The sequence below is a fragment of the Dipteris shenzhenensis genome, chromosome 4, assembly GCF_047967505.1.
Source record: "Dipteris shenzhenensis isolate YYH24624 ecotype China chromosome 4, Dip_SZ_1.0, whole genome shotgun sequence".
NCBI classification, from domain to species: Eukaryota; Viridiplantae; Streptophyta; class Polypodiopsida; order Gleicheniales; family Dipteridaceae; genus Dipteris; species Dipteris shenzhenensis.
In genome coordinates, this window is record NC_141599.1 from 12,204,915 (window position 1) to 12,277,003 (window position 72,089).

A 72,089-nucleotide genomic window follows, 5' to 3' on the forward strand; every position below is an offset into this window, starting at 1 on the left:
TGATTGTGCATATACAGGATCTAGAGACGCCTAAGGAGGCATGGGATACATTGGTAAAGCTGTATAGCACAAATACCAAAGCACGAAAGATGCAGCTAAAGCAGGAGTTGCACAATGTGCAAAGGAAAAATCTGAATATAAATGAGTATTCCTTGAAGGTGAAAGGCCTTGCAGATTCTCTTGCCTCCATTGGAGCACCTGTTGATGATGAGGACTTAGTGTCCGTGACCTTGAATGGTCTTGGGAAAGATTATGCACAGTTTCGGACATCCATTGGAGTCCGTGAAACATTTCCTGATTTTCAGGAACTTATTGCTCTCTTGCTGAGTGAAGAGCAAAGGAATGGTGGTTCAGCCACCTCAGCTTCTCAAGAGACTGCTTTCTACTCAAATACAGGTAGAGGCAGGGGTAGAGGAAGAGGCCGTTTTGGTGGCCATGCAGGAAATCAGAACCAGCAGCAACAACAGGAAAACCAGTCCTATGGAGGAGGACGTGGTAGTTCTAGAGGCAGGGGGAGCCAAAGAGGCCGTGGTTCATGGCAAAGGAACCAGCAAGTAAATAGCAGCACAGAATGCTATTATTGTGGAAAGCCTGGACACAAGGAGAATACATGCTATAAAAAACAGAATGACATCAAAAGTGGGAAATTGCAGCAAAGCAACTATGCATCATCAAGTGGGCATGGTGACGACAGAAATGAGCACCTTTTTGTGATGCAGCATATGGTTAACTCCATGTCAAGAGATGCTGCAGCTTGCAATGATGTTTGGTATGTTGATTCAGGTGCCTCTAATCACATGACCAGTCATGGTGAGTGGTTTCATGATGTTAGAAATTTGGATAAGCCAGGTTATGTTGAAACAGGTGATGATACTGCGCACCCAATTACGCAGGTTGGTAAAGTGCCATTGGCTATGCAGGATGGCAAAACAAAGTACTTGGATGATGTACTTCATGTTCCAAAAATCACTAAGAACCTGGTTTCAGTTGGCCAAATGGTTGAGCAAGGTCTGCAGGTTAGATTTAATCCTGATGGATGCTTCGTTGAAGACCTGAAAAATAAATGCCGCTTGGTTGCGAAAGGCAACAAAAATGGAAGAATGTTCACCTTGGATGTTGATATGCCTGAGGTGAAAGCTGCTATGTTTGCGCATGGGAGAGGTGTCATTGCAGATATTGAGATATGGCACAAGCGCATTGGGCATGTGAATATACAAAGGCTGAAATCTATGCAAACGAAAAACATTGTTGCAGGTTTGCCTAAATTCAGAGTTGAGGGAATGCAAAAGGTATGTGAAGCATGCCAAATGGGTAAGCAGGCCAGACATGCATTTCCCAAAAATGCTAAGGTGAGCAAAAGACCTTTGGAAGTGATCCATTCAGATGTTTGGACAACCAAAGCTGCTTCTATTGGTGGATGCCATTATTATGTGACGTTTATTGATGACTACACTAGGAAGGTGTGGATTTATTTTATGAAGCACAAAAGTGAAGTGTTCAGCCACTTCAAGGCTTTTAAGGCCATGGTTGAAAAAGAGAAAGGTGTGCATATTAAAGTGCTAAGATCTGATGGAGGGGGAGAGTACTTTTCAGAAGAATTTTGTGAATATCTGAAAGAACAGGGAATTCAAAGGAAGTACTCATGCAGGTCTACCCCTCAGCAGAATGGGGTTGCAGAAAGGAAGAACAGGCATATTGCAGAAGTAGGACGGGCGATCCTAAATGAGAAAAACATGCCTGATTATTTTTGGGCTGAAGCAGTAGCAACTGCTGTTTATATTATGAACAGAACCCCCACTGCAGCTGTCCATGGCATGACGCCTGAAGAAATGTATACAGGCCAAAAACCAGATATTTCTCACTTGAAGGTATTTGGTTGCATAGCTTATGTTCATGTTCCTGATGAGAAGAGAACAAAGCTGGATCCAAAGGCAGAAAAATGCATCTTTATTGGATATGCTCAGCATCAGAAAGGGTATCGCTGTTATAACCCTTCCACCCGCAAAATGCAAGTGAGCAGAGATGTGGTTTTTGATGAAATGAGCAGCTGGTATGCACCAACTGTTATGGTAGGAGATGCAGATGCAGGAAATGGGAATGCTGCAATAAATGCAGAGCAGCAATCTCAAGCCTTGAGTGGACCCAGAGAGTCCTCTACTAGTGGATCTAATGCATGGACAGGGAGATTGAGATCTAGTGAATCGTCACATGGCAGCCCTGATAGTGTTGTGCAGGTATCACATAAGGGAAAAGAAAAAGTGGACCATGCTCCAGTGTTTGATGTGTCTGCTGGTAGCTCTCATGTTGATGGAGAGTCAAGCGGCTCTGAAATGAGCCTTGATGAGGAACTTGGGATTCCTTCTGTTGTTACACTTGGTGCAAGGAAAAGCAGGCATGATTTAAAGACTTCTGCAACTGATCCAGTTGTACGGAGGTCCACTCGTATTAAGTATCCAGTTGACAGGCTGAGATATGATGGGTATACAGCACATCACTATGCTTATATGGTCAAGGTTCTAGAAGAGCCAGAGCCCACATGTTTTGAGGATGCAGCAGGGCATAAAAATTGGGAAGCAGCTATGGATGAAGAGATGGCTGCCTTGGATGCAAACCACACTTGGGATTTGATTCCTTTGCCTCATGATAAGAAGGCTATTGGCTGCAAGTGGGTTTACAAAGTAAAGCACAATGCTGATGGGTCTGTTAGCAGGTACAAGGCAAGATTGGTTGCCAAAGGTTTTGCACAGACATATGGAATTGACTATGAGGAAACTTTCAGCCCAGTTGCAAGGATGGCAACCGTGAGAGCAGTAATTGCTATGGCTGCTGCAAAGGGATGGTCTTTGCATCAGATGGATGTGAAAAATGCCTTCTTGCATGGTGACTTGCAGGAAGAGGTTTATATGATGCAGCGAGAAGGTTATGAGGATAATGCACACCCCGATTTTGTATGCAGGTTGCGCAAAGCCTTGTATGGCTTAAAACAGGCGCCGAGGGCATGGTCAGACAAGATAGGGCAATATCTTGTCACTATTGGATTTCAGATTTCCAATTCAGATTTTTCACTTTATGTGAAAAGGACAAACAGAGGGATTGTGCTTATAGTCATCTATGTTGATGACTTGATTATTACAGGTGATAGTGATGCAGACATTAATGAAGTGAAGCTACTGTTGAAGCAGAAATTTGAGATGAAGGATTTGGGAGAGCTGCGTTACTTCTTGGGCATTGAGGTTATTAGATCCCCGAGTGGGATATGGCTGTTGCAAAGGCAATACGGTTTGGACATGCTGTCCAAATATGGGATGACAGGCTGTAAGCCTATTTCTGTTCCATTGGAGCAGAATGTGAAGCTCAATGCAGAAACAGGTGAGCTTCTTGAAGATATTACTATGTACAGGCGCATAGTAGGTAGCTTGATTTACATGACTATAACCAGACCAGATTTGAGCTATGCTGTGGGGCTGGTGAGTCAGTTTATGCAGGCACCGAGGAAGCCACATTTGGATGCAGCTAGGCGCATACTGCGGTATGTGAAGTCCACATTGCATTATGGACTGTTTTATGAAGCTGGCTATGCATTACAGGTACATGGATACACAGATGCTGACTGGGCTGGTAGTGTCTCAGACAGGAGATCTACTAGTGGTTTTATGTTTTCCCTTGGGAGTGGTGCCATCAGTTGGAGCAGTAAGAAGCAGCCAACAGTTGCCTTGTCAAGCACAGAGGCTGAGTACAGGGGTGCAGCAATGGCTGCATGTGAGGTAGCTTGGTTACGGAAGCTACTTGCAGATATGGGACAGTCAGTTCATGCAGCAGTTGTCATTCATTGTGACAACATTAGCAGCATCATGCTTGCTAATAACCCAGTTTATCATGCTAGAACGAAGCACATTGAGGTGCATTATCACTTTGTGAGAGAGAAGGTTCTAGCTGGTGAGATTGATCTTGTCTATATCAGCACTGAGGAGCAGGTGGCTGATATCTTTACGAAGGCATTGGGTACCGAGAAGCTTCGCAGATTTAGGAACTTGCTTGGTGTACGTGAGATGGATTTGAGCTTGAGGGGGAGTGTTGAGATATCAAGCTCTATCCCCGACATATCTCCTGGATGACTATCATTTATGTCACCGCCTATGTTAGTTGTACTCGTGGTGTAGTTAGACTACCACGTATGTTTTTGGTTTGGGTTCACATATGAACCACGTATTCTAGGTTTTGACATATAGGGTATTTCCCTCTGCTATTGTGTTGTTGTTGTGTGCAAAAGTGAAGAAAGGCTTCACCCTCCAACCTTGTGTCCTCTCTCTTTTGTGTGTTGTGAAGAAAGTTGAACTTGAGTCTCCTATCTCTCTCCCTTATTCTTTACAGCCCCTTCCCATAAGGGCCACCTCCTCAATATGGCCGTCCTCTAGCATGAGAGTGGACTGGAGCCAGTCCCTGATGGCTGATCTGGAGGGGGAATGTCCAATGACTCTGCCATAAACAGAGGTAAGGGCAAAGTCATTGGCAACCTCCTGAACCCAAGATGATTGTTGCTCTATCAGGATGACGCGGTAGGCATCTAGAGAGGGAGGGTCTGACTGGGCCTCCGGTTTCGGGCAGGGAGCCGCCATATGGCCAAGACAAATTGCGAGGCTTCCGATGAGGAAGAGGCTGCCACCCAAAAAAAAGGGGGGATAGATGCGGGAGGGTGGAGCCTGGGTGTGCAGAAGACGGGTGCGGAGGCGAAAAGCGAGAAGGATGGAGGGCGGAGGGCGGAGGAAGCGGGATGGGAGGATAGGAAGCGGACGTGGTGCGAGGTGGAGGAGTGGGGGCGGAGAGCGGGTGAGGTGAGGAGGAGGCGAGAACAAGAGCAGGGGAGAGGCGGAGCAGGGCGGGAGGACAGAAGGGGGGCGGGGTGAAAGGGTGGGGCGGAAGGGGCAGGGTGGAGCGAAGGGCCAGGGGGGGCGAGGGCAGAAGGGCGATAAGGGAAGGCGGGGGTGGAGCAGAAGGGCGGAGGGGCAGGAGGGGGCGGGGGCGGTAAGGCGAGGGGCGGGGGGGCAAAACGAGAGGTGGGGGGAGCGGAGTGGCGGCGGGGGGGGTGGAGCGGAGGGGCGAGGGGGGGATGGGACGGAGCGGCGAAGGGGGTGGGCATAGCGAGGGGGGATGGAGTGAGGCGGGGGTGAGGCGAGGTGCGAGGGGTGAGGGCGGAGAGGCAGCGGAGAGGGGGTGAGGTGGAGGTGCAAGGGGGTGAGCGGAGGTGCGAGGGGGTGAGGTCGGAGGGCAGGGAGTGAGGCGGAGGTGAGGCGAGGGTTGCGAGGGAGGGCGCGGCGGTAGCGGCGGGTGAGGGGAGGTGAGGGCGGAGAGGTAGGGGTGGGAGTGGTCGAGGCGAGGAGGAGGGGCTAAGGGAGGTAGAGGTGCGGGAGGGGAGGGGGAGGCTCGCAGGAGGAGCTTCTTGAGAGGAATGATATTCGGCATGATCTTTATTCTAGAAGATGACTTACTAGGTGCCACACTATTTCAAATAGATGTTCCAGAGAGGTGTGGAGATATCATTGGGTACTTGATGGCAGGAAGACCACCCCCTTAAATGAAAGTAGTCGATGCCAAAAAATTGATTCTAAAGGCTACACCCTATCAACTCATTGCAAGACAATTATATAAGATGGGCAAGGACCACATATTAAGAAGATGTGTAATGCCTCATGAGATCATGCCAATCCTGAGTGAAGTCCATGAAGGCATTGCAGGAGGACACTTCCAAGGGGAAGCCACAGCAAGAAAAGTTCTTCTCGCAGGCTACTGGTGGCCAACAATGTGGATAGATGTCTATGAATATGTAAAAGGCTATGATGTATGCCAATAGACTACTAAACCACAACACAAAGACTTCAATCTGCTAACAACAGTTGTTGCACAAAAACCATTTGAAAAATGGGGGATTGACTATGTGGCTCCCATATATCTAGTAGCAAAAGGAACACATGCACACTACATCATTGTGGCCACTGATTACTTTACAAAATGGGTTGAAGCGAAAGCAGTCAGAAAGGTAGAGGCCATAAGCACAACAAGATTCTTATACAAGAATGTGATCATTAGATTTGGATGCCCCATTGAAATTGTGTCAGATAGAGGCACACACTTTGTCAATGAGGTAATTAAGGAACTCTTGTCTAGCTGCATGGTAATCCATAGAAAAATCACACCCTACTACCCCAAAGGGAATGGACAGGCAGAATCCACCAACAAAATAATATGTATTATCCTCACCAAGGTAGTAGAACCACAATGTTCTGATTGGGCAAAGAAACTAAATGCTCCCTTATGGGCATACAGAACCACATTCAAGGTCAGTACAGGGAACACACATTTTCAATTGGTGTACAGCCTTGAAGCTATGGTCCCACTCAAATTTGTAATACCAAGTCTACGCATCATAGTACAGGAATGCATGGGAGACCATGAATCCTTGAAAGAAAGGCTCTATCAGTTGGAGAAGCATACATAGATAAGACTAGTCGCTCACCATGCCATGACAATAGAAAAACACAGAAGAAAGGCATGGTTTGATAGAAACCTTAAAGCTAAAGACATCAAGGAAGGTGACCTAGTCCTGTTATACAATGCCAACATACACAAGGGGAAACTGAAGTATCTAGGTCAAGGACCATACCAAGTTAAAGATGAATCCCATTGGAGCTATGCTACTAGAAACATTGGATGGAGTCCAATTTAAGACAACAATAAATGGGAGCTGATTGAAGTGCTACCACATCAACATGCAAGCCATCCCCAACAAAAACAAAGATTTGGGAAATGAAGTCTTCCTTAGTTAGGATTAGATTGTATCATGAGCACTCACTTGCATATGTATGTCTTTGCACATAAAGGTAGCATCAATCGATTTTACCTACGGCTCAGAAGTGATGACTGAGTTCTAGCTGCCCTATGAAAATCCCATCAAAAAAACATATAGTTACTCCCTACCTAGCTACTAGTACATGTGCACTCACATGCTTTTGCTTAGACACATAGATGATTGCATGAATTATTGTACCACACACTTTCATTCCACACTCTCAAAGCATGTATAAAAATAAGATCTCTCTCTCTCTCACACACACACACAAAGGTCATAATGGCATGCCAATCAATCTAATGATCAATGGTACACTACATGCACATGGATGCAGGTTCAGAAAAGATGTCACCACTAAAGAGGATCTGTAGAAAAAGCCCACCGCCTCAACCACATGACCCCCTCTCGAGTTTGCAGCCATCTACATCCTCTCAACCACGACGACCACATGAATTCATGGTCTAGAGTGATAGCTCCAAAGAGGATTTAGTGCATGACCAAGTAGAACAAATGCCACCCCAGTTCCCACCGGCCTACAAAGCCATTGACGGGGCCCAGTCACTAGAACTTGTCTGGCCACCCACATCGACTTATGCTCTTTCCCAAAACCAACATCTTACTTATAGCAACGGGGTCTAGACAGTTTGGATGAGAGCTTGAAATCCTTAGGGGACAGTTCTACCATGACCACATACATCAAGGACTTTCTCCATTCTTACTACTCCATCAATGCAAAGGTTGGCAAGTACGGTACAATCACTGTACAGTAGAGCCCACTCAACATTATCCTCGACGATACAGTCATTCAACGGGCTTTCTCACTACCAAAACAAGGTGGCAAATACCCTAAACAGCCTGTTGATGCAAAGTTTATTGAAGTATAGTCTCTCCTCACCAAGGGCACACTGATCCATAGAGACGGCATATTGGTTCACACAATCCTTGACCTTCGCCTCAAGGAAGTAGCACAACTCCTATCCACAATCTTGGGGGTTAAGTACAACAAAAATCGCTCCCTTCCACTCCACACATTTGTTTGGTTGAGTAGGAAGCTAAAACAAGACTGGGTCCAGTACTTCATCATCTTCTTTACAAAGAAACTCGATGGTTCTTCAAGCTGAAAATGTAAAATTCCACACTTATTGGCTATAATCATCACAAAAGGACTACAAGAAAGAGAATTTTCTCTACCCCAGTCACCAAAACCAACTGAGGAGTTGGACATACCCTTCTCACTAGTATGGGAGCCATCACCAACTTCTCCTACTATCATATCGATAAGTGTAGATGCCTTAGCAAAAATACCTATTTTGGAGGTCAGGATTGCAGAATTGCCCCATGAGATGCTATAGCTCAGTGCACAATTGAAACCAATATGCCTCAACCAACAACAGCAACCAGAGCTCAAGACAAGATCAACACCTAAACCTGAGGAAAGATCGGCACCAGAGCTTGAGGCTACATTAGCACTCGAACCGCCCATTGATGCCATGCCAGTCAATGAGCCACAAGGGGAGCTAGTGCCCGATAAATAGTATGACTATTGTACACAAGTGTTGACTCTATGCCAACATGGACTTATGTAGGTTGGAATGATTTCACAATATAATTTGCACTCATTCATCCCCATTATTGGACATCAAAGAAGGATGCTCTGCCAATATAAACATCTCTTGTAGCGCAACTCTATTATTGTAGCACAACATCTCTCCTATTATAGTGCAACATCTCTCTTCATATGCATGGATTGTTCTTAAATATTATCAAGAATTGTGCCATCACTATTTGTTTTAGCAATGACGGTTGTGCCTTCCTTGATGTCATTTTGATTTTGCACAATCTCTTCATCACTTAGCCCAAGCAAGCATCTAAACATTGACATGGTGGGTCTCCTATGGCACTTTCCATCCTTTGAATAATTTCTTATGATGTAATATTTAGGGAAGAAGATCTAGCCATTATAAATGTCATCGCTTCTAATAATCATATGCACATTTGCTGTGGAAAAGCTGCGACACAATGTTACCTTGTCAGTGTCACAATAAAAGCCTATAAAATATTTTAAGGCATAAGACTTCAAGAATTTAGGCAATTCAATAGTGGAAAGAAATGTTTCATAATGGAATTTCATACATACATCACAGTTCTTGTGATGTGGATGTCCTTTTGCAAGCCCATGCTATGTTTTTTTAAAATACATAAAGAGCACCATTGCCCCCTCATCTACTTTAGTATGTTGATGTATGGGGATTTTCTCAATATATTTTGAGACTCTAGTTTCTCCATATTTGATATTTCAACACAAAAACGTGCCAAACAATTTGCCACAATCCTAGCTTGGTTGGTGTGGTAGCACCTCTTTCTTTGTGCAATACTATTATCATCATCGGAAGTGAATATGTTAGTAGAATATATTGATTTCTACCCAAATCGTATCCAACTGTGGTCCACACTCTTTTGGGCATTGTGTTGAGTCTACTTTGGTATTCCAAGCATTTGTCTCAAGTGTGCATGCTTCTTTGCACTCCATGTCCAAAAGCATGTCCTAACCTTGCAACTCCTCCTCCCCTCACCTCCAACCTTGCAACCCATCCTCTCCCTCTCCTCCTCCCTCCTCCTTCCTCCTCCTCCTCCTCCTCTCTCCTCCTCCTCCCTCCTTTGTCTTCTTTCCCCCATGCTCTTACACCTTCTTTCTCTCCCACTCCTATGCTCCCCCTAAACCCTTTGTTCCTCAACCCTTAAACTCCATGATCTATGAGGGAGATGAGTTCTCCACCATGTACTCTACTTTGAACCTTGGATACTCCTTCTAACTCTGGACTCCTTCTGAACCTTGGAGCCTCCCTCTCTTTAAACCATGGAACCTCCTTCTAAACCCTGGAACCTCCTTCTAACCCTTAAACTCCTCCCAAACCCTACAACCCCCCAATGAAGGTGAAAGCCTTCATTACCTCAATCATGATGATACACGTTCCTTTTACACATGCATGCACTTTGTTTGCTTACCACACTTAAGCCTACATCTCTCACTGAAACATGACTCGAGGTCCTAAGCTACACATATACTATAAGCAACAACCCCACTATATCTATAGGTGAGAAAAAGCCTCATAACACTGCATACTAAGAGAACCCAGCTCTTCCTACAAAAGAAGTAGGAAAGAGCCAACATTTGGTGCCACTACCGGGGAGACTAGCATCTCAAGTAAGAGTAAACATACGTAGGTATGTGTACAAAACAAACTACTTTGAACTTTCATGAAAATAACACTCAAGGGCAAGGAGAGTAAATTTTTTTCTATTTCTAGCCAAACATATCAACCCCAAGCATCAACCTTGGGTGTTTACCTTTAAGAAATTTTCTTTATTTCTTAAATATAAGCCACTTAATAAACAATCAGGCTAGATAGTGGACACGAATGCATAGAGCTTGCAATTTTGATCATTTCACCTTTTTATAGAAGAGCAAACCGAGCTATCCATAACAAGTTACGGCTCTGGAAGGGTTTAGGGTCTAACCCTAAACCTAAACTCATTACCTATAAAAACCCACTCCACCCCCTCATTCTTCATCTTTCACATTGTGCCTCCATCCTCCTCTTCATTCCGAGCCCTACGCAAGACATTCCTCCCTCTCCATCGACCACCACCTTACTCCCATCCTCACATTGTAAATGACTTCAAGCCCATCTCGTAGCGATAACCTAGCCATCCACCCACTGTCCATTGTTCTTCAACATTTCGGTTACATCGAGAAAGACTTGGAGAGCGCTCACGTGATCACCTCTTCCTCCCTTTGGATTTCTGTGTGTCAAGTTTTTTTCTCTTCTTTTTTCCCACCGACTTGTTAGCAGGAGATGCGGTTGGTACACCGCCCATGAATAATAGCTGGATGACAGCTATCCTTATCGACACTAGTTCGTGGCTCAGTTAGTATGCCACCTTAGTTAGTTGAGTTTGGTTTGAGACCCACATATAGGGTTCTTCTATTTCTTTGTACTTGAGTTCTTTTGGCTTTCACAACTAAGAAGAGGAAAACTATTTTCAGCCTCCACCTTTGTGTGTATTCCCCCATTGTGATTGTGAGAAAGCCTCAAGTGAGACTCCTTCCCTCTCTCCCACAATCTTCACATGGTATCAGAGCCTTGTTCGTGGTAAGGAGCTCAAGAAAGCAAGCCAAGTTCGTGGTGTCCTGGTAAGAGGACCAGTGTTGCTTTCCTATTTCGAGTTTGGGAGCAAATCTCTGCAGGTAGCACAGCCAGAAGTGCAGGAGTGCACTGTTTTAGATTGAGACGCCCTTCGCGGTGTGGCGAGAGCGCAGTATATGCTGCGGGAATGGGCGAAGCCCTCAGTGACTTTATTTTTCTGATTTGAGGCCGTTTTGAGGCCCGTTTTGAAGGCGGAAGTTCTTCACAGGCACTCAAAAAAAGGCCCTGTTTTTGCTGTGCGACCACTGTTCTGCGGGTCGGTGGAAAGTTACCACAGAAATTGCATCGTATGCCTTTGTGCAGAGATATTGGGAGTTGCAAATTCATGATTTTTGCCTATTGATGCAAAATCGTCACTAGGAAGTGACTGTGTGGTGAAATACCACTTTTGTCAGTTTTGCAGTTCTGCCCGTGTGAGGCAAAAGCTGTGTTTTTTGCAGTGACAGAATATTTTGCAGTGTTCTGTAATGGCATCTGATTCTCTTTCATAGATTGTCACTGAAAAGCTTGACAAGAACAACTTCCAGGCATGGAAGTTTAGAATGACGAATTTCTTGATGGGAAAAGGCTATTGGGAGTTCATTACAGGAAATGAAGAAGAACCTGTTCTTCCTAATGTTCCCAGTCAACAGGAAATGCAGGCATTCAAAGGATGGCATGAGAGAGCCAGGAAAGTTATGTACTGGCTGTCTATCAGTATTTCGGACTCCATGATTGTGCATATTCAGGATGCAAATACGCCAAAGGAGGCATGGGATACTTTGGCAAAAATGTATAGCACAAATACGCAAGCCAGGAAAATGCAACTCAAACAGGAGTTGCACAATGTGCAGAGAGAAAATTTGAGCATAAACGACTACCACATGAAAGTGAAGAAAATTGCAGATGCACTTGCTTCCATTGGGTCGCCAGTGGATGATGACGATTTGGTTTCTGTGACCTTGAATGGTCTAGGAAAGGATTATGCACAATTCCGGACATCCATTGCCGTCCGTGAAAAATTTCCAGATTTTGAGGAGTTGATTGCTCTTCTAATTTCTGAAGAGTAGAGAAATGGGGGTGCATCTTCTTCAGCAGGAACTTCAAAAGAAACTGTCTTCTACTCAAATGCTGGCAGAGGTAGAGGCAGAGGTAGAGAAGGCCGATCTGCAGGCCGTGGTAGAAATCAGAATATGCAACAAACGCAAGAAAACTAGTCCTATGCAGAAGGACGTGGTAACTCTAGATGCAGGAGGAGCCAAAGAGGCCGTGGTGGATGGCAGAGAGGCCAAAATGCAAACAGCAATGTTGAATGCTACTATTGTGGCAAAAAGGGTCATATGGCTAAGGACTGCTATAAAAAGCAGAATGACATTATGACTGGAAAATTGCAGCAAGGCAATTATGCATCTTCTAGTAGGCAGGGTGATGACAGAAATGAGCATCTATTTATGGTGCAGCATATGACCAATTCTGTGACAAGTGCAGAAGAACGAAATGATGTGTGGTATGTTGACTCAGGTGCGTCAAACCACATGACAGGTCATGCAGAATGGATGCAAGATGCAAGGAAAATGGAAAAACCAGGATTTGTGGAGACTGATGATGATACTGCACATCCTATTGTGCAGATTGGCAAAATTCCTTTGTCTATGCAGGATGGGAAAAAGAAATACTTGTCTGATGTATTTCATGTCCCAAACATCACCAAGAACCTAGTTTTTGTTGGTCAGATGGTTGAGCAGGGCTTGCAGGTTAGATTTAATCCTCATGGATGCTTTGTTGAGGATATGAAAAATAATGGTCGCTTGATAGCAAAAGGAAAGAAGAAGGGCAGGATGTTTACGTTGGATGCGGACATGCCTGAATTGAGTGTAGCAATGTTTGCACATGGGACCGGTGTAGTTGCAGATATTGATATCTGGCACAAACGCATTGGTCATGTTAATATACAGCGACTTAAATCAATGCAAGCCCAAAATATTGTTGCAGGATTGCCTAAATTCAAGGTTGCAGAAATGCACAAGGTTTGTGAAGCCTGTCAATTTGGGAAACAGGTAAGGAAACCTTTTCCTAGGCATGTTCAAGAGAGTAAAAAGCCATTGGAATTAATCCACTCTGATGTGTGGACTACAAAAGCTGCATCTATTGGAGGCTATCACTATTTTGTCACATTTATTGATGACTTCAGCAGAAAACTGTGGGTGTATTTTCTGAAAAAGAAAAGTGAAGTGTTTGGGCACTTCAAAGCTTTCAAAGCTATGGTTGAAAAAGAAACAGGCCTGCAAATAAAATGCCTAAGGTCAGATGGAGGGGGAGAGTACCTCTCAAATGAGTTTGCAAAGTTCTTGCAGCAGCATGGTATAAAGCAGCAATATTCATGCAGCCATACCCCACAGCAAAATGGAATTGCAGAAAGAAAAAACAGGCATATTGGAGAGGTATCTCGGGCTATGCTAAATGAAAAAGATCTACCAGATTATTATTGGGCTGAAGCAGGTGCTACAGTAGTCTATATAATGAACAAGACTCCCACTACAGCAATACATGGCATGACGCTAGAGGAGATGTATACTGGTAGGAAACCAGATATTTCTCATCTGAAGATTTTTGGTTGCATTGCCTATGTCCATGTGCCATATGAGTTGAGGTCCAAGTTGGATCCAAAAGCTGAGAAGTGCGTCTTTATTGGTTATTCTCTGCAACAGAAAGGGTATAGATGCTATAACCCTTCTACACGTAAGTTCATAGTGAGCAGAGATGTTGTTTTTGATGAGATGAGCAGCTGGTATAAACCAGTAAATGTGATGATTGATGTAGATGCACAAAATGGTAAGCTGCACAGAATGCACAGCAGCAATCACAAAATATCAGTGGACCTAGAGTGTCCTCTACCAGTGGTTCATATACTTTGCCATGGATAGGCAGATTGAGATCAGGAGAATCCCCTCAAAGCAATGCAGAGAGTGGTACGCAGGTATCACGAAAAGGAAAAGACAAGGTAGATCAGCCCATGTTTGATGTGAATGCAGGTCACTCGTGTGGATGGTGAATCCAGTGGCTCAAAACAGAGCATTGATGATGAGTTGGGTATTGTTACACCTGGAGTAAGGAAGACCAGGGATGTTTTGAGAGCACCTGGAAGTGAGCCTATTTTGCATAGGTCTACCAGGGTTAGGTATCTTGTGGATAATATGATGGATTTACAGCCATTCACTATGCTTATATGGTCAAAGTGATACAGGAACCAGAACCCACTTCTTTTGAGCAAGCCATGGGAAATGAAAAATGGGAGAAAGCCATGGATGAAGAAATGGATGTCTTGGATGCTAATGCTACATGGGAATTGGTGCCTTTGCCTAAAGGCAAGAATGCAATTGGTTGTAAGTGGGTTTATAAGATCAAGCACAATGCAGATGGTTCTGTGAATAGATACAAGGCAAGATTAGTTGTCAAGGGGTATGCACAGACATATGACATTGATTATGAAGAAACTTTCAGCCCGGTTGCAAGGATGGCAACCGTAAGAGCAGCCATTGCTATGGCTGCATCAAAGGGATGGTCTTTACATCAGATGGATGTAAAGAATGCCTTCTTGCATGGTGATTTGCAAGAAGAGGTCTTTATGGAGCAGCCAGCAGGTTATGTTCATGCTATTCATCCCGAGTTTGTTTGCAAGTTGAAGAAAGCCTTGTATGGCTTGAAGCAAGCACCTAGAGCATGGTCTGAGAAGATAGGACAGTATCTTGTCACTATTGGCTTTCAGATTTCCAAGGCAGATTTCTCACTCTATGTGAGAAAAACAGAGAAAGGGATTATGCTGCTGGTCATTTATGTTGATGATTTGATCATCACAGGTGATAGTGATGAAGATATCCTTCATGTGAAAATGCTATTGAGGCAGAAGTTTGAGATGAAGGATTTGGGAGAGCTGCGTTATTTCTTGGGCATTGAGGTGATTAGATCACCAAGTGGGATACAGCTCTTGCAGAGGCAGTATGGATTGGACATGCTGTCCAAATATGGGATGACAGGCTGTAAGCCTATTTCAGTTCCTTTGGAGCAGAATGTGAAGCTGAGCGCAGATGCAGGTGAGCTTCTGGAGGACCCTACTATGTACAGACGCATAGTAGGAAGTTTGATTTACATGACTATTACCAGGCCAGATTTGAGCTATGCTGTTGGGTTGGTAAGTCAGTTTATGCAGGCTCCAAGGAAACTGCATTTGGATGCGGCTAGACGCATACTCAGGTATGTGAAGTCCACATTGCAGTATGGACTATTTTATGAGGCTGGGGTTCAGATACAGTTGCATGGATACACTGATGCTGATTGGGCTGGTAGCATTTCTGATAGACGATCTACCAGTGGATATGTGTTCTCTTTTGGGAGTGCTGCAGTCACTTGGAGTAGCAAGAAACAGCCTACAGTTGCCTTGTCGAGCACAGAGGCTGAGTACAGGGGTGCAACAATGGCTACATGTGAGGTAGCTTGGTTGCATAAGCTACTCTATGATATGCATCAGTCTACAGATGGGCCATTTGTCATTTATTGTGACAACGTGAGCAGCATACACTTGGCAAAGAACCCAGTCTTTCATGCCAGAACAAAGCACATTGAGGTGCATTATCACTATGTGCGGGAGAAGGTTTTACTAGGCCTTATTGATCTAGTTTATGTCAGCACAGAGGATCAGGTAGCTGACATATTCACGAAATCATTGGGCGCAGAGAAGCTGCGCAAGTTCAGAGACCTGCTTGGTGTGCAGGATTTGGGATTGAGCTCGAGGGGGAGTGTTGAGATATTGAGCTCCACTCGCGATATGCCAGGGTGACTGTTGTGCATTTATGTCACCGACTTGTTAGCTGGAGATGCGGTTGGTACACCGCCCATGAATAATAGCTGGATGATAGCTATCCTTATTAGTATGCCACCTTAGTTAGTTGAGTTTGGTTTGAGACCCACATATAGGGTTCTTCTATTTCTTTGTACTTGAGTTCTTTTGGCTTTCACAACTAAGAAGAGGAAAACTGTTTTCAGCCTCCACCTTTGTGTGTATTCCCCCATTGTGATTGTGAGAAAGCCTCAAGTGAGACTCCTTTCTCTCCCACAATCTTCACACCCCCCTCCCCCTTTTTCCCCTCCATTTCCACCACCCCCTCCCCCCTTCTCCCCCCTCCATCTCCACCACCCCCTCCCCCTCCATCTCCACCACCCCCTCCCTCTTTCCCTCCCCATTTCTCTCTCTCTTTCCCTCCCCCCTCCATCTCCACCACCCCCTCCCTCTTTCCCTCCTCCCTCCCCCCTCCATCTCCACCACCCCCTCTACCCTTCTCCCCCCTCCATCTTCGCCACCCCCTCCCCCCTCCATCTTCACCACCCCTTCCCCCCTCCCCCCTCCATATCCATCTCCACCACCCCTTGTGAAGATAGTGGGAGAGAAGGAAGGAAGGAGTCTCACTTGTGGCTTTCTCACATAAACAATGGGGGAATGTGGGGGTTAAAGGTCACTATGCCTTAACCCCGGTTATGTACAATACTCAAACACATATATAAATGAATGAAAAAGAAGATTAGGGTGGTTCTGCACCCACCAAAATTGTGTGGCTCTCTATCTCTCTCTATTCTTCTTCCGTTCCTGCTTCCGTTGAGAGCACTCTCAACTGGTATCAGAGCTCGGGTGATCTAGCTGAGCGTGCGTGAATGCTTGAAGGTCAGCAGCTCTGTGGGAGGAAGGAGAAGCTCTGTGGGAAGCTTTGTGGGTGACTTTACTTGCATCTGAGTGTGCAAAGACCTTGGAGGAACCTTTGGAAAAGTCACTTTGGTTTTACGAAAAGGTTTTGAGAGCCTGTTAAGAGTTTTCAAAGAAAAAGTCGTTTTTTGAGCTTTTCCCTGTTCCGTTCGATGACAGAGACTCTGTATTGACTTGTAGAGGCAACTATTGCTTGCTTTTGGTGTCCACTTCACTTCAGGAGCTTGGAAACACCTTCATTCTTGAATCTGGGATCCTTTGATTGGATTTCTGACTCACTGTGTCAGTTCCTGCGTTTTTTGCCTGGGTGTTGGAACTCAAGTTTGGAGCAACCATTTGTAGATCTGTCAGTTCCGGTGGACTCAGGAGGTCCTAAAACTTCTATGTTGCTCATCATTCACACTCCGGTGGAGTTTACAAATAACTCCGTTTCAAAAAACGTTTTTTAGTCCGTGTGTTGGACCCAGTGATTGAGACCACAGTTTCCAAAACCGTCTATCCCATTGCATTTCGGACGCCCAAAAACCCCTACCTGTCAGTTCTTGTGCGATTCGGTGGAGGATTTTCAGAGTTATAGATCTCTGTGTATTCGATTTCGTCTCTCTGTTATGTATTTTTCATTCTAAGGTTTTGAAACCTTAGATTTATGCCACATGGCAGTGGATAAGTATTGACTCCCATTTCTCACTCATCGGTTGGGATTTTGGAGTTCTGGCAGAAGAGAGATATTTGCAGATTTGCTTGCTGAGTTCGATTATGTAATGGCGCCCATGTTTTGAGGCATCTCAGGTTCTATTTTTGGTAGCGGTCATTACCGTGGGACTATGATTTCTTGAGCATACCTTATGCAGATCACTCTTGTTGCAGTTGAGCAGTGTGCACTCATTCGTGGTGTGCATTGGGTTGTAGTGGATGATTTATAGGCCATTTGGATGCATTGCGGTCCTTATTAGATGCGCTGATAGGCCCAAATTGCCTTATGGGATGCTATTTTTATGGACGCTTTGCACATGGATGCTATTTTATGCTGAGGGACAGCTTTGAAACATTGCAGGTGATGCACTGATAGTGCTATGCTCTCTTAGATGAGACATTATTGATGCATATGCCAGTGGATGGTGTTCATGCTTGAGTCATTTGGCACTTATTGGCATTTTCATATGGATGCATAGTATATGCACATGAGTCAGATGCATCTTTTGATGCTTTGAGCTTTGAGTTTTGGTGATATTTCACTCTATTATGGCATACACATTTGGGTGCACCTGGTATTTGGTGTGATTCTCTCTTGCAGGCACTAGCATTTGGGATTTTGTTTCATTTGCATCATGGCATCCTCTTCCATGTCTGAAAAGGAGTTTTTCAACATTAAAAAGTTTGATGGGACAAACTTTTCTTTGTGGAAAGAACAAATAAGCGATGTGCTTATTCAAAAGAAGCAGATTAAACCCTTGGCAAGGATTGAAGCTAAGCCTGCAAATATGTTTGAGGATGATTGGAATGAGTTGGATGCATTAGCAAAGTCTACTATTAGACTTCATCTTGCAGAGTCAGTTTATTTCATAGTAGTAAATGAGCAAACTACGGAAGATTTGTGGAAGAAACTGTGTGCCACTTATGAGAAGGAAACTGCCTCTAATAAAGTTTACCTCATGAAGAGGTTGTTTGAGCTGCAGATGAAGGAAGGGGTCTCCATTGCTTCTCACTTGAATGAATTCAATATTATTTTCAGCCAGCTTCAAGCTCAGCAGATGAATTTTGATGTGGAGACTAAGGCAATATTTCTCTTATGTTCATTGCCATCCTCATGGGATAACTTCCGTACATCTATTAGTAACTCTGCACCTGGTGGAGTACTAAAATTTGATGATGTTGTGGGTAGCTTGTTGGCCGAGGAGATTAGACGGAAGTCTATGGATGGCAACAAGAAGGATGCAGCCTTAAATGTGCACAGGGGCAGATCACAGTTCAGGGGGAAGTCCCAAGAAAGAGGGAAGTCACATAGCAAATCTAGGGCACGAAACATTGAGTGTTACCATTGTGGCAAGAAGGGCCATATGAAAAAGGATTGCTACAAGCTGAAAAGAGAGCAAAAGGATAAGAAAAATAATGCAAATTGGGGTGCAAATCAAAAGGAAGAGAGTCCAAGGGAGGACAAAGGAAAAGTGAAGATCGAGGAGATCAATGCAGTCACACATGATAGTGACAATGATGTTCTCTTCATGTCTAGTTTATCTACAGAGTTGCTTACCACTTCAAATGATGCATATTCCTAGGATTGGATTTTGGATTCTGGTGCTTCATTCCATGTTACTCCCCATAGGGAATGGTTCTCCACTTATGACAATGGAAAGACAGGTTGTGTGCATCTTGGAAATGACTATGCATGTGACATAGTGGGAGTAGGTGACATAAAGTTTTCTTTTGCAAATGGGTCTGCATTTGTTTTGAAACATGTGAGACATGTGCCTAAGCTGACCAAGAGTCTTATTTCAGTGGGTCAGCTAGATGATGCTGGTTTTCACACCACTTTTGGCTTTCAGAGTTGGAAAATTCAAAAGGGCTCTATGCTTTTGGCCAGGGGTGACAAGTGTGGGACTTTGTATCCCTTACATGTATCAGGGGTATTTGATCATGTTGTTGCAATAACCGAGCAGCCAAGCACTTCTTTGTGGCATTGCAGGTTGGGGCACATGAGCCAGAATGGAATGAAACTCGTATGCTGTTTGGGTTATGTACCGCATTTGAGTTTCTCTGATTTTGAATTTTGTGAGCATTGTCTCTATGGGAAGCAGACTAAATCAGCCCATGAAAGAAGGGGAAAGAAAGAGTTTGAAATGCTTAATTTGGTGCATTTAGATGTATGCGGTCCCATGCCTACACGGTCATTAGGCGGGGCTGAATACTATGTGACATTCATTGATGATGCAACTAGGAAAATGTGGGCTTACGCTATAGCTTAGAAGAGTGATGTGTTCCAGGTATTTCAGAAATAGCTGGCCTTAGTTGAGAATCAGTCAAGTAGAACACTTAAATGCCTACGGACTGACAATGGTGGAGAGTATCTCTCTCATGACTTTCAGCATTTCTGTGATACACATGGGATTAAGAGCGAGCTCACATACCCTCGTACTCCAGAGCAAAATCCAGTTGCAGAAAAGATGAATCGTACCATTCAAGAAAGGTTGCAATGCATGCTTTCCAACGCAAGTCTTTCTAGTGGTTTTTGGGCTGAGGCAATGAAGACTGCAGTGCATGTGATCAATAGTTCACCTAGTAAGAGTTTGGATGGTGGTATTCCTGAAGAGGCATGGAGTGGCAAGAAGCCTCTTACTCTCATTTGCGTATATTTGGGTGTGAGGCATATGCACATGTGCCAAAAGAGCTTCGAAAGAAGCTAGATCCTAAGTCTAGGAAATGCATCTTTCTGGGTTATGGTGAAAGTGGAGAGATGGGCTATCATCTCTGGGATCCAAAAGCAAAGAAGATCATACGCAGCCATGATGTGGTCTTCAATGAGAAGAAGATGCATAAGGCACCCATGAGGGATGTGGAAATGAGGAGAATCACTTTCCAGGATGTGAATCCACCTGCATATGTTGATAGACAGCAAGCTGTCCATGCACCAAATGTGCAGGAAATGCTACCACCAAGTACTCCCACAGGTATACAATCAAGGGTAGATGATGGATCATCTATTGGTGGAAATGATGAGCCAAATGTGGCTGATATGCAGGTGGGACAGTAAGCTGAAATGCCCTTGAGAAGATCATCTAGAGTGTCTAGACCACCTGATAAGTTTGTTCCAGGGGTAGACTATGTGATGCTTACTGATTGTGGGGAGCCTTCTTGCTACAAAGAGGCTATGATGTGTGAGGATCAATGCAAGTGGGAGTATGCTATTTAATTAGAGATGAGTTCACTTATGAAGAATAAGACTTGGGACTTGGTTTCTTTGCCACATGGAAAGAAAGCATTGCCATGTAAATGGGTCTACAAAATGAAGGTCACAGGTAATGATGTGCCTAGGTACAAGGCCCGTTTGGTTGCTAAAGGGTTCAAGCAAGAGAAGGGTGTGGACTTTGATGAGATATTCTCTCCGGTTGTGAAGATGACTACACTTAGATGCATGCTTGGACTAGTGGCAGTAGAGGATATGGAGCTTATGCAGATGGATGTCAAGACAGCTTTCTTGCATGGGGATTTGCATGAGGAAATTTACATGGTGCAACCGGAAGGCTTTGAAGAAAAGGGCAAAGAGCATTTAGTTTGCAAGTTGAATAAGAGTCTCTATGGTATTAAGCAAGCGCCTAGAGGAACTTTGATGCTTTCATTCGGTCCCAGGGTTTTAGAAGGAGTGAAATTGATCACTACCTCTACACTAAAAGGGCTAAGGATAGTACCCTGATAATCCTGGCACTATATATGGATGATATGCTATTGGCTAGCAAGAATACTTATGAGCTAGATGCATTAAAGGCCAAGTTGCATGAGGCCTTTGATATGAAGGATTTGGGATTTGCAGGTCATATTCTTGGTATGCACATCACGCGTCATCGGAGTAGGAGACTCCTTTGGCTTTCACAAAAAGAGTATGTTACAAAAGTATTGCAGCATTTCAATATGGAGGGGGGGAAGGCATGAGTACTCCATTGCCTCCATATGTGAAACTGAGCCATGATGGCCAAGGTTCCTTATGCATCAGCAGTTGGGAATCTTATGTATGCTATGATAGCTACTAGACCAGACATTGCATTTGCAGTGGGAGTTGTTAGCCGGTATATGGCTAATCCAGGAAAGAGGCATTGGGAGGTAGTTAAGTGCATCATGAGGTACATGAAGGGTACCAAGGAGATGTGCATCTGCTTTGGCAAAGGAGACATGCATGTACTTGGGTACACAGATTCAGACTATGCAGGGCATGTGGATAGTAGGAGATCCACTTCTGGTTATGTGTTCACCTTTGCAGGTGGTGCAGTGTCGTGGATGTCTCACGCACAGAAGTGTGTTGCTTTGTCTACCACAGAGGTTGAGTATGTTGCAGCCATAGAGGGTTGCAAGGAGGCTATATGGCTTGATCAGCTAGTGGGAGATTTGGGGATTCATACAGGTGTACCGACATTGCATAGTGATTCCATGAGTGCTATTTAGCTAGCACGGAATCCGGTCTTTCATGCAAAGACCAAACACATTGAGGTCCGGTACCATTTCATCAGGGAGGTACTTGAGGACAAGCGCATAGAGCTTGTCAAGGTTCATACAGATGATAACCCTGTAGATATGCTCACGAAGAGTCTACCTAGTTTACAGTTTGAGTATTGTCATGTATTGATGGGAATTGGATAGTATGCCCACTGGTTGTTCTCCTTAAAGGCACATTGTCCTTTAAGTGGGAGGTTGTGGGGGTTAAAGGTCACTGTGCCTTAACCCCGGTTATGTACAATACTCAAACACATATATAAGTGAATGAAAAAGAAGATTAGGTGGTTCTGCACCCACCAAACTTGTGTGGCTCTCTGTCTCTCTCTCTTCTTCTTCCGTTCTTGCTTCCATTGAGAGCACTCTCAGGGAATACACACAAAGGTGGAGGCTGAAAATAGTTTTCCTCTTCTTAGTTGTGAAAGCCAAAAGAACTCTAGTACAAAGAAATAGAAGAACCCTATATGTGGGTCTCAAACCAAATTTAGCTAACTAAGGTGGCATACTAACTGAGCCACAAACTAGAGTACATAAGGATAGCTGTCATCCAGCTATTATTCATGGGCAGTGTCCCAACAGTATTTGCAGCTAACAAGTCGGTGACATAAATGCACAATGGTCACCCTGGCATATCACGAGTGGAGCTCGATATCTCAACACTCCCCCTCAAGCTCAATCCCAATTCCTGCACACCAAGTAGGTCTCTAAACTTGTGTAGCTTCTTTGTGCCCAATGCCTTTGTGAATATGTCAGCTACCACGAGTGGGAGGGAAGTAAGGAGTCTCACTTGCAGCTTTCTCACATACACAATGGGGGAATACATGCAAATGTGGAGGCTAAAAATAGTTTTCCTCTTCTTAGTTGTGAAAACCAAAAGAACTCTCTCTAAGTACAAAAGGAATAGGTGAACCCTATATGTGGGTCTCAAACCAAACTCAGGTAACCTAGGTGGCATACTAAGTGAGCCACTAACTAGAGTACATAAAGATAGCTATCGTCCAGCTATTATTCATGGGCGGTGTACCAACTTCATTTGCAGCTAACAAGTCGATGACATAAATGCACAACGGTCACCCTGGCATATCACGAGTGGAGCTCGATATCTCAACAAGTTACAGGAGGTTTGACTCATTGGAATGATTACCCATGGGCATGGTGGACACTCCACCAGGCTTAATGGTTTGGAGCCATCTGATCTCGAACTAATATTTGGATCGCTCTCAATTTATTTGTGCAACCTCAAGAGGATGGGTACACATTACCTTGTAGACATTGCTCCTGATGAGATTTTAATGAGTGTTCATCTTCTAAATGCTCTATGTTCAAGAAACGGTTTGGACTCCCATTACAGTTTCAAAGGTGCAGAGCTCCACAAGGGGACTTGGATTGTATGAAATGGTAGGTGAAACAATCACAAATGCATATCTAGAGACTATATCAGAGAGTGATCTAAATTCTACCATGGATGCCATGACAACTTTCATTACAATGGTTGTAGACACATGCAAGAATTTGTTGCCATCACATACACTCGAAAACCTAGCCTCTTTAAAGGGAAGTGTTGTTGTTGATCCACCATACCAAAATTTGCCACAGAATTTGATACTCCAACTAGATAATTGTGGGTCTGAGAACAAAAAATAATAATTGTTTGCATATCTTTCTCTTCTTGTAGCAAGGAGAATTTTCAAGACAATTCAATTGGGCTTCTTGATGGTAGGGAACACATGAGGACATTGATGCAATGCTTAGCAAGTTCTCTGAGAGTTTGTGAGTGGGACAAATGTTCACTTCCCCTCATCTTATAGTGGATACATTCAAAAAATATACATCATCCTCACTGAATGTACCCAAGAGAGTCTTGAGATACATCAAAGGTACAAGGGAGTTTGGAATTGATTGCAGAGTCAAGAAGGTGATTTAGAGAAATTTAACCTAGGTATTTTAGACAAGAGACAACCAACAAGGATTATTGTGCATCTTGAAGGGACTAAAAAATTTCTAGTCCAGCTGTTAATTGAATTCAAAGATTCTTTTGTGTGGGATTATAAGGACATGAAGGGTGTTGATGCCAATCTTTGTTTCCAATGGATCAACCTCAAGAAGGATGCAGTGCCTGTGGTGCAACAAAGATATCATACGATGTTGTTAGTCCATATAAAAGAAGTTTTCTATGATGCGGCTACCAATTCAGTTGATTCTTTAGTACATTCCAAGAGGCCCAAGCTCTCTGCCTCTTATGACATTCCCTAGACCTTGACACCTATATCTTTTGAATTCCACCATATTAAAATCTCCCAGGAGGATCATAATTGTCTGCATCACCCCATAAGAGTGTTCTAACTAGATGAATGATGAGCATAGATTGAGTATATATGGCAGGACAGATTGTCATGGTTGAAATCAATCTCAATTTGATTGGCCCCAAAATCTAGTTTATCTCTACTGAATTGGCTTAGATGGATTGGTACTCCAAGGGTAGCTCCTCCTCTACCTTCTTTGTGGTCTATGGTAAACCAGAACCAATTATCATCTATCTACTTTTAGGGGCCATAGCAACTTATCTCCTTGCAATTTGACTTCCTATAGTGCAAGAAAATCTAGATGAAGACTACTCTTAAGGATCCATCTCCTAAAAAATAAGGGTTTCATGTCATTTGTAAGCCCCTAAAAATTGACATGGAGAACAATAAATTTTTTTGTATGCATGTGTGCATTACTTAGTGGTGTTTTTGTTTCTCTTCTTCTTAAAGATGATCAAGCTATGTTGAGGGGAGATGGTAAAGCCTCTTGCCAGCCTTCTTTTCTCCCTTTGTAGGATGCTGGCTTCTTTGGGAGTACTAATAGCTAGGCTCCCTTCCTTGTCTTTTCCTTTTGGCTTGGATTGTTTTCTTCCCCTTGACTACTATGAAGGGTGTCTCTTCATTTTCCACTAGTGTGTGTGTGTTTAGATTGGGCTAGCTACAACTTGAAGTCCAACGTAGTATTAGCTTACAAACTCTTCTTGCTCTTCGAAGTGTCATCCATTTTGTCAGCATTGCTAATGACAACTCCACCTTTCTTTTGAGGAGGTAGAGGGGATTTTTGCTTCTCTACCTATGGTGGAGTAAAGTTCTCATTTGTCTCTTTCCTTTCTCCCATTATCTCTAGTAGGACAATCTTTGATGAAATGTCCTCCCAGACCGCAGGGGAAGCAAGAATTTGAAAAGCTTTAATAGAAAACTTTTTGGTAAAACTCGCTTCCATCCTTATCAAGAACCTAGATAGCATTTGGTGGGTTGATGATGAGGTCCATCAGGACACAAGCCTAGGGATTTTCCCTTGGGCTTATGAATCTTGCTATTTCGATGGGGGAATACACACAAAGGTGGAGGCTGAAAACAATTTTCCTCTTCTTAGTTGTGAAAGCCAAAAGAACTCTCTCTAAGTACAAAAGGAATAGATGAACCCTATATGTGGGTCTCAAACCAAACTCAGCTAGCCTAGGTGGCATACTAATTGAGCCACTAACTAGAGTACTTAAAGATAGCTGTCATCTAGGTATTATTCATCGGCGGTGTACCAACTGCATCTGTAGCTAGCAAGTCGGTGACATAAATGCACAACAGTCACTCTGGCATATCACGAGTGGAGCTTGATATCTCAACACTCCCCCTCGAGCTCAATCCCAATTGTTGCACATCAAGCAGGTCTCTGAACTTGCACAGCTTCTCTGCATCCAATGCGTTCATGAATACATCAGCTACCTGATCCTCTGTGCTAACATAAAGCAGATCAATAAAACCTACTAGAGCCTTCTCCCACACATAGTGATAATGCATCTCAATGTGCTTTGTTCTAGCATGATAGATTGGTTTATTTGCCAAGTGTATACTATGCATGTTGTCACAATAAATGACAACTGGCCCATCTGTAGACTGATGCATATCATAAAGTAGCTTACGCAACCAAGCTACCTCACATGTAGCCATTGCTACACCACTGTACTCAGCCTCTGTGCTTGACAAGGCAACTGTAGGCTGTTTCTTGCTGCTCCAAGTGACTGCAGCACTCCCTAAAGAGAACACTTATCCACTGGTAGATCATCTATCAGAAATACTACCAGCCCAATCAGCATCAGTGTATCCCTACAACTATATATGAACTGCAGTCTCATAAAATAGTCCATACTGCAATGTGGACTTCACATACCTCAGTATGCATCTAGCCATGTGGTTTCTTTGGAACTTGCATAAACTAACTTACCAACCCAATAGCATAGCTCAAATCTGGCCTGGTAATAGTCATATAAATCAAACTTCCTACTATGCATCTGTACATAGTAGGGTCTTCTAGAAGCTCACCTGCATCTGTGCTGAACTTCACATTCTACTCCAAAGGAACTAAAATAGGCTTACAGCCTGTCATTCCATATTTGGACAGCATGTCCAATCCATACTGCCTCTGCAAGAGCCATATCCCACTTGTGGCTCTAATCACCTCAATGCCCAAGAAATAATGCAGCTCTTCCAAATCCTTCATCTCAAACTTTTGCTTTGATAGCATTTTCACATGAAGGATATCTTCATCACTATCACCTATGATGATCAAATCATCAACATAAATGACACAGAGCGTAATGCCTTTCTCTGTTTTTCTCACATAAAGTGAGAAATCTGCCTTGGAAATCTAAAAGCCAACTGTCCTTTCTTATCAGACCATGCTCTGGGTGCTTGCTTCAATGCATACAAGGCTTTCTTTAACCTACAAACAAACTCAGGATGAATAGCATGCACATAACCTGGTGGCTGCTCCATATAGACCTCTTCTTGCAAATCACCATGCAAGAAGGCATTCTTTACATCCATCTGTTGTAAAGACCATCCCTTTGATGCAGCCATAGCAATGACTGCTCTTATGATTGCCATGCTTGCAACCGGACTAAATGTTTCTTCATAATCAATGCCATATGTCTGTGCATATCCCTTGACAACTAAGCTTGCCTTGTATCTGCTCACAGAACCATCTACATTGTGCTTCACCTTATAGACCCACTTGCAGCCAATTGCATTCTTGTCTTTAGGCAAAGGAACCAATTCCCATGTAGCATTTGCTTCCAAGGCATCCATTTCTTCATCCATGGCTTTCTCCCATTTTTCTTTTCCCATGGCTTGCTCAAAAGAAGTGGGTTCTGCTTCTTGTATCACTTTGACCATATAGGCATAGTGAATGGATGTAAATCCATCATATTTCAGCCTATCCATAGGATACTTAACTCTGGTAGACCGGCACAAAATAGGCTCACTACCAGGTGCTCTCAAAACATCCCTTGTCTTCCTTACTCCAGGTGTAACAACAGAAGGAATACCCAATTCATCATCAAGGCTCTAATCTGAGCCATTGGATTCACCATCCACATAAGAATGACTTGCATTCATATCGACCATGGGCTGATCTACTTTCTCTTTTCCCTTTTGTGATACTTGCATACCACTAACTGGATTGCTTTGTGGATATTCTCCTAATCTCAATCTGCCCGTCCATGGTGGAGTATGTGATCCACTGCTACAGGACACTATAGGTCCACTAATATTTTGTGATTGCTGCTATGAATTTTGTGGAGCATTACCATTTTGTGCATCTACATCATCAATCACATTTACTGGTATATACTAGCTTCTCATCTCATAAAAAACAACATCTGTGCTCACTGTAAACTTATGAGTACAAGGGTTATAGCATCTATACCCTGCTGCTATAGAGAATACCCAATAAAGATGCACTTCTCAGCTTTTGGATCCAACTTGGATCTCAAATCATCTGGGACATGAACATAGGCAATGCAACCAAAAACTTTCAAATGAGAAATATCTGGTTTCCTACCAGTATACCTCTCCTATGGAGTCATGCCATGTATTGCTACAGTGGGAGTCCTGTTCATTATGTATACTGCTGTAGCAATTGCTTTAGGCCAATAATAATTTGGCAGGTCTTTTTCGTTTAGTATGGCATGAGATACTTCTCCAATATGCCTGTTTTTCCTTTTTGCAAGTCCATTTTGTTGTGGGGTATGACTGCATGAATATTGCTGCTTTATGCCATGCTCCTGCAGGAACCTTGCAAACTCATTTGAAAGCTACTCTCCCCCTTTATCTAAGCTTAGGCATTTTATTTGTAGCTTGTTTCTTTCTCAACCATGGCTTTAAAAGCTTTGAAATGCCCAAACACTTCACTTTTCTTTTTCATAAAATACACCCAAACTTTTCTACTGTAGTCATTAATAAAAGTGACAAAATAATGACAGCCTCCAATAGATGTAGCTTTAGTAGTCCCCACAATCAGAGTCGATTAATTCCAATGGCCTCTTACTCTCTTGAACATGTTTAGGAAATGGTTTCCTTGCCTATTTTCCAAATTGACAGGCTTCACATACCTTATGCATTTCTGCAACCTTGAACTTAGGCAATTCTGTAACCATATTTTGGGCTTGCATTAATTTAAGTCATTGTACATTAACATGACCAATGTGTTTATGCCAGATATCAATATCTACAACTACACCGGTCCCATGTGCAACCATTGCTGCACTCAATTCAGGCATGTCCACATCCAACGTAAACATCCTGCCCTTCTTCTTCCCTTTTGCTATCAAGCGACCTTTATTTTTCATATCCTCAACAAAGCATCCATGAGGATTAATTCTAACCTACAAGCCCTGGTCAACCATTTAACCAATAGAAACTAGGTTCTTGGTGAGATTTGGACATGAAATACATCAAAAAGGTATTTCTCTTCCCCATCCTGCATAGACAAAGGAATTTTACCAATCTGCAGAATAGGATGTGTAGTATCATGACTAGTCTCCACAAATCCTAGTCTTTCCATTTTCCTTGCATCGTGCAACCATTCTGCATGACTTGTCATGTGATTTGATGCACCTGAGTCAAAATACCATGTGGGGGTTAAAGGTCACTGTGCCTTTACCCCAGTTATGTACAATAGTCAAACACATATATAAATGAATGAAAAAAGAAGATTAGGGGGTTCTGCACCCACCAAAACTTGTGTGGCTCTCTGTATCTCTCTCTCCCTTTTCCATTCTTGCTTCTGTTGAAAGGACTCTCAACTGGTATTAGAGCCCGGGTGATCTAGCTGAGCGTGTGTGAATGCTTGGAAGCTCTGCAACTTTGTGGGAGGAAGGAGAAGCTCGGTGGGAATCTTTGTGGGTGACTTTACTTGCATCCGAGTGTGTAGAGACCTTGGAGGAACCTTTGGAAAAGTCATTTTGGCTTTGCAAAGTGGTTTTGAGAGCCTGTTAAGTGTTTTCAAAGAAAAAGTCATTTTTGGAGCTTTTCCCTGCTCCGTGTTGTTTTTTGAGCTTTTCCCTGTTCTGTTCGATGATAGAGACTTCGTATTGACTTGTATTGACTTGTAGAGGCAACTATTGCTTGCTTTTGGTGTCCACTTCACTTCAAGAGCTTGGAAACACCTTCATTCTTGAATCTAGGATCATTTCATTGGATTTCTGACTCACTGCGTTAGTTTTTGCATTTTTTTGCCCGGGTGTGGAAACTCAAGTTTGGAGCAACCATTTGCAGATCTGTTAGTTCCAGTGGACTCAAGAGGTCCTAGAACTTCTATGTTGTTCATCATTTGCACTCCGGTGGAGTTTACAGATAGCTGTGCTTCCAAAAACGTTTTTCAGTCCATGTGTTGGACCCAGTGATTGAGACCTTGGTTTCCAAAACCGTCTGTCCCATTGCATTTCAGATGCCCAAAAACCCCTACCTATTAATTCTTGCATGATTCGGTGGAGTATTTTCAGAGTTATAGATCTCTGTGTATTCGATTTCGTCTCTTTGTTATGCATTTGTCATTCTAAGGTTTTGAAACCTTAGATTTATGCCACATGGTAGTGGATAAGTGTTGACTCCCATTTCTCTCATCGGTTGGGATTTTGGAGTTCCGATAGAAGAGAGATATTTGCAAATTTTCTTGTTGAGTCTGATTATGCAATGGCGCCCATGTTTTGAGGCATCTCAGGTTCTATTTTCAGTAGCCGTCTTTTCCGTGGGACCATGACTTCTTGAGCATACCTTATGCAGATCACTCTGGTTGCAGTTTGAGCCATGTGCGCTCATTCGTGGTGTGCATTGGGTTCCAATGATGATTTATAGGCCATTTGGATGCATTGTGATCCTTATTGGATGCACTGATAGGCCCAGATTGCCTTGTGGGATGCTATTTTTTATGGATGCTTTGCACATGGATGCTATTTTATGTTGAGGGACAGCTTTGACACATTGCAGGTGATGCACTGATAGTGTTATGCTCTCTTGGATGAGATATTATTGATGCATATGCCCATGGATAGTGTTTATGCTTGAGCCATTTGGCACTTATTGGCATTTTGGATTGCCATTGCAGTTGGCATTTTCTTTTGGGCAAGATTTGCTCGTATGGATGCATAGTACATGCACATGAGTCAGCTACATCTTTTGATGCGTTGAGCTTTGCGTTTTGGTAATATTTCAATCTATTGTGGCATACACATTTGGGTGCACCTGGTATTTGGTGTGATTCTCTCTTGCAAGCACTAGCATTTGGGATTTTGCTTTATTTGCTTCATGGCATCCTCTTCTATGTCTAAAAAGGAGTTTTTCAACATTAAAAGGTTTGATGGGACAAACTTTTCTTTGTGGAAATAATAGATAAGGGATGTGCTTATTCAAAAGAAGCAGATTAAACCCTTGGCAAGGATTGAAGCTAAGCCTGCAAATATGTCTAAGGATGATTGGAATGAGTTGGATGCATTAGCAAAGTCTACTATTAGACTTCATCTTGCAGAGTTAGTTTATTTCACAGTAGTAAATGAGCAGACTATGGAAGATCTGTGGAAGAAACTGTGTGCCACTTATGAGAAGAAAACTACCTCTAATAAAGTTTACCTCATGAAGAGGTTGTTTGAGCTGCAGATGAAGGAAGGGGTCTCCATTGCTTCTCACTTGAATGAATTCAATATTATTTTCACCCAGCTTCAGGCTCAGAAGATGAATTTTGATGCGGAGACTAAGGCAATATTTCTCTTATGTTCATTGCCATCCTCATGGGATACCTTTTGTATAGCTGTCAGTAACTCTGCACCTGGTGGAGTACTAAAATTTGATGATGTTGTGGGTAGCTTGTTGGCCGAGGAGATTAGATGAAAGTTTATGGACGGTAACAAGTAGGATGCAGCCTTAAATGTGCAAAGGGGTAGATCATAGTTCAAGGGGAAGTCCCAAGAAAGAGGGAAGACTCGTAGCAAATCCAAGGCATGGAACATCGAGTGTTACCACTGTGAGAAGGGCCATATGAAAAAGGATTGCTACAAGTTGAAAAGAGAGCAAAAGGATAAGAAAAAGAATGTGATGCATATTCCCACGATTGGATTTTGGATTCTAGTGCTTCATTCCATGTTACTTCCCATAGGGAATGGTTCTCCACTTATGATAGTGGAAAGACAGGTTGTGTGCATCTTGGAAATGACTATGCATGTGACATAGTGGGAGTAGGTGACATAAATTTTTCTTTTGCAAATGGGTTTGCATTTGTTTTGAAACATGTGAGACATGTGCCTAAGTTGACCAAGAGTCTTATTTCAATGGGCCAGCTAGATGATACTAGTTTTCACACCACTTTTGGCTTTTAGAGTTGGAAAATCCAAAAGGGCTCTATGCTTTTGGCCAGGGGTGCCAAGTGTGGGACTTTGTATCCCTTACATGTATCAGGGCTATTTGATCATGTTGTTGCAATAACTGAGCAGCCAAGCACTTCTTTGTGGCATTGTAAGTTGGGGTACATGAGCCAGAATGGAATGAAACTCTTAGGCCATTTGGGTTATGTACCGCATTTGAGTTTCTCTGATGAATTTTGTGAGCACTGTCTCTATGGGAAGCAGACTAAATCAGCCCATAAAAGAAGGGGAAAGAAAGAGTTTGAAAAGCTTGATTTGGTGCATTCAGACATATGTGGTCCCATGCCTACACGGTCATTAGGCGGGGCTGAATGCTATGTGACATTCATTGATGATGCAACTAGGAAAGTGTGGGCTTATGCTATAGCTCGAAAGAGTGATGTGTTCAGGTATTTTAGAAATGGCTGGCCTTGGTTGAGAATCAGTCAGGTAGAACGCTTAAATGCCTACGGACTGACAATGGTGGAGAGTATCTCTCTCATGACTTTCAGCATTTCTATGATACACGTGGGATTATGAGGGAGCTCACATCCTCTCGTACTATTTTTGGTTTTTGGGTTGAGGCAATGATGACTGCAGAGCTCACATCCTTTCTAGTGGTTTTTGGGCTGAGGCAATGAAGTTTGCAGTGCATGTGATCAATAGATCACCTAGTAAGAGTTTGGATGGTGGTATTCTTGAAGAGGCATGGAGTGGCAAGAAGCCCTCTTACTCTCATATGTGCATATATTTGGGTGTGAGGCATATGCACATGTGCCGAAAGAGCTTTGAAAGAAGCTAGATCCTAAGTCTAGGAAATGCATCTTTGTAGGTTATGGTGAAAGTGGAGAGATGGGCTATCATCTCTGGGATCCAAAAGCAAAGAAGATCATACACAGCCATGATGTAGTCTTTAATGAGAAGAAGATGCATAAGGCACCCATGAGGGATGTTGAAATGAGGAGAATCACTTTCCAGGATGTGAATCCACTTGCATATGTTGGAGGATTATCAAAGAGCGAGCAAGAAAAAGCGAGCGAGCCCAATTAAGCGAGCGTGATTAAACAACAGGCAACCGAGTAGCCCTTGATCCACTATATGACTAATCAAATTTCATTGGAGAGAGGAGTCATGCCCCAAAATGCCTCTCCTTACTTTCACACTGAAATCCTTATGGAGAGACAACAACATAAGAGCAGGTAGAATATAGCCAAAACCTACTCATACTCTACATGTACATATCATGCCTTCCATGTTTGCAGAAGTACATCTTCCAAACATTTGATCCAAAAAATGGAAGGCATGTAGAGAAAAAAAGCACATTACATCTATTGCATCTTCTACTATTCACATTAAAGGCTGACATATCTTGCCTCTAATGCTTGTAGAAGTATATCCTTACTTCGATTACAAAAACATCGAAGGATCCCTACCTCTGTAATCCGCATGTTTAGCAAAGAACAATAGAATGTCTTTCACATCATCTAGTCTATGGAATATGGATTTCTTTTTCCATCCAGTGCTTGAAACAATTCAATCTTAGTCAACACTGCTTGATGCATAAACTGATGCACTGTATCACTCAATCCCAACACTACAATGAACACAAAGTATATGTGCTTGCAAGGCATATAAGGAGTTTTACTTGTCTCCCTTTGAGTGAAATCAAGACATGTACAACGTGGGAATTCTGAAATTGAGACACAGTATGTTAGCCCCTTGGAAATTAAACATGATGTATGAATGTGGAAAAGATGCACCTCATTTGGAATAATAGTGCTCTCTCTTACAACCTCCCCATTCTCTGCAACTGCCTTGCTTATCCTTTCTTTGAATTCTTTATTCAACCTAGTTCTCCATGATACAAGCTTTCCATCACGACAAGATGGGCGCACATGGCTTGGCGTACGGATTTTTTGCATACAAGATGGGAAGCTCATGACACCAATAGCATCATCAGTATCAAATACAAATCCTGCCCATACCAAGGTCTCCCTCTCATCCACAGTAATTGATGTCCCACATGCAACCTTCCACACACCTGGAGAGTTTCCATGAACACCTTGAATGGAATTATCCACCTTCCATGTATGGGTCACAATAATATTACAAAACCAAACAAATTGTTCTGTCAATCAATTGGAATGTTGCCTTCTTCCCTTAAAGCAAGGCACTGGCACACCATTGCTTGTACTTCTACCAAGTGCATTGATCAGTGACCCACACCGTCTCTGACTTTCTATCAAGTAACCAAAGCATGTGACAACACTATGTGCTTCAGTTCTCCTAATTGCCCAATTGGCATCATGAATGTTTGCCTCTCTACAAACTACCTAGTTTGTAGGATTAAAAAAATCAAGTTGTCGTCTTTTTCCAATCACTCTCTTTGTAGTGATAGTGATGTATTCAGGGCGATGACTATCAAGTGCATGGACCACAATTGAACATGTAGAACTCCTCTTTCTTCTCATACTTATCGGGGTTCTGTCATCGGTCTATCCATCTTTGGAGAGTGTAACCCAGCCTCTTCAATCATAGTGTGTGACAAATCAACTAGCCTATTTCTATCTCCTTTACTAGATCCACCACCATCAAGGATTCATAGAACATCCAAATTCGGACCTGTACCCAAGTGTTTTCCATTCAAAAAGGCATTATAGTGAGCACTCTGAAGGACACTCATTGCAAGATCTGCAGAACAAGCTTCATACAATGTTATGTGTCTTGCATACCCATGTGCTGCTCTTATGCTAGAGTGTTTTGTCTCCAAAAGATTTACTGTAGGAACAAACCTAGAATTTTTCTCTTGCTACAAAAACATTCCCCCCCATTGGTTGACTCTAACATCCCACCAAGCCAACCATGTGTGGAGTGCTGGCAACTCACCCTCTTTCACATGCAATGGAGACCAATACAAGGTCAATGTTCTCTTGCATTAATCTACAGAAGCAGCTATCATTGCCTCCCTCCATTTCCTACATAGAACCTTATGCTCCTCTTGAAATTGTGGCTTAATGCATCTTTTGGTATGCTCAACCATGCTCATCTCCCAGTGAAAACCACAAGTCCTTTCTTTACCCTCCATTACATTTTCAAGCCCACCATTGTAAACTGTGTGGATAGCAAGCCAATTTACTCGTGCTCCATCTGCCATGAATCCTTAAAATTCAAGTGGTTCAAAACCATTCTTCTCCATCTGACTATTCAAAAGCTTCCACAAGTGCACTTGTGCATGGGTATCTTCCACCTTGAATTCACATATAAATATTGTTAAGAGTTCCCTTATGGAAGGGTCATACACATGAGCACCCATAGTTGACCATCCTTTTACTCGATGGATGTGGTCAAAATGCACCAATTGTGATCCAAGGCTACCTCCTGGCCGCATTCCATTCACCCCTGCATTCACATCAAACATGGGCTGATCTACCTTCTCTTTTCCTTTTCGTGATACGTGCATACCACTCTCTGCATTGCTTTGAGGAGATTCTCCTGATCTCAATCTGCCTGTCCATGGCGAAGTATGTGAACCACTGCTAGAGGACACTCCAGGTCCACTAATATTTTGTGATTGCTGCTGTGAATTCTGTGCAGCATTACCATTTTGTGCATCTACATCAATCATTACATTTACTGGTTTATACCAGCTGCTCATCTCATCAAAAACAACATCTCTGCTCACTGTGAACTTTCGTGTAGAAGGGTTATAGCATCTATACCCTTTCTGCTGCAGAGAATAACCAATAAAGATGCACTTCTCAGCTTTTGGATCCAACTTGGACCTCAACTCATCTGGCACATGGACATAGGCAATGCAACCAAAAATTTTCAAATGAGAAATATGTGGTTTCCTACCAGTATACATCTCCTCTGGTGTCATGCCATGTATTGCTGCAGTGGGAGTCCTGTTCATTATATAAACTGCTGTAGCAACTGCTTCAGCCCAATAATAATCTGATAGATCTTTTTCATTTAGCATAGCCCGAGATACCTCTCCAATATGCCTATTTTTTCTTTCTGCAATTCCACATGGTGAAAATGGGCCATTTCACCTCCCAATGCCCACATTCGGTGTCAGATAGAACTCAAACTTTGCAAGAACATGGATACCATTGATTTAAATACCTGTGAAAATTTTTAGTCCAATCCAACACATGGAGGGACAAATTCTATTGATCTATGCCATATGTTGCCCCTTCACATATGAGACTAGGTGCACATGGTGAAAGTGGGCCATTTCACCTCCCAGTTTCTACATTCGATGTCAGATAGAACTCAAACTTTGCAAGAAAATGGAAACCATTCATTTTAAGACCTGTGCAAAATTTGAATCCAATCTAAAACATGGATAATGCAAATTCTGTTGATCCATTCCGTATGTTTCCCCTTGACATGTGAGACGGTGCACATGGTGAAAATGGGCCATTTCACCTCTGAGTGCCCACATTCGATGTCGGATGGAATTAAAACTTTGCAAGAAAATGGAGACCATTGAGTTTAATACCTGTGAAAAGTGTGAAACCAATTTGACACATGGACATGCAGATTCTATTGATCCATTCCATAAGTTGCCCCTTCACATATGAGACTAGGTGCACATGCTGAAACTGGGCCATTTCACCACCCAATTCCCACATTCGGGGTCGGATGGAACTCAAACCTTGCAAGAACATGGATACCATTGAGTTTAAGAACTCTAAAAGGTTTTAAGTGAATTTTACACATGGACATGCAAATTCTATTGATCCATTCCATATGTTGCCCCTTCACATATCAAACTAGGTGCACATGGTGAAAATGGTCAAATTGTGAAAGATTTGGATATGTGGAAGTGTCAGATGGGTACCAAAGTTTGCACAAGTGTTATCCTAGGTGTTCTCCATGTTCCCACAAAGTTTCATATGCATCGGAGCCAAAATGTGCACACGGGAAGGGGAAATGCTCAATTTCACAAATTCCCATCATGCACACTCCAACACGTGAGGGTCACCAACGTTGGTTTTTCATAACCATGCGTGGCATCAATGGTTAGAAGAAGACAAAACTTTATAGGAATCTACTAAGTGATGGCATAAAGATTATGGCTAGGCTCTAGGGATCTATGCACCCTAACATGAGAAATTTAAAGCTTGAATTGGTACTATTCGGGATCTATGTGCCCTAACCTAGGCAATATAAATATTGAATACCATTTTCTTAATTTTATTCCCTTAGCTAAAAGCTTCACATGAATTAAGGTTTTTGGCTCTTTCCCACAGCTTCCGTAGGAAGAGCAAGGTATTCTCAATATGCAAGGTTCTGAGGCTTTTTGTCACCTACAGATATATCGGGATTGTCGTTTGTAGTATACGAGTAGCTTAGGACCTTGAGTCATATTTCGGTGAGAGACAGGCTTAAGTGTATCATCATGGTTGAGGTAATGAAGGCTTTTGCCTTCATTGGGGGTTGCAGGGTTTAGGAGGAGTTTAAGGGTTAGAAGGAGATTCCAAGGTTTAGAGAGGGGTTCCAAGGTTTAGAAGAGGTTCCAGATTTTAGAAGAGGTTCCAGGGTTAGGAGGAGGATCCAAAGTTTAGGGTAGAGTACATGGTGGAGAACTCATCTTCCTCGTAGATCATGGAGGTTAAGGGTTGAGGAATTAAGGGTTTAGGGGGAGCATAGGAGTGGGAGAGGAAGAAGGTGTAAGAGCATGGGGGAAAGAAGAGAGAGGAGGGAGGAGGAGGAGAGGAGGAGGGAGGAGGAGAAGGGAGGTGGAGGAGAGGGAGGAGGGAGGAGGAGAAGGAGGAGGGAGGAGGAGAAGGGAGAAGGAGAAGAGAGGAGAGGGAGGAGGAGGAGGGAGGAGGAGAGGAAGAGGAGGAGGAGGAGGGAGGAGGAGGGTGGAGGAGAGGGAGAGGATGGGTTGCAAGGTTAGAGGAGAGGGGAAAAGGAGTTGCAAGGTTAGGACATGCTTTTGGACATGGAGTGCAAGGAAGCATGGACACTTGAGACAATTGCTTGGAATACCAAAGTAGAACTCAACACAATGCCCCAAAGAGGATGGGCTTCATTCCATTATGGGGTATTTATACAAGTTGGAGAGCTTCTCTCTCTACATGTAGATTTTGCATATAGAAGTTGCATGTAGGAGTTGCATGTTGCATATAGGAGTTGCATGTAGAACTTGCATGTAGAACATGCATGTAGGAATTGCATGTAGAACATGCATGTAGGAGTTGCATGTAGGACTTGCATGTAGAACTCGCGTGTAGGAGTTTCATGTAGGACTTGCATGTAGAACTCACATGTAGGAGTTGCATGTAGGACTCGCATGTAGGAGTTGCATGTAGGACTCGCATATAGGAGTTGCATGTAGGACTCGCATGTAGGAGTTGCATGTAGAACTTGCATGTAGGAGTTGCATGTAGGAATTGTATGTAGAACTTGCATGTAGAACATGGAAGTTGGATTTCTAAGAGGGATTATTTCTAGCCCTATGCAAGTACAAGCGGAGCACATTCTGTTCTACCTAAGTCCATGTTGGCATAGAGACAATATACTCTGGTTGGTGTAGAAGACAAAATCATTTGCCAGTAGATAGTGCCAAAATTTTTGAACACTATACACCATTGCTAAGGATTCTCTTTCTGTGGTGGTATAGTTGATCTCTGCATCATTGAGTTATTGACTGGCAAAGTAGAATGGGTAGTCTTTCTTATGTTCACCAGGTTGATAAAGCACACTCCCAATTGCATATCTGATTCCATCACTATGAACATGAAAATCAATATCCCAATCGGGAGATATAAGGATGGATGATGTGATTAGGTGCCACTTTAAAAGCTCAAAGGCTTGGTCGCACTCTTCTATCGATAAGAATTCCACTAATAATTTGTAAAGTGGTCTAGCTATCATGGCATACCAAATATAAATCTTGTATAATAGCCGGCATGTCCCATAAAGACCTGTACACCTTTGGAATTTGTAGGAGGAGGCAATTCCATGATGATTTTGATTTTGTCCATGTCAGTTGCAATCCCATGTTGAGAAACAATGTGTCCCAAAACAACTCCGTGGGTGACCATGAACTGACATTTTGTTGGGATTTAGGGAGATGCCATACTCCCTACATTTGATTAGTACTGCTTCAAGACATTTGAAGTGGTCTTTTTTGTTTGAATGGATGCACAAATCATCCAAGAACACCTGTAAAAACTTATTTAGAAATGACTTGAAAGCTAGGAACATGACTCATTGGAATGTGGCTGGGGCATTACAAAGGCTGAATGGCATGACTCTATATGAAAAAATACCCCGTTCTCTAGCAAATTCTATTTTTGATTGGTCTTTAGGAGCAATTTGCACTTGGTTATAGCCATTGAAGCCATCCAAGAAGCTATATATTTCGGAGCCTGCCACCTTTTCCAACATTGTTTATGTTAAGGGTAGGGGATAGTGATCCCTAATTGTGGCGGCATTCACATTCTTTAAGCTTATGCATATTCTGAGCTTCTTGTTGCATTTAGGCACAATGACGATGAATGAAACCTAATCAGTGTGCTCTATCTCATAGATGAATCCAGCATCTAGGAGTTTTTCTAGCTCATCATAAACCATGGTGCCATACGTAGGATTTGTGCGATAAGGTCCACATACCTTAGGGTGGGCACCTTCCCTTATAGCTATCGTGTGTACTACCATGTCTGGTGAAATTCCTTTCATCTCTTTGTATGACCATGCTAGGCAGTCATGATATTCCATTAGGAGTGCTTTGAGTTTGGTTTCATCTTCTTGTTGAAGATGTTTCCCAATGAAAACTATTTTTTCTTCCTCCCCTTCCAGGGTGAGGTTTATTATGCGTGTTTTTGCCGGTCCCTCATAGATTGGAGCTTCTCCAATGCTATCAGTCTCTTGAACTAAGAATTCTCTTAGTGGTCCTGGCATTGCTATTGGGGCACTACCAGTTGTGTAATTCTTGAAGTACTCCGACACTTCTCAAAGATCGGCCTCTGATGGTGTTCAACTAGCCTGACATGTGCCATGTGTACTAGGTGGCATAGTCTCATTTACCAATTTGTTAGGCTCTTTTTGACTTTATTTTTCTAAAGTCTCTTGATTTATTTGCACATGTGGCTTATATTTTTGAAACTTCTTATGTTGGGAACTGTGGGGTAACTTTTCCAAAGGTGTTTCCCCCCATAAGGGTTCATTTGCTGTGCATACTCCTTCCAGTCCCTTAGGGGACCATTCAAGAGGTGGTGGTTCTGATTTTGAGGGAGCTGGCTTTGCAAGATACAATTCAACGATCCTTGTTTGGACTCATTCGAATTCATTGAAGTGTTCAGCCTTGACTTTTCTGTGATTTCCTCCTTCAGCTTTCTTGCAGGATCTTCTACTATTATTCAACTTTGGAGGTTCAGTTTTTGGAAGCTCGACTGCCATTAGGGCATGCATAATGGCTAAGTCATTTTCATAGACTTGATCTTCAATTTTGGCATTCTCAGCCTCAATTTCAAGGTCCCAAGGAAAATCTGAGTCATCATTGGCATGGGTACCTTCTTCAGGTTCATTATCCCACTTGAGGTCAGCCATAAAGAATGGCATCTCTAGATCGATTGGTTCTTCATGTGTGAGTGGACGATCTACTTGTAGCACCTTAGGATCTATCTGTCAGAAGATGGGGTCTAATGAATGGTAGTTGTCGATGGTTACCAATGTTTGTATCCAGTAATTGACATTGCTTTGTGAATCGCCCCCCGCTATGACATGTTGCAGGGGAGCTGATCTACTTGAGATTGTTGTTGAAGATGTGTCATCCAACGCTCTAGGCACAATTGGTTTTATAGATCCTGTAGGATCCCACATTTACCCTGATTGTGGTGTTGTGATTCTGGATTGTTAGTCTATCAGTTCCCCAATCATTGAGGACTGATGCTTCCCATAACCAAGGACGTCCCAATAAGATTTGATAGGATTTTTTGGGGAGATCCAAGATTGTGAATTAAAGGGAAAAGTGGACTCCTGCAACCTTTGTGGACATGCCATTCACTATTCCCAAGGGTTTAGCCCATGAATCAGATCCTTTGACAGGACATTTACACCTGCTCCACCATCCACGATGGCTTAGACTTCATTATATGCCTTGTGGATCAAAGGCACAATAATGTTGCATATGTCATCTCTATCACCCATCTACACAGGGATATCTTCGATGTCATTTATAGGTAGGGAGGGATTTGTGAGTTCAATCCATCCTTTGAAACTCTCCTAGAGATTGGGGCAATTCCGTGTAGGAGGATTTCGATGGGAATTGATATAGGGCAACTTAAGATGCTAGAGAGTGTGGCTCCTTCAAGTTGATGTGGCAATACATTATGTTGTGGAGTGTGTTGTTGGAATAGAGGCTCGAGTATTGTATCAATACTTTGTGGGGCCAAGCCATGGATTGGGTCTTGAGCTTCTTTCTCAGCCTCAAATTGAGCTTGTTCTTTTTGTACCCATTGTTGAAGTGCCTAAAAACGAGCCTTCTCTAGGTCCTCCGCATTTGGGTATGGAGCTTCTTTTATTTGACACTCAAGAGTTGATGTGGATGAGCTTGGTTGCTCATTGCTTGGCAGACATGGAGGCACTTGTGCTTTCTTTTTAAGAAGTCTCTTTGGTTGGTTGGAATGTTAGGGTACTTGGTGTCCTGTTTCTGTTGGCATGTAATTACATTCACAAGTTGTGATATTACACTTGCCAAACCCAAACTTTGATGGTCCACCCCAATGATGTTGATTAGGAGGTTAGGCTTAACCTCTATTTGTTGTGGGACTTTATTTTTTTATGGGACAATCCATACAGACATGTCCTATGCCACAATCTCTGCAGTTGGAAAGTAGCGAGGCTACCACGATGAGGGCACTCTATGATCCAATGATTTTCTCCACAACCGTAGCACTTGATTGGTGCTTAATATGTGTTGGGATGTACTTGATTTGCATAAACTAGTATTAGACCCTCTACACCTTCTACATATTACACTAGGTACTCTACTTCATACTCAAATGGCAAGTCTACTTCCTCAGCTTGTAATTGATGTATTGGAACTGCTTGAGGAGCTAGATTTGGCGCTCTTGGATATGGTCGTGGATTTAGATTCCTGAGTAGTTGTGGGACTTGTGTCCAAATGGGAACAAGATTTAGCCTTGGATCTAGGGGTGCTTGTGCAAGTGTTGTTTCTTGTACAGTGGCATGGGTGCCACTTAGTATTGTTGAGGTTGAGGCAGGTTGTTGCGCACATTGAAGATGCAACTATTTTCATCATGGCCGTAGATGATGCAGATATGGCACCACAACCTTGGCGGTGGATTTGCTTATGCAGTGATCCTAGCTCTTAGGACCGAGCACTCATTTGCTGATGATTGGCCAAGCAGTGTGGACACTAGACATTTTCTCACTGTGGTGGATATATCTAAGTTGGTGGCTGAGACAAGTGAAGTTTTTGTTCCATGGCCTGCATCATGTCTTCTTTTAGCCTCATGATCATGGCCTCTACGCGATCTTCATTTGATGTTTCGGCGATGGACTTGGATTTGCCCTTTTTCGCACGCTTATCGTGTGCACTAACTTGGATTTTCCCTTTTTTGCATGCTTATCATGTGCACTAGGGCTACGGCATGAGCAGCACTAAATGCTTCATAGCTGCTAATCTTTTTCATATCCTTTCAAGTTTTCTTCCTTAGTTACGCAATGAACGAGGCCATGAGGTACTTTGCTCAAGCATGACGTCTATCTTCTTATACACTTTAAGTATCACTTGCTGTGTCCCTCTAGAACCATCCTACATGGTTCTATTCTTGTGAGGCATATGCTCTGTGCTGTTATCCACAAAGTGTTGAATGAGAGCCCTCCCCATAGTTGTGTGCACCTTGATCCTCCTCACAATCTCGAAATTCCCATGCACATATCATTGCACACCACTCTCAGATTGCTCCCTATATCGATAAAATGATGCCCTTGGGATTCCATGCATCTTGTGCCATGCTCTACAATACACATCCTGATCGTTTACCCTAAAGTTGTAGCGTATCCTCCCAACATAGTCACGATGCCAAGCCATTGACAATACATCATATATAAAATTTGTACGAGACTCCAAGGAGCTGCCCCAAAAATTCTTCCTTACAAACATTAAGAGGTCTCACTCAACATGTTGGTAGCACCTACTGCCACAATAATCAATGGACAAAACTTGTTGCACTGACTCTAGTGACATTTTGTACATTGGCGTTGGAGGCTCCCTTTGCTTAGGCACCTTGCTAATGAAAGTGTACCTTCTTTCTTTGAAGGTGGAGCATCCTTTTTGAAAATTTAGTCATGGGCCACCTCATCTGTGCCACCAACCTGGCTCGTGGGCACATATTGTTGCAATGGGCTTCCATCAAGTAAGGTAGTCTACTTGATGGGCCACTTAACTAGGCTAAGAGATCTGACATCTTGCATAGAAGACCCTAAGTCACTTTCTATAATTTGTTCTTTCTTTTCAATACCCACACCAATGCAATCGTTACCCAATAAATCAAAGTTTATAGAGTCACTCGGGAAAACATACAAGATCACACCTTCCCCCATGGTCTTTGCTTTGCTGTCATCCCACAAGACAACCTTTTTCTCTTTCCAAGATTCACGGAGGCAATTGTCAGTTTCCAATGAAGAAACTGGTATTGCCTCAACATAAGGTTGTTCATGCTCACTTGATGTGGCTTCTTGAGTTACCAGATCATCTACATTAGGAAAAAAGGGAGCTCATTTTGGGGCCCTGTAAGAAATTCACTATTTTCTCTTTTCTCTCTCTATAAAAGCAAGAAAATATGGATACTTGCGTGAGAAATGTCAGTGTGAAAAGGAATAAATATATTCTTTCACATGCTTTACATTCAATGTTCATATAAGAGCAACACTTTCCTGTGTAGAAAATCTCAAAAGGTGCCAGATCGCATTTTGCTGCAAATCTCACTTTTCGGCCTTTTTTGGCCGTTTTCGGGCCTTTGGATGTCCGATTCCAACGTTTCTAGTGCCGTTTCTGGGGTTTTGGGCTGTTCCGGACGCGTTTGCGGTGTCAGAATCACCAAATTCTGCACAGAAAATAAATTTTCAAAAGATTCAAACTAGATCACCTCAGTAATGTGACATGCTTCTATGAACATATAGTACTATTTCTTTTTCTTATTTTCATCTTCTTTTGTTGAATTTTCAACGTTACGTTGGCCCACTCCTGATTGGTTGAGAGCCTATTTTCTCTCTCTTCTAAAAGGCCCCAAAATGAGCTCCCTTTTTTTCTAATGCATGTTTTAGAGAGTTCTTAGGCCACTTGACAATGCTCCGAAGTGCCTCACCAATAAGCACTGCATCCATAGTGGGAAATGGCAAGAGCATGTCACTATTGATAGACTTCTCCACTATCAACGATACATTTTCTGCCCCAACACCACTACAGTAGCCCTATGGATCTATTACACACACTGCACCAATTGCAACCACTTCATTCCCCACCACCATCATGATTTTGTCCCCACATCTGATAGAGCCATCCCCTGCCATTATGATTACAAGAAATGAAAATTTGAAAAAATTACAACCAAATAATTTCATAAGAACAGAGAATTATGCTAGTCTGTCCTTGCAATGGGGAGAACGGCACTAGTGCCATTCTATATGTGAGATTGTAGAGAATGGAGCTAGTGCCATTCTCCATGTGGGCCTAGATTTCTTATAGAGAATGGCACTAGTGCCAATCTCCATTGTGGGTTTTCGGAGAATGGCACTGGTGCCAAACTCTAGGTGACTTGCTTGATGTTTACCTCTTGCATGAGATGTAGATCATAAAGTAGACATAACTCCTGTATCCACCCTATTTGTAAACCACAATATAGACTTAGTCAAATAAAAAAATGTCAAGTCAAAAGACAACTAGTTGAATACCTTAGGAAGGGCCAAATTCAACCTAGTAATTCACCATGGTCATCAACAGTTTTACTAGTAAAGATAAAAGATGGCACTATGTGTTTATGCATAGATTATAAAGCCTTAAATAAAATCACAATTAAAAAAAAGTACCCTATGCCTTGCATTGATGATCTCTTTAATTGATTGTAAGGGAAAAAATATTTTACCAAAATTGACTTAAGATCAGGATATCACTAAGTGCGAATTAGAGAAGAGGATGTCCCTAAGACATCATTTTGTACTAGATATGGGCATTATCAGTAATGCCATTTGGTTTAACTAATGCTCCATAAACTCTTATGACACTTATGAACAGTGTCTTGAGGCTATATTTAGGAAAATTTGATGTAGTATTTGTAGATGAATAGGTCTAATAAAAACTTTCATGAAAGCATGAATTATTTCCCTAGAAAATTTAGCACTGTGATAAAACTTTCTCTAAATTCCAAACGTAGAGATTGGCACCAATGCCATTCTCCACAATCACACATGGATAATGGCACTGGTGCCAATCTCCAAGTGAGTCTAGCAATTTTTGAATTTCCCCATGCGGCATGGATTTGGGTTTGTGGAGAATGGCACTGGTGCTATTATGGATAAATTTGACCAAAGTAAAAGGCATAAATATGTGTGTGTCTTGTATGTGTGGAAATAGTATAATAAAATATGGTGTGCATAAGGCCTAGGGTTGAGGTGGTAGGGCATGATCATGTGCCATCCTTCCATGTAAGAGGACCCAAAAGCTGTGTTATACATAATCCATGGTAGTAATAATATAAAATGATAAGGTGCATAGGTCCTCCATGCACCACCCCTCCACCTAGGTGGTCCCACACCTGCATTTAGTGAGATATGGCCCAAGGACCATGGGAGAAGTAATATAAAATAGGTGGAGATGGATATATATTGGATTATTCCCTCCATGTAGGATAGGCCCATGTGGGGGGGGTGTAGAAAGTCCAAGAATGCAAGTTAAATAATGGGAAAGTAGGATGAGGTGGCAAGATTCCTTGTGCCAACCCTCCACTTGCCCTCGTAGATGTTTGAACGTATTATAAAATTGGTAAGAGACCAAGGGAGTATCTTAGACTTGGGAGATGGGGGTTGATGTATGTGGAAAAATGAGGCAAAGGGTTGTCGCACACAATTGAGAGTGCATAACTACCTAGCCCACATGGGACACTCTTCCACACATACCATGCATGTGGGAGGATGCATTTATTGGGAGAGACCCCCTCTCATGTCTATAAAAGGAGGGGGCTATTCCTTGATGGAATACACTCATTCTTGTAAAGCCACCTAGCTAGTACTTTGATTTTTCCCCCCATCATTCCAATAAAGCATGACTCTCTTCCCTTGATGTCTCTATCTCTACATTCCATCTCCCATCATGTACATGCTTCTCTTCCCCCTCTTCCTTCCCCCTTGTGCCATAGTCCCCCTCTTCATTCCCACCCCTCTTTATCTTTTTTTCCCCACTTATGTTAACATTTCTTCCCTCGTGTTCCCTTTTCCTCCATGGCACTCGAGCATCGCCATGCCTAGCATCTAGCCTCATGCATTGAATTATTTTCTAGTTAATAGAATTTGGTGTGGCTATTGGGATCGAAATCTCCACGGCTAGTGGTGTAAAATTCGTTACTCCTATGGTTGGGTGTAGTTCTGCAGCACCTTTCGTGTGTAGTTCTTTGCTTCTATGCCTCCAATCTATGTATCTTCTGCTCATAGTTCTCTATCTCTACAGCTGTAGAACTTATCATTTTTTGCACCTTTATCCTATAGTTCCTATGCATCTTCTGGATTCCTATGTAGTGCCATGCATCTTCTAGTCGACCGTACCTGCAAAACTGCGGGTGTGATTTTTTGGTGAGCTTTTTGTCATGAGCTTTTTTTCAATTTTCATGAATATTGCGAGCTTTTCATTCACCATTTTTTCAATTTTTATCGGAATATGGTCATGTTGGTACTCAAAATGACCGGAATTCGACGAGGAATCCAAATATGAGGTCAAAAGATTCAAATTATACACTTAAAATGTACATATCTCCCATAGTTCCTCCCTTCTACTTTGAATATGGACATATCTTCCATAATTTTTTGCCTCCTACTTCCACTCATATCCGCCCCCCCCTTGTGCATAGTATACACTCTTCCACCCCTCCCACATGCTATGAAAATGAACATATCCTATATTCTCTCCCCCTCTTTCTAACCTCCCCATCTTTCTTATAACAAAAACATGTATGCATTTCTAAAAAAAGCTCGCAAAAACAAAGGAAATGGTAAAAAAGCTCACATTAAAAAGCTCGCCAAAAGATTTCCCCCCAAAACCGCTCATGTGCATTTGCAACACCCGCACGCCCCTTGGTTGTAGCTAGTGCATCTGTGCATCACAGATAGATCATGAATTGCGACTGTTTTCTGAGTTCCTATGTCTTTTGGCGCATCTGCACATCACGGACGCGATTGTTTTCCTGGGTTTGTGCCTCTTCTGGTGCACTTGCGCATCGCGGACAAACTTTTTGGGCTCCTACAAAAGATCTCGTGCCCCTATCCTCTTCCTCTTCTCTTCTCCTCTCCTCTCGTCTCTTTTTATTAAGGAGTGGGAATATAACCCAAGACCTCCCCATTCACAAAAGGAAGTCTTACTAATGGGCCAGCAAATAGGAAGTGATGAAAATGTAAAGATATTGCTCATATGGTGAAATCTCATGAGTTGTAACTCTCTAACCTTAGGGAGTTTCCTCTTGTTGTAAAAAGCAAAAGTACTTCATTTCATGTGCTCTATTCATATCTGATACTAGATTGTAGACTATGAACTTTTTCAAGTTCACTCCTTCGACGCACGCCATACGAGGAGGGTGGATATTTATGTCACTTCTCGATGAGTTCAAGGATTTTGTGCTTGGTCCTTTGCTCATTACGGCTACCAACTGGTGAGATCTCTTCCTTGATCTTCATGTCAATCTTCAACAACTGATTGTACAATGCATTGTTCAAGGAGACGATGGGTGGGATGATACACCATGGATGATTCAAGGTGAAGAACTAGTGATACACTGGGAGGACTTTGATTTCAATTCTACTCATTGTGCGGTGCCAAGCTTGGGGGGAGATTTGGCACATCTGTTTAATCAAAAGTTCACTGAAGCTGTGTGGGCTTACAACATCACTCATAAAATGTCTACAGGTCACACTCCTTTTAGTTGGTGTATGATATTGAGGTAGTTTTACCACTAGAGATAGAGATTCCGGCCTTGATATTGGCACGAGAACAGAGGATGATAGAAGATGAACATGTAGAGGCCAAGTTGGTACAACTTGAGAAGTTAGGTGAAACCTGATGCCTTGCACTACATCAAAAAAAGATCCAAAAGAATCGACAAAAGGCCCACTTGGATGCTAAAATTTGCAAGGGACGGGAAAGACACTTTGCTAAGGGGGATGTTATGCTATGCTTTGATAACAGATTGGACCACCAAATGGATAAGAAGTTCCTGCCACTGTGGATTGGTCCATACAAAGTCATCAAGGAACGTAGCAATGGGTCTGTACAAGTTCAAGAGCTGCATGAGCCATATGGCAAGAAGGTGATCAACAAGCATTGTCTCAAGTCCTTCTTTGTGCATGATGGTCCCAGGCATGGAAATGCTGTGCATTCCCTGCCTAGGGGGGGAACTATTCTGGATAAATTTGACCAAAGTAAAAGGCATAAATGTGTGTGTGTGCTTGTATGTGTGGCAATAGTATAATAAAATATGGTGTGCATAAGGCCCAGGGTTGAGGTGGCAGGGCATGACCATGTGCCACCCTTCCATGTAAAAGGACCCATAAGGTGTGTTGTCTATAATCTAATCTAGTAATAATATAAATGATAAGGTGGCATGGGTCCTCCATGCACCACCCGTCCACCTAGATGGTCCCATGCCTGCATTTAGTGAGATATGGCCCAAGGACCATGGGAGAAGTAATAAAAAATAGGTGGAGATGGATATTATATTGGATTATTCCCTCCATGTAGGATAGGCCCATGTGGGGGGGGTGTAGAAAGTCCAAGAATGCAAGTTAAATAATGGGAAAGTAGGATGAGGTGGCAAGATTCCTTGTGCCAACCCTCCACTTGCCCTCGTAGATGTTTGAACGTATTATAAAATTGGTAAGAGACCAAGGGAGTATCTTAGACTTGGGATATGGGGGTTGATGTATGTGGAAAAATGAGGCAAAGGGTTGTCGCACACAATTGAGAGTGCATAACTACCTAGCCCACATGGGACACTCTTCCACACATACCATGCATGTGGGAGGATGCATTTATTGGGAGAGACCCCCTCTCATGTCTATAAAAGGAGGGGGCTATTCCTTGATGGAATACACTCATTCTTGTAAAGCCACCTAGCTAGTACTTTGATTTTTCCCCCCATCATTCCAATAAAGCATGACTCTCTTCCCTTGATGTCTCTATCTCTACATTCCATCTCCCATCATGTACATGCTTCTCTTCCCCCTCTTCCTTCCCCCTTGTGCCATAGTCCCCCTCTTCATTCCCACCCCTCTTTATCTTTTTTTCCCCACTTATGTTAACATTTCTTCCCTCGTGTTCCCTTTTCCTCCATGGCACTCGAGCATCACCATCCCTAGTGTCTAGCCTCATACATTGAATTCTTTTCTAGTTAATAGTGCCAATCTCCATAAACCAACATGGACAATGGCACCAAAGCTATCCTACACAGGGAAATTTAAAATTTGCTAAACCCTCATGGAGATTGGCACCAGTGCCATTCTCCATGTGGGTTTGTGAAGAATGGCACTGGTGCCATTCTCCACAATTCCACGTGGAACCTCCAAAAATATGGGGAATGGATCTAGATAAAATTTACATGAAATTATTTTTTTAAAATTTTCTAATGATTTTCATGAAAACATTCCGTGCAATAGGAGACATTCTAGAGATTGGCACCAGTGCCATGCTCCTAAATCCCACTTGTAGATTGGCACCACTACCATGCTCCACAATCTCACAAGTAGATTGGCAATGGTGACAATTTACACATGGGATTTTGTAGATTGGCACTGGTGCCAATCTAAGAAATCCTCCTAGAGAATGGGCTATATAAAATTTCCATGAAATTATTTTTCTAAATTTTTTGGTAATTTGGAAAAATATAAAAAATGAAAGATTATGGTCAGTGGATTCTCGTCTATTAGAGAGAGAGAGAGAGAGAGAGAGAGAGAGAGAGAGAAAGAGAGGTTTTGCGTTTCTAGTGTATTTATTTTGAATTATCAATGTTTACGATAGTTTTAACAATTTAAGAGATTAATGTTCTATTCTACCCTAAACTAGGATTTAATAGACTAATACTAAACTATGGTTTAATATAGGAATGTTAAACTAGGATTTAATAGACTAGGATTTAATGGACTAATGTTATACTAGGATTAAATAGACTAATGTTATACTAGGATTTAATCAACTAGTTCATACATACTTATATTTATTTTTTTCAACATACATATATTTTATACTTCTATTTATATATATATATATATATATATATATTTGTAATACCTAACTACTTAAAAATTTTTAAATTCCAAAATTTGAAATTGTAAAATTTGAAACTCCTGAATTTGAAAATTACAAAAGAAGGAGAGCATTGAAAGCATTGATTTAGCTATTGAAACAACCTTGAAAGTTTTTTAGTAATAATATTTGATAGTCAATATAAACATTCATATATAATACATCGATAGAGACATCAATAGTCATATTGCCAATTTGTATTAACGCTTTTATGCTTTTATTTTAAAAAATCATTTATAAATTATGTCAAAAAAACCATCGCAAATGGTAGTCATTTCGCAAATTTAGCATAGGTTCTTTTGATTTCAAATTTAGAAATATGTATATACATACATACATACATATATATATATATATATATATATACACTCTAAGAGAAAAAGGGGCAAAAAATGATGTCCAAGGGATCTAAAGAAGAGATGAAAAAATTAAAATGTAAAAATAGACCAAAATTCATTAGGAACCCAAAAGCAAAAAATAAATAAATCACAGAGGATGGTACAAAACCCTAGGACCTACCTGCTCTTCCCCTTCCATGCCCTTCTGAGCCTCTGCGCCTCTGCCTCTACCTCTGTTTGCATGCCATTGTGCATCGTGGCAATGACCATGCCTCTATTGTCTCCTATCCCATGCCAAAGTGTTTCTTCCAATATCCTCTCCGTGCAAAGGCTTCATTCGGTCCGATTCCCACAGTCTGTGGCTAGCCCTAGCCCCTGAGCCTGACTTCCTCGGCTCGTAGCCATGCCCCTCGCCCCTCTGGCTACCTCGTATACCTCGTTTCGTGCATTGTGCACCATCTTTGGCTCTCCTTTTCCTTTTCCTACCACTCCTCGATTTCCACCATGATTTGAAGGCCACTGCCGCCTTGGCTACCTCGAGAGTCAGCTCATGTAGTCATCATTGGCCACTGCCGCCTTGGCTTTGGGCACCGCATTGAATGCGACCATGCCCTCCTCCAAGAGTCCAAGTACCCCTCTCTCTCTCTCGCTCTCTCTCTCTCTCTTTCTATTCCTCTCTGCCTCCCTTCCTCCCTCTTTCCCTCTCTTTCCCAATTTCTTGTCTTTCAAATTTGAAATTCAAATTTTTTTCGTTATGTACTTTGCTAAAATTTTAAAATTTTAAAAATTGATGTTGTTTAAATTTAATGATTATAGATAAAAGAATATACATTTATTTTGAAATTTCAAATTTTGAATTTTTGAGCTTTAACTTTCAAAAGTTCAAATTTTAATATTTTTTAAATTTCAATTGTTGAAATTTCAATTTTTAAAATTTAAAATTTTAAAGTATATTTATATATATATATATATATATATATATAGAAATATATGTATGTTTAAAAAATATAAATATTTCTATGTATAAATATAAATATATGCATGTTTAAAAAATATAAACCATGAAGAGCACCTCAATTGATGTTGTTTAAATTTGATGATTATAGATAAAAGAATATACATTCATTTTGAAAATTCAAATTTTGACTTTTTGAGCTTCAACTGTTGAAAGTTCAAATTTAATATTTTTGAAATTTCAATTTATTAAAATTTAAAATTTTAAAGTATATTTCTATAAATATAAATATATCTCTATATATAAATAGAAATATATGTATGTTTAAAAAAATATAAATATTTCTATGTATAAATATAATTATATGCATGTTTAAAAAATATAAACCACGAAGAGCACCTCAATTGATGTTGTTTAAATTTAATGATTATAGATAAAAGAATATCCATTAATTTATATTTTTCTTATCAAGGTGTGCTGATTTAAAATTTGTTCCCTAGTGTTAGGATATGGAACAATTAGAATATCTAGCTAAAGACATCTTAGAATAGCTAATAGATTCTTAAAGAAAAATGTCAAGAAAGTATGATAGAGCTCCTAACCTCATCTAAATGAGCATGTATGCCTCAAGACCTTAACACGATCGCCCTCTAGGGTTACCACATCTTATTTTCTTTTACTTCCCCTACGACAAGGTTGCAAGGAGAATTAATGTGACAAATTGGTGCTTATTTCAAAAAGCTTTCATGTAATAACATATTCTCATTAAAAACTTGCAAGGAGTGGATTGGTATCAGTTTCATGCTAAACTAAAATCTTTATTCAAGATATTTTTAATGCAAGTGCAGATTGGCACTTGTGCCACGTTAAACTGAAAGATTTATTTATGCTTTGATATTTCATATAAAGATTGGCACCTATGCCTGTTGAGATATCAAACTCCACTCATGATATGCCAGGGTGACCGGTGCATTTATGTCACCGACTTGTTAGCTACAGATGCAGTTGGTACACCGCCCATGAATAATAGCTGGATGATAGCTATCTTTATGTACTCTAGTTAGTGGCTCAATTAGTATGCCACCTAGGCTAGCTGAGTTTGGTTTGAGACCCACATATAGGGTTCACCTATTCCTTTTGTACTAAGAGAGAGTTCTTTTGGCTTTCACAACTAAGAAGAGGAAAACTATTTTCAGCCTCCACCTTTGTGTGTATTCCCCCATTGTGTATGTGAGAAAGCTGCAGGTGAGACTCCTTACTTCTCTCCCACTCTCTTCACATGGTATTAGAGCTTGGTTCGTGGTAAGGAGCTCAAGAAAGCAAACCAAGTTCATAGTGTCTTGGTAAGAGGATTAGTGTTGCTTTCCTTTTTCGAGTTTGGGAGCAAATCTTTGCAGGTAGCACAAGCAAAAAGTGCAAGAGTGCACTGTCTCAAATTGGGATGCCCTTCACGGTGTGGCAAATTATTTTTTTATTTTGGGGCTCGTTTCGGTGGCAGAAGTTTTTTGAAGGCACTTTAAAAAGTGCCATGTTTTTTGCTATGGGACTATTGTTCCGCAAGTCGGTGAAAAGTTGCCACAGAAATTGCATTGTATGCTTGTGCACAGAGATGTTGGGAGTGACTGAATCATTCTTATTGCATGTTGATGCAAAATCGTCACTAGGAAGTGATTGTGTGGTCAAATACCACTTTTCTGAGTTCTGCAAATTTGACCTTGTGAGGCAGAAGTTGTGTTTTTTCCAGTGACAAAATATTTTTGTAGTGTTCTGTAATGGCGTCTGATGCTCTTTCACAGATAGTCACTAAAAAGCTTGACAAGAACAACTTCCAAGCATGGAAGTTTAGAATGACAAATTACCTTAAGGGAAAAGGCTATTGGGAGTTCATTACTCGAGCTGAACAAGAACCAATTATTCCTAATGTTCCCCATAAACAGGAGTTGCATGCATTTAAAGGCTAACATGAGAGAGCCAGAAAAGTTATGTACTGGCTGTCTATCAGTATTTTAGATTCTATGATTGTGCATATTCAAGATGTAAGCACACCAAAGGAGGTGTGGGATACTTTGACAAAAATGTATAGCACAAATACATAAGCCAAGAAAATGTAGCTCAAGAAAGAGTTGCATAATGTGCGGAGAGAAAATATGAGCATCAATGACTACCACATGAACATGAACAAGATTGCAGATGCACTTGCTTCCATTGGGTCACTAGTGGAAGATGATGATTTAGTTTCTATGACCTTGAATGGTCTAGGAAAGGATTATGCACTATTCTGGACATCCATTGCTATCCGTGAAAAATTTCTTGATTTTGAGAAGTTGATTACTCTTCTAATTTCTGAAGAGCAGAGAAATGGTGGTACATCTTCTTCAGGAGGAACTTCAAAAGAAACTGTCTTTTACTCAAATGCTAGAAGAGGTAGAGGCAGAGGTAGAGAAGGTCGATCTAGAGGCCATGGCAAAAATGAGAATATGCAGCAAATTCAAGAAAACCAGTCCTATGGAGGAGGACGTGGTAACTTTAGAGGCAGGGGGAGCCAAAGAGGTCATGCTGGATGGCAGAGAGGCCAAAATGCAAACAGCAATGTTGAATGCTACTACTGTGGTAAAACGGGTCATATGGCTAAAGACTGCTACAAAAAGTAGAATGACATCATGAATGGAAAATTGTAGCAAGGCAATTATGCATCCTCTAGTAGACAGGGTGGTGACAGAAATGAGCATTTGTTTATGGTGTAGCACATGACCAATTCTGTGACAAGTGCAGAAGAAAGCAATGATGTGTGGTATGTTGACTCAGGTGTGTTAAACCACATGACAGGTCATGTAGAATGGATGCAGGATGCAAGGAAAATGGAAAGACTAGGATTTGTGGAGACTGATGATGATACTACACATCCTATTATGCAGATTGGTAAAATTATTTTGTCTATGCAGGATGGGAAAAAGAAATACCTGTCTGATGTATTTCATGTCTCGAATATCACCTGGAAGAACCAAGTTTCTATTGGTCAAATGGTTGAGCACAGGGCTTGCACGTTAGATTTAATCCTCATGGATGCTTTGTTGAGGATATGACAAATAAAGGTCACTTGATAGCAAAAGGGAAGAAGAAGGGCAAGATGTTTACATTGGATGTGGACATGCCTGAATTGAGTGCAGCAATGTTTGCACATGGGACCAGTGTAGTTGAAGATATCAATATTTGGCATAAATGCATTGGTCATGTTAATGTACATCGACTTAAATTAATGCAAGCCCAAAATATTGTTGCAGGATTGCCTAAGTTTAAGGTTGCAGAAATGCATAAGGTATGTGAAGGCTGTCAATTTGGAAAACAGGCAAGGAAACCATTTCCTAGACATGTTCAAGAGAGTAAGAGGCCATTGGAATTAATCCACTTTGATGTGTGGACTACTAAAGCTACATCTATCGAGGCTGTCATTATTTTGTCACTTTTATTGATGACTACAGCAGAAAAGTTTGGGTGTATTTTATGAAAAAGAAAAGTGAAGTGTTTGGGAATTTCAAAGCTTTTAAAGCTATGGTTAAGAAAGAAACAAGCCTACAAATAAAATGCCTAAGGTCAAATGTGACAAAGTGCGGATCGTACTTAGCCTAGTGCACACAAGAGTAGCAGAAGAACTAAGGAGGTTCAAAGCACACTAAATAAGACATGAGAGGGAGGTAGCAAATCTATATCTCTTGCAATGTGTGTGTGTTCTCAATAATACATGATAGGCTTCTTATATAGAGAGAGCCTTTAGAATAGTCAAACCATGTGGGATCCTCTCATCCACATCTCTCCTTGTGGATATCCTCAATCCACATCTCCACATCATGTAGTCCACATCTTAGGGTGGCTACTTTAATACATTCCTTATGACATACCTTTGCCCTTTAATCTATGTGCTCATGGCACCATATCTCAACACCTCCCCTTGGTGCCATAACCCTTTGGCTACTGCAAGGTGGTCAGATGTGAGTTACATTCCATCACCTCCCCTTAGTGCATGCATTGCTACTTAAGGTGGTTAAGTGTGGTTTTTACATGTCAATACCTCCCCTGGGTGCTTTCATAGCTACTCTCAGGTGGTCAGGTTTGATGACAAAAATATAGGCAAGGTTGGCAAGGTTTTTGTTTCACAATACATGTTGTTCCTATCATTCTGCTCATGGCTTGATGATCACTCCACATGGTTGACTTGTTGGTTCTTCAATTTGCAATCTTCTTCCTTGTGTAACTTCATGCATGATGCTTTGTTCTTCCATGTGCCTTGATGCTTTATGTGTGGATGCCATACTTCGTGCTATGGTCATCTCATGCACTTGTGTTTTCGGCATGCTTATGACAATGATGTGTGCATTCACGCTTTGATTTGTCATTTGTTGCAAGGGTCTTACCAATTGATTTCTTTCAATATTGGCAGTGTCTAATTGCATACAATGATTTTCACTTGATTTACGCATAGAGCTTGAAAAAACGATCATTTTTCCTTTTTGGAGCGTGTCCAAATTCTTCCTGGATTGGAAATTACGCCTTGTCGAAGTTTTTATGAAGGAGAGGGGGGGGGCCTTGATGATGTGGCACAGGGATTCATATGCTGAATTCCAACCTGTGCTTACAAGGGACTCTGTGCTTAGGTGGCATTGTGCCATGTGGCAATCTTTAAACCCAAATAGGTTAACCCATGGTTACATTGACTTTACCATGGTCCACCTAAACTGAACCTAACTATGAACTTAACCACAGTTGAACACACCGTCTTCTCTGCCACGTGTCAAGAAGCTGACCTAGCTTTTAAACCCCGAGTTATCTTCACCTAACCTTGGTTAGATACTATCTGCCACATGGCTTTTCCTAAGGTCTGAGACCTTGGAGAAGCTCAAAAACGTCGATGGCGTGGAGGCGTCGCGACGTCTATGGTGGAGGTGTAGAGCCAAGAAGATATGCGCGGGTCGCCAGAAGGATAGAAAGAAGCCTGGAAGACTTTGTGGTAGGTGCTTTTGCTTTTGGAGCGACTGCTCTAGTGCAGTCCTATTCGTGTGGGCGCACGTTAGCAGATGCAGGAGATGGAGGCAGCCGTTAAGGCAATGTGTAGTCAGGAGCTACTTTGGTTGGCTGGAGAGGTGTTACAAGAGCCCATGAGAGTCGGGTCACTGGCGTTGTCATTGTAGGTGTTGCAGAGAGCATCGTTGATGGAGGCGGCTGGAGATGTAGCCTCGTAGGAGCTTGTTGCCCGGTGTGGATGCACAGTTGGAGTCACTGAGGAAAGCCGTCGACTGATGGTCGTTTGTCACTGTGGCTGACTATGGAGCATGGGCATTGTCTACTAGCTTGATTAGAGGGAGACGCTCAGGTTGATACGGTCTGGAAGGCTTGAGCCTCATTGCTATGGAGCCGCGTCAGTGGTCTTGGTGCTGGATCTTTGAAAATACTTGAGTTGCTGCAAATAGAGATCCTCATTGATGTTACCATACAGAGACAACTGCTGCTAGAGATAGTAGGAGAGATGAGGTGATGGTTGCTGGCAGGAGCTCGATGCTAGAGGTTGCTGGCTATCAAGAGCCGCTCTTACTGCTTTGTAGGACATAGACTCGCAGATGGAAGGCACTATGGTCGGTTGCTAGAGAGGTGTGGACGACGTGACCACGAGAAGAAGTAGAGCCGAGAAGCTAAAGTAAGTGAGGTTGGAGAAGATTGCTTCAAAGATCTGAGTTGATGTGGGCTATCTTTCTAAACCTCTTTCATAGGATCTGAGTTGATGGACCTAAACCTCTTTCTAAGGAGAAGACAAATCTCTCAACGGAAATCTCTCAAGACTTTGAAACCTAAAATTAATCTAAACTTAGCTAAACCTGCTCTGATACCATGACAAAGTGCGGATCGTACTTAGCCTAGTGCACACAAGAGTAGCAGAAGAACTAAGGAGATTCAAAGCACACTAAATAAGACATGAGAGGGAGGTAGCAAATCTATATCTCTTGCAATGTGTGTGTGTTCTTAATAATACATGATAGGCTTCTTATATAGAGAGAGCCTTTAGAATAGTCAAACCATGTGGGATCCTCTCATCCACATCTCTCCTTGTGGATATCCTCAATCCACATCTCCACATCATGTAGTCCACATCTTAGGGTGGCTACTTTAATACATTCCTTATCACATACCTTTGCCCTTTAATCTATGTGCTCATGGCACCATATCTCAACAAAATGAGTTTGCAAGGTTCCTGTAGGAGCATGGCATAAAGCAGCAATATTCATGCAGTTATACCCCACAGCAAAATGGACTTGCAAAAAGGAAAAACAGGCATATTGGAGAGGTCTCTCATGCCATGCTCAAGGAAAAAGACCTGCTAGATTATTATTGGGCTGAAGCAGTTGCTACAGCAGTCTACATAATGAACAGGACTCCCATTGCAGCAATACATGGCATGATGCCAGAGGAGAGGTATACTAGTAGGAAACCAAATATTTCTCATTTGAAAGTTTTTTGTTGCATTTCCTATGTTCATGTGCCAGATGAGTTGAGATCCAAGTTGGATCCAAAAGCTGAGAAGTGCATCTTTATTTGTTATTCGCTATAGCAAAAAGGGTATAGATGCTATAACCCTTCTACTTGTAAGTTTAGCATGATCAGAGATATTTTTTTTAATGAGATGAGCAGCTGGTATAAACCAGTAAATGTGATTGATGATGTAGATGCACAAAATGGTGATGCTGCATAGAATTCATAGCAGCAATCACAAAATATTAGTGGACCTTGGCAGGAGTGCCATTCTAAATATTCCTTTAGCTACTTCAACCTTGAGGCTATGAGGAAGCCATCCACAAACTCTCATGGATTAAGAATGGCACAAGTGCCATCCTCTATTAGAATGGCACCAGTGCCAATCTCTTCTGTGACAATCATCACAAAGAGAAATCTCCAAGTTAACTAGACATCCCTTTAGCTAAGAGGTGGGATAACATCAGTGCCATGCTAAACATCACTTTAGCTACTTAAACTTTTAGGCTATGCACAAACTCTCATGGATTAAGAATGGCACTAGTGCCAACAATCTCATTTTTGCTTTGAACATAACTAGATTGGCAGCAGTGCCATTCTAAATATCCCTTTAGCTGCTTTAGCCTTGAGGCTATGAGGAAGCCATCCACAAACTCTCATGGCTTAAGAATGGCACAAGTTCCATTCTCTATTAGAATGGCACTGGTGCCAATCTCTTTTTTGAGATTCATCGCACAGAGAAGTTAACTAGACACCCCTTTAACTAAAAGGTGACAGAGCTAGATTGGCAGCGGTGCCTTTCTAAACATCCCTTGACCTACTTCAACCTTTAGGCTATGGGGGAGCCATCCACAAACTCTCATAGATTAGGAATGGCAAAGGTGCCATTCTCAATGATTAAGAATAACAAAGATGCCATTCTTAGTTTCATGGATTATTATTGATGAGAATGGCACTAGTGCCAATCTTTTTTGTGACAATCATCACAAAGAGGATCACATCAATTCCGACTAAAGGTTAGATTTTAGAGAAATCTCCATTTTTACTATATTAGCATTAGTGCAAATCTCATTTGCACTTTGAAATATCAATGTTAACTAGATTGGCAGCAATGCCATGCCAAGAGCCAAACACCCCTTTAGCTACTTCAACATTCAGGTTATGAGGGAGCCATCTCAAAACTCTCATGGATTAAGAATGACAAAGGTGCCATTCTTAGTGAGAATGGCACTAGTGCCAATATCTTTTGTGACAGTCATCACAAAGAGGATCACATTAGTGACCACTAAAGGTTAGATTTTAGAGAAATCTCCATGTTAACTATATTGGCATCAGTGCCATGCTAAACTTGCCTTTAGCTAAAAGTTGACATAACTAGATTGACCACAGTGCCATTCTAAACATCCCTTTAGCTACTTTAACCTTTAGGCAGAGCCATCCACAAACTTTCATGGATTAAGAATGTCACGGGTGCCATTCTCTATTAGAATGGCACTGGTCCCAGTCTCTTTTGTGACAGTCATCACAAAGAGAAATTTCCAAGTTAACTAGATTGGCAGGTGTGCCATTCCAAACATCCTTGTAGCTACTTCAACCTTTAGGCTATGAGGCAACCATCCACAAACTATCATGGATTAAGAATGGCACTGGTCCCAATCTCTTTTATGATAGTCATCACGAAGAGAATGGAACAGGTGCCATTCTCTATCAAAATGGCACTGGTGCCAATCTCTTTTGTGACAGTCATCACAAAGACAAATCTCAGTGTTAACTAGATTGGCAGCAGTGCCATGCCAAAGATCCCCTAGCTACTTCAACCTTCAGGCTATGAGGGAGCCATCCACAAACTCTCATGGATTAAGAATGACACTAGTGCCAAGCTCATTTGTGCACATAACTAGATTGGCAGCAGTACCATTAACAAACTATTCAAAATTTTTGGACTTTCTCTCCTGGTTTGGACTTTTTTTTGAAGCATATCTTCACTTAGTGAGCTCAAAAATTGGGTTTTTTAGAGCACTAAATGTGTCACTTATATAAAATATGGCCTTACTAAGCTAAAAAGTCAAGTGGTGACCTCTAATTTTTAAAAAAATGGCTCAGTGAAGCTATAATTCCCAAACTCGTGCATGGTGCCCCCATCCAATAACTATAATAATAATAATTGCAGTCTCCTAACTCTAGTTCAATTTTAACACTATGAAGTGAAAATATGAAAAGAGTTTATTGAATTCAACATATAAGTAGTGTATAGATACACCATTTTTTGAAAAAAAAGAGTTTGTTGAATTCAATATATAAGTGGTGTATAGATACACCCTTTTTTTGAAAAACAAACCATACAATAAATTATCTTATTGGTGGTGTATAGATATACATATGCATCTGAATCTCGTTCAAAGTCATCAGATTCATATAATGTATTTGCGCTTGATGGGTCAAGTCCAAATGATGTTTAACATGGACATGACTTGGATCAGGGATTGTGATACATTTTTCAACATTGCATCCATACTTCTTTTTAAAACTTCATGTCCTCGATTTCCAGCACTGAATAATGCTACTAACTTCCACCTCTATTAATCCCTCATTATTTGGAACCCATTCACATTCCTTTTACAAGCATCCCTCATAGAGTTGTTTTATTGTGTATCTTCTCGGGAGATTTTTCAATGGCTTTGGTTCATACCATAAAGATGTAAATGTTATAGGAGTTCCCTTGTCATCCCTTTCTATCTTAGCAATCTTTGCAACCCAAATTGTGTCACCTTGGTCATCCAACTTTGAACCTGGATCAGATGCCCAAACTGTAACAAATAGACCCTCTTCAATCTCATTAGATGGTATAAACTCTGGTAAGGGTTTGTCTCCCTTCCTGCCACAATATTTTTGAGGTAAAAGGCTTTCCTCTGCTTCCTCCATATCTACTAACATATTTATATCCAAAGGAAAACTTGGTGACCTAGCTTGTTCTAGCAAAAAGGATTCACAGTATTCAATGCTCATTAAGTTTTCTTATCTTTCTAAAGATTGGATAAGTGCTTCAGTTGATTTAATTGTCTCCAAATTCTTAGTTGATTGGTTAGGATATTTTTGCATCATACTTTGAAGATGTTTAATGAAGGCTTTCAAGCCTTTCATTTCATCTGTGTCAAGTGATTTGTTTTTTGCAAGAACAAATCTAGTTTCCTCTAATGGAATTATTCGTTGTAATAAAGCATATGACTCACTCCATAAATGATCTCCATCTACTGAGTAGTGCTTCCGTTGCATCATTGGAATATTGTTATGCATGTGAAACCGAAAGTAGTGTGGATTTGTGTGTCCTATTAGGGCATCATCTCCTGTTTGTAAATGTGGCTCTATGAATGCTCTCCAATCTACCATCCTCTCTAAGATAGCCACTTCTGATTCTTCCTTGCAAGGACCTCCAATTTTTTTCCCAATTTGAAATAGCATATCCTCCATTGTCAAAACATCCATTGCCTTCAACTCACCAGAGATAACATTGAAGATTTGATCTATGTCTTCATCTGTATGGCTGACAAGAAGAAAGCCAACTTCCACTTCTTCAAATATTTTCAAACCAACTAGCATAGAGCATAAAGCAAATATATATTTATTCTTGTTCTCTCTCCAACAATTATCAGCTTGTATTCACAATGTGTTAGGTAAACATCCGTGAGCATCTCTGACCTTTCTTATTGCTTTCATGATTGATGTAACAACCTGGTTACTATCATGGTCATGCAAACTATCAATCCATACATCACAAAAGATTCGGTATCCATGTACTAATACTCCACACAAATGTGTTTTTAGTCCACGTTTGCCCTCCAATGCTAGTGGGATACATCTATATCATGGCAAAGTGGATGTATTCTGGTCCATGCCATCAATGGTGATGCACATGGACTTATCGACATGTGAAATAGCTTCCTCTCTCCAAGAAGCATATAACTTTTGAGCATCCTACATGTGACAAATGGATTGATCGCCAATTAATATATCTTCCTCGCTGCTGCTCACATTTACTATGTTCAATGGCATTTTTTAATTCATCAAATGTCTTACATTTTGACATCCTTTGCTTTGATGGTCTCTTGACATGGCAAAAATCTCTATGCCAAATTTTGTACAAGGTTGATCGTGAAATCATGCTCTCATCTCTGTCTTGTAAAGTTTTATTGATAGTTTCTAGGATGACCTTTGTCATTCCCAAAGGAAGATGTTGTTGACATTCGACACGTCCATCTAGCATTGCTTGTTGAAGATGAGGTTGTAGTAATGCGTGGTCTTTGAGAACTTGCTTTAATGTTGCGGTTGCATTTATAGTGCTTCCATGGCATTTAAGCTTGTAGGTATTTCCATGAATTGTATGAACCACTTTTTTTTTTACCTCTACCTAGATGGTCTAGTATGTGCCATGTGATAGTCCAGTTAACCATTGATATCCTTGATTGCAAATGGGTCTCCCATCAACCATTGGTTTCAATCTAGGTTTACAGTGTCTTGTGCTCAAATCTTGATTAGTGCCTTGATGAAGAAAGCATGAAAACTCTTGAAGAAGATACACATCTTTTCTCACCACAACATTGGAAATGACACACATTCATAGGATCAAGACTATGAATTCGTCCAAAAGCCACCACTTCATTCTTCTTATATAACACCACATCCATACCCTCTGTTAGGGTGAATACATGTTTTATGTACAAAAATAGATTAGTAACTCAAAATGAACATAATAAATAATCATTGAGCTTATTATTACTTAATAACTTCTATATCAAAACTAGCAGAGAAGGCACTAAACCTAAACCCTACATCCTAAACTTTAAATAATTAATACCAAAGCATCTTAACCACCATAAATCCTAAACTTTAAACATTTAATTCCTAAACCCTAAACCCTAAATCGTAAACTCCTAAACAATAAATCCTAAACCTTAAACCCTAAACTCTAAATCCTAAACCCTAAATCCTAAACCCTAAACCCTAAACCCTAAACCTTAAACCTTAATCCTAAAATACAACCAAAATTTAATGAATTTTTCTAATTTGTGCAACACGTTGGATATATCCCCCAACCTGTTGCTTGAGCAACAGGTTGGGGGATATATCTAACTTGTTGCAAAAATCAAGAATTTTCCTTATTTGTGCAACAATTTGATATACAGTTCGGGAATATATCCAACCTATTGCACAACTCAAGAATTTTCTTGATTTGTGCAAGGTTAAATATACCCCCCAACCTATTGCTTGAGCACAGGTTGGGGTCACCCCAACCGAGGCCTATTGTTGGGTATATCCCCCAACCTATTGCTTGAGCAACAGGTTGGGGGGTATATCCAATCTGTTGCACAAATCAAGAAAATTATCGATTTGTGCAACAAGTTGGATATACTCCCCAACTTGTTGCTTGAGCAAGTATATCCAACCTGTTGTACAAATCAAGAAAATTCCTTGATTTTTGCAATAGGTTGAGTGCACCATTAACCTATTCCACTTGCAATAGTTTGGGGGATATATCAAACCTATTGCACAAATTGAAAAAAATCATTAAATTTTGATTGTATTTAGGGTTAAGGATTTAGGGCTTAGGATTTAAGATATAGTGTTTAGGGTTTCGGGTTTATAATTATGTTTTTAGGGTTTAGGGTTTAGGACTCAGGGTTTAGGGTTTAGGGTTTAGGGTTTACAATCTAGGGTTTAGGGTTTAGGATTTAGGATTTAGGTTTTAAGTTTTAGGTTTTAGGGTTTAGGGTTTAGTATATAAGATCATGAGCTTAGAGTCTAGAATCTAGGGTTTAGAATTAAAAATTAGGTTTTAGAATTTAAGTTATAGGGGTTAGGGTTTAAGGTTTAGGGATTATAACTGTTATATAAGTTTAAGAGCTTAGATTGTATAACCTAAGATTTAGGGAACTTTAGGATTTAAGATTTAGGGTGTAAGATTTAAGGTATATAGACTATATAAAATATGCATTCCAAAGTATTTAGTTTAGATATATATAGAGTATATGTTATATGCTTTCCAAAGTGTTTTGTTTATAGGTACAATCCTTTGCAAAGGCTTTACTTTAAGTAAGTATAAGTCTACCTAGTCAAAGTATCCTACTGATTAGGGATAAGCACATAGGCTAAAAGCACACCGATTCATATTTTCTTCCATTCATGCTACATGGTGTATCAAAAGGTACGATCCTTTGCAAAGGCTTTACTTTAAGTAATTATAAGTTACCTAGTCAAAGTATCCTACTGATTAGGGACAAGTACATAGGCTAAAAGCACACCGATTCATTATATTTTCTTACATTCATGTTGCATGATGTATCAGAAGAAATGAAAAAGTATGTGATAAGAAATATTTAGAAAAAATATGTATTCCATATCATGGATACCATGGATATCTGGTGGTTACTAAAGTAAAAAAATGATATGGATGCAATGATACTGTACTTTTGTGCAAAGCTTTAAACAAAGTTTAAGGCTTTTGCAAAGTATTACACATAGTAACAAAGATAAGTAAGTATGCTAAACCTCTTCTAGATTCTATGGTTTTAAATACCTACCTTACAAATACATTATCTAATTTTTCATTCTTTGACTAACTAACAAGCACTATACACATGGAAGAAAAGCATACATGCTAAAAGTACGTGTGTAAATTTTTATATTTTCTTATTTTTTAAATTAATTCGATTCTTTGATTGGCTACTTTTTAAAATTGAAAGGTTATTATTATATAATCTACATAATTTTAAATGTTATTAATGTATAATATTAATAATTTATATATTTATTTAAATTTATATAATAATTAATTTATATTTATATTAGTTTTTAAGAATAGCAATATATTCACTAATTCTTCATTGTTTTAAGAATAAGTATTATATAAAGCACATATGCTAGAAGACCTCCCTTTCAAGTTATATTTTTTTAATTAATGTATTTATATATTTATTTATATAATATTTATATTAATTTATAGATTAATAATATATATTTTAGCAAAATTGTATTTTAACATTAGTTAATAAAAATTTATTATATTATGGAGTAAAAATATTATAAATGGATTTCTTATATTAATAAAGTGTCATGGGAAGAGTTTTTTGGAAAGATTTATGATTAAATTTTGTTTTGAAGTTGTTGCATATGCAATAGGTAGGGAGGTTTGAGTGGTTTTGAGGTTGAGAGAGAAATTTGTAATAAAGTGTCGTGAGAAGAGTTTTTTAGAGAGATTTATGATTAAATTTTGCTTTGAAGTTGTTGCATACGCAATAACGCAATAGGTAGGGAGGTTTGAATGGTTTTGAGGTTGAGAGAAAAATTTCTAATAGATCGTTTTTTTTTATTGAGGAGTTTTTTGGAGAAATTTAAGATTAAATTTTGCTTTGAAGTTGTTGCATACGCAATAGTAGGGAGGTTTGAGTGGTTTTGAGGTCGAGAGGGAAACTTGTAATGGATTGTTTTTTTTTTGTGGAGGAGTTTTTTGAAGAGATTTATGATTAAATTTTGTTTTGAAGTTGTTGCGTACGCAATAGGTAGAAAGGTTTGAGTGGTTTTGAGGTCGAGAGAGAAATTTATAATAGATTGTTTTTTTTTGTTGAGGAGTTTTTTGGAGAGATTTATGATTAAATTTTGTTTTGAAGTTGTTGCGTACGCAATAGGTAGGGAGGTTTGAGTGGTTTTGAGGTTGAGAGAGAAATTTGTAATAGATTTTCTTTTTCTTAAAAATTGTTACATGCCCAATAGGCTAGGAGAGAAATTTTTGAAACTAGGTTGTGAGAGTTTCAGGTAAAGATAAAAATTTCTGGGAAAAAAGATTTAATGCAAAAATGGTTTTTTGAAGTTGTTGCGTACACACAAGTTTTTGAGAAAAGAATCGGATTTTTTAAAAAAATCAAATTTATAAAAACTTGATTCTTAGAAGTTCTTGCGTACGCAATAGGTTAGAAATGAACTCACCTCTTGCAACATTTTGAAAATTTTTGAGAATCCTACAACAAGTTGATGAGAGGAGAGAAGTGTGGAGTGTAAAAGAATGATCTTTGAATGAAAGAGAGAATGAAGAATGTTCCACTTATAGTGAACCTAAAAGAACTAAAAAGACCTTAAAAACTAAAAAAAGCTCATTTTCTATAAAACTCTACTTCTCCTCATTCTCTCTCACAACTTTCCTGGAGCTCCATCACCTCTCCACCCAGGTACTCCCTCCCTCCCTCTCGTCCCTCCCCTCTTGCTTCCCATCTCCTCTCCTCCCGCTTCCTCTCTCCCCTCCCTTCCCCTCTCCTCTCGCTTCCTCCCTCCCCTCCCTTGCCCTCCCCTCCCCCTCCCTTCCCCTCTCCTTCCCCTTCTTCTCCCGCTTCCTCTCTCCCCCTCCCTTCCCCTCTCCTCCTGCTTCTCCCCTCTCTCCTCTTGCTTCCTCTCCTCCCCCTTCCCCTCTCCTCCCCCTCTTCCCCCTTCCCCTTCCCCTCTCCTCCCTGCCCTCCCTTCCCCTCCCCTTCCTCGCCTCCCCCTCCCCCTCCCCGTTGGTGCCTCCCTTCCCCGCCTCCCCCTCCCCGCCGGCCCCTCCCTTCCTCACCGTCCCTCCCTTCCCTTCCCTACCGGCCCTCCCTTCCCCTTCCCCTCCCCCTCCCCCTCCCTGTCGGCCCCTCCCTTCCTCGCCTCCCCCTCTGCCTCCCCTCCCCGTCACAAGCTAGAGGGAGGGAGGGAAGGGGGCCGACGGGAGGGGAGACGGGGAAGGGGGAGGGGAGGTGGCTGACAGGAGGGCGGGAGGAGAGGAGGGAGGGGGGGAAGGGGGAGGAGAGGCAAGGAGGGGCCGATGAGAGAGCGAGGTGGGGAAGGGGGAGGGGAGGTGGGAGGGCAGGGGGAGGGGGGAGGAGAGGAGGGAGGGGGGTTTAACTCCCCCCCCACCCCACCTATTGTGTACGCAACAGGTGGGGGGGGAGGGGGTAATACCCCCCGCCCACCTGTTGCGCACGCAACAGGTGGGGTGGGGGGAGGGGGAGGCGGGGAAGGGGGAGGGGAGGTGGGAGGGTGGGGGGAGGTGGGAGGAGAGGAGGGAGGGGGGGTAATAATACCCCGCACCCCACCTGTTGCATGCACAATAGGTGGGGGGTCTCACCCCCTCCCTGCCCTCCCTTCCCCGCCTCCCCTCCCCCTTCCCCGGCCATTAACCCCCCCTCCCTCCTCTCCTCTCGCCCTCCCATCACCCCCTCCCCCTTCCCCGCCTCCCCTCCTGTCAGCCCCCTCCCTTCCTCCCTCCACTCCCTTCCCCTCTCCTCCCACTTCCCCCCTCTTCTCCCTCTTTTTTAAGGTGGGGAGCAGTGAGGAGGACGCGAGGGGAGGGAGGAGGGAGAGGAGAGGGCAGTCAGGAGGGAGGAGGCAGGCGGGGAGGCAAGAGGGAGGAGGGAGAGGAGGTAGGCGGGAGGGAGGAGGGAGAGGAGGCAGGCAAGGAGGCGAAAGGGCGAGGAGGGCGCAGACTGGAGGGGGAGGCAGGAGGGAGGGGAGGGGGTCGACGAGAGGGCGCAAATGGGAGGGGGAGGCGGGAAAGAGGAAGGGAGAGGCAGGATGGCTGGGAGGCGAGAGGAGAGGAGGGGGTTAACCCCCAACCTATTGTGCACGCAACAGGTTGGGGGTTAATCCCTCCCTTACCCTAAGCCCCCAAAGGGCTCAAAAAAATTTTATTTTATTTTTAAAGACAAAAAATTTAATTTAATTTAATTAAAAAAAGGAAAAAAAATGAAAAAATTTAATTAACTTAATTTATTTTAAAAAAATAAAAAAAGTTACACCTTGGAGTGTGAAAATGTGATCTAGAGTCACTTGATCAATGTGGAAGCTTTGCCTATCTTGCAACTCTGAGTCCTTGGCACTCTACAAACTGGCTATGCAAAACCCTTGGCCACTAGACATGCCTTATACTTGTCAAGCATCCCAATAGACTTTACTTGACCTTGTATATTGATTGTGTCTCTATGACCTTATGCTTGACCAGATTCCATGTTTGATTCCTCTCAATGGACTCCATTGGGGATTGCCAATTTGGGTTGTCCTTTGTCTCTTCAAAGGACCTCGGCTCTTTGATCAACTTGACCTTAGCCATCAATCCGTAGTTCACCGTCAGCATGTTTCAAGAAAAACTTCAAAAGATTCCTCGTTCCCACCTTTCTTTTCTATTTGTCTCTAGTTACTAATACATCAAAGTGATTTAAAATGCTTTAAGTTTTGGAACGTTAAATAAAACTTAAAAAAAATTTAAAAAATTAAATTAAATTTTAAATATAAAAATAAATTAATTAATTAAAATAAAATAAAATAATTAAAAAAAGAAAAAAATTAATTAATTTAATTTAACTTTAAAAATTTTAAAAATTAAAAATAAATAAAACTTAAAATAATATTCAATTAGAAATTTATCTAATATTTTGAGTTTGAAAATCATTGTAATTCTCATTTTTTATTTTTGATTATTTTTCAGAAAACTATGGCTTCTAGTTTTGGTTCCAAGGTGTCTTTCAAATACCTTGAACATGCTTGATATTTTATGGAGCGCAAATCAAAGTATTTTTTGGTGATCACTGCAGAGAATGTGTCAAGCATGAAATATTCTCCAGAGGAAGTAAGAAATGGTGGCATGGTCTCAAACATCAACATTAAAGAAAACAATTTGATAGAAGTGTGCAAAGGAAAGAATGACGAGGTGGTTTACAAGTTACAAGTTATGCACAAGCACTTCTTGAAGCCCTTAACAGATTCAATTGAGGGATCCCAAGAATTACTTAGTGCCTTAGAAGCATTGAAGAAAATGTGGGATGCATTTCCAAGTGGTGGTGTTGTACCTTCAGCAGCAGTAAGTGCAACAATAAGTATGCCATCTATAACATGTAACCCTCAAGTTGTACAGCCAATATCCGTGGCGATAACTATGGTAACTCTGGCAAGAGTAACTACAATATCTATGGCAGTAACTATAGTATCTCCAATTGTACCTATACCATCGACTACTGCAACTACAGGAACAAGGAGTGATTGTGGAGCAGATTCAAGTTCTACATCTTTTCCTAGAAAGAGAGCAAAAATAACTCCTACTCCACATGCTGATCATTCAAGTGCAGGTTATTTAAAACCATGTGAAAAATTGGATAGCGATGAACAGGAGGATCCGCAAGAAGAAGATACAAGTCTCGAAGACTTTTCTATAAGTGTGGCAGACTTACATCCTCCAGAGGATGAGGGGTACATTTGGGGATTTTCACAATTCAGCATGGCCACAATGCTTATTGATCGAGCTTCATTGTTCACAAATCAAAGAAAGCTAGATAAGACATTTGCATGCAAAATGTATGAAGATACGAGGAAAACAAGAACTCCACTTGCCACTAATATCACTCTTCATCCTATGGCATTTAAGAGACTTCAAGAAGGGGATCCTACATTGCCTGATGTCACATTTCAAAAGCACGTGGACTTTCTTGATGCTTTTGAGAACTTTAGAAGGAGTGACTTTGTTCGTGGAGAGGCTTTGTACCAAAGCCGATATGGGACTGACATCGAGAAGAGATACACGACGCTAGCAAAGAATAGATTCTTGGAAAGATGCAGGTTTGAGCCCATTGATGGGCAACACTTTTGTGAAGCTTGCAGAATCGCCCTTGATGAGGAAAGAAAAGAAAACTTGCTACAAATTGAGTGGATGGAAAGTTTCAATGGGTCATTTGTCATGTATGCATATTTAACGATGACTCGAAGTACATGCTAGAATCAAAAAGGCTGAATTTTGCTCCATTTAGATTGAAAAAAAGCTCTTCTCTTTCGAGAACTTGATAAAGGCAAGGGAGTTATGGATGGGCTGTGGAAAGCCACAAATAGTGAAGGGCAGGAGACCTACATCTGAGTACATGGCAAAGAGGACTCGGTTCTATAGATGCTTGAAAGGTGTTGTAAGCAATAGGCAAGGCATACCAAGTAATAAGGTTGAGGCAAAGGAATTGAACACTGCCGTTTCAAGATACAGGGATGTTACTTGCATTGTCTTCTGCAAGGACTCAGTGTTTTAGAGCATGGTGAATGTTTGCCAAGCATATGAGATAGGGAAGATATCCTATCTCTATGCATAGGCATATGATGCAATTTTTGTGGCAACTTTTCACTGATCTACAGAACAGTGGTCGCATAGCAAAAATAGGGCACCTTTCTGAGTGCCTGTGGAAAACTTCCGCCACCAAAACAGGCCCTCAAATGGCCTCGAATCAAATAAATAATACTACCCTCTCACCGCACCGCAAAGGGCATCCCAATCTGAGACAGTGCACTCTTGCACTTTCCAGCTAAGCTGCCTATAGAGATTTGCTCCCAAACTCCAAAAAGGAAAGCAACACTGATCCTCTTACCAAGACACCATGAACTTGGTTTGCTTTCTTGAGCTCCTTACTACAAGCCGAGCTCTAATACCATGTGAAGAGAGTGGGAGAGAAGTAAGGAGTCTCACTTACAACTTTCTCACATACACAAAGGGGGAATACACATAAAGGTGGAGGCTGAAAATAATTTTCCTCTTCTTAGTTGTGAAAGCCCAAAAGAACTCTCTCTCTTAGTACAAAAGGAATAGATAAACCCTATATGTGGGTCTCAAACCAAACTCAGCTATTTTAAGTGGCATACTAACTAAGCCACTAACTAGAGTACATAAAGATAGCTATGATCTAGCTATTATTATTGGGCAGTGTACCAACCACATCTGCATCTAACAAGTCGATGACATAAATGCACAATGGTCACCCTGGCATATCACGAGTGGAGCTCAATATCTCAACAGGTGGGGGGTGGGTAATGAGGGTGACCATAGAAGGGGGGGCTGAGGGGGGGGGAGGGGGTAGGGCGAACCCAAGGGAGGGAGGGGGAAGTAAAGAGGAGGGGGAGGGGTCTGGGGGAGGGGGGGAGCGGGAGGAGGAGGAAAAAGGGCAACCATAGGCTCCCCCTGTTGTGATTAGGCTTGCCGGGGCTCTCGATTGTAAGCTAGTGTCTGTAGCTTCTACCATTAACACCTATTTTATTAATTTTGGACTTTTTGTGTTGTTTTTGGACAAAGCCCAAAAATCCTTCCCAAATGAAAACTTTACTTTGTGAAAATATCCTCCCCAAATCAAAATTTTACTTTCTGAAAATATTCTTCCCAAATCAAAAGTTCACTTTGTGGCACTATCATATTCACATAAAAATATTGTTTTTTCAATCTATACTTTTGCACCAACATGCAAGAATTTGAAATAATCCTATATTAGAAATTCTAGCTATATCTAAGTTATTTGTTAATTTAATTATTTTTAATATTTTTCCTTGAAGTTTTTCCTTGACGTGATAAATTTATAAATCCATGAAAGGAGACTTAAATATTTCATGAAAATAACATTGTCACTTGCAATATGCACAAAATTTTTAAAACTTTTAATAAATAGAAAAAAGACATGATGCCATAAGACCCAAGTTTTGTATTAAACCAAAGAGGTATAATAGCAATTATAGCTATTATTATATAATGATTACATTGAGAGACGTTGCTCTCAGCTAGAGTCTTTATATCCAAAATGATATAGATTGAACATATGTTTACAATTTAAATTGTTGCTCTTAAAGAGCCTCAATTTGTGCCATCTGCATAATTTGACTCCCCATTGTCTTATTGCTCAATGTCACGATAGTCCCTTGCCAGGTGCCATCTGCATAATTTGACTCCCACTTGTCTTGCCAAGCCTTGTCCCTTGGGTGCATTAACTCCCCATTGTCTTATTGCTCAATGCAATAGTCCCTTGCCATGTGCCATCTGCATTAACTCCCTATTGTCTTGCCAATCCTTGACCCTTGGATGACATCCAGTGCAAAATATAGGTGCCATTTGCATTAACTCCCATAAGTTATCTTGCCAAGCCTTGCCCCTTGGGTGCATTGACTCCCCATTGTCTTATTGCTCAATGTGATAGTCCCTTGCCAGGTGCCATCTGCATTAACTCCCTATTGTCTTGGCAAGCCTTGACCCTTGGGTGACATCCAGT